Consider the following 72,089-nt stretch of genomic DNA (forward strand, 5'->3'; position numbering starts at 1 on the left):
GTTGAGGTCATCTATTTCTTCTCGAGTCGATGTTGGTTGTTCATACCTTTCTAGGAAGTTGTCCATTTCTTCTGCATTGTTGAATTTATTAGCATAAAGTTGTTCATAGTGTCCTCTCATTACTTCCTTTATTTCTGCAGGGTCAGTGGTTATGTCTCCTCTTCCATTTGTGATTTTATTTATTTGCATCCTCTCTCTTCTTTTTTTACCCTCACTAAGGGTCCATCAATCTTATTGGTTTTCTCATAGAACCAACTTCTGGTTTTTTTTATTTTCTCTATAGTTTTCATGTTCTCAGTTTCATTTATTTCTGCTCTCATCTTCATTATTTCTTTCTTTTTGCTTACTCTGGGGTTAGTTTGCGGTTCTTTCTCTAGTTCTTCCAAATGGACAGTTAATTCCTCCATTTTTGCCCTTTCTTCTTTTTTGATGTAGGCATTTAGGGCAATTAATTTCTCACTTAGCACAGCCTTTGCTGCATCCTGTAAATTTTGATATGTTGTGTTTTCATTTTCATTTGCCTCAAGATATTTACTGATTTCTCTTGTAATTTCTTCCTTGACCCACAATTGTTTAAGAGTGTGTTGTTGAGCCTCCATATATTTGTGAATTTTTTGGCACTCTGCCTATTATTGATTTCCAACTTCATTTCTTTATGATCTGAGAAAGTGTGTCATATGATTTCAGTCTTTTTAAATTTATTGAGACTTGCTTTGTGACCCAGCATATGGTTTATCTTTGAGAATGATCCATGAGCACTTGAGAAAAAGGTGTATCCTGATGTTGTGGGGTGCAATGTTCTATAAATATCTGTTAAGTCTAGCTCATTTATTGTATTATTCAAATTCTATCTCTTTATTGATCTTCTGTCTAGATATTCTGTCCATTGATGAGACTGTGGAATTGTCTCCAACTATTATGGTAGATGTGTCTATTTCTCGTTTCAGTGTTTGCCTCATGTATTTTGGAGCATTCTGGCTCGGTGCATAAATATTTATGATTGTTATGTCTTCTCGTTCAGTTGTTCCTTTTATTAATACACAGTGTCCTTCTTTTCTCTTTTAACTGCTTTACATTTGAAGTCTAATATGTTGGGTATTAGTATAGCTTCTCCTGCTCTTTTCTGATTGTTATTTGCATGAAATATCTTTTTCCAACCTTTCAGTTTCAATCTGTGTTTATCCTTGAGTCTAAGATGTGTTTCCTGTAGACAGCATATGGATGGGTTCTGTTTCTTTTTCAGGCAAACTTTTATTTCAGATAAAAACAGAACACCTAGACAGTGTTTCAAAAGGTAGAGAAAAACCTGAGTCCTGTTTTTTAATCCATTCTCCCAGTGTATGTCTTTTGATTAGGGAGCTTAATCCACTAACATTTAGTGTTATTACTGCATGGGTAGTATTTTCTCATACCATTTTGCCTTTTGGATTTTATATGTTCTATCTAATTTTTCTTCTTTTAACCTTTACCAATAGTCTTCATTTCTACACTCTTCTCTACACCACGCTCTCCTGTCTTTTCCTATCTGTCTCTAGTGTTCCTTTTAGTATTTCTTGCAGAGCTGGTCTCTTGTCACAAATTCTCTCAGTGATATTTTTGTCTGAAAATATTTTAATTCCCCCCCTCATTTTTGAAGGACAGTTTTGCTGGAATTAGAATTCTTGATTGGCAATTTTTCTCTTTTAGTAACTTAAATATATCATTCCACTGTCTTCTCGCCTCCATGGTTTCTGCTGAGAAATCTTTGCAGTCTTGTTGGGCTTCCCTTGTATATGATGGATTGCTTTTCTCTTGCTACTTTCAAGATTCTCTCTTCCTCTTTGACACCTGACATTCTCATTAATAAGCATCTTGGAGTACGTCTACTTGGATCTGTTCTCTTTGGGGTACACTGCACTTCTTGGATCTGTAATTTTAAGTCTTTCATAAGAGTTGGAAATTTTCAGTGATAATTTCCTCCATTAGTTTTCCTCCTCCTTTTCCCTTCTCTTCTTCTGGAACACCCACAAGATGTATGTTTGTGTGCTTCATGTTATTCAGTTCCCTGAGTCCCTGCTCATATTTTTCCATTCTTTTCCCTGTATTTTCTCTTGTTTGTCGGATTTCAGATGTTCTGTCCTCCAGTTCACTAATCTTATCTTCTGCCTCATGAAATCTGACATTGTTGGCTTCTGTTTTTTTTTTTTTTCATCTTTTACTGTGCCTTTCAATGCCATCAGTTCCATAATTTGTATTTTCAGATTTTAATTTCTTCTTTTTGTTCATTCCTTGCCTTCTTTATATCTTCCCTCAGTTCATTGATTTGATTTTTGATGAGGTTTCCATGTCTGTTCCAACATTCTGAATTAATTGTTTCAACTCCTGTATCTCATTTAATTGTTGGTTTGTTCCTTTGACTGGGCCATATCTTCAGTTTTCCTAGTATGATTCATTATTTTTTGCTGGCGTCTAGGCATTTAATTACCTTAATTAATTTATTCTGGAGATTCTTTTCACTTTTTTTACCTAGGATTTTCTTGCTGAATGACTTTGTTGTCTCTCTGTTCTTTGACATTTAGTTCAACTTATTCTGGATCTCTAGCTTAGGTTTTAACATATCAGAATTTTCACTTCTTGTTTACTTGTTTCTTGCCTTTCCTGTATGGTGCCTTCCCCCTCCCCTGCTTTACATATTATAGACCCCAGTCAGATTTTCCCAGATCAGAATGCCTCTTCTTAGGAGGAAAGAGTCACCTGGGTCAGTTTTCCATGAGGGTGAGATCCAGCAGATTGAAAGGCTTTCCTCTGAAGCCTCTGAACTCTGCGTTTTCCCTGTCCTGCCAGTATGTGGCGCTTTTCCGCCTGTGGGTTGTGCCACATAGGGTGATGCAGTATCTTTAACTTCAGCAGACTCTCCCTGCTAGGGGTGTGGTTGAGACAGAGGAGAGGTTGTAGGCTGGCTTTAAAGGCTCCACTTTTCCAAACCCTGGGGTGTGAATTCCTTGAGGGAGGGAATCCACCTGAGCTGGGCCCCCCCCCCCCCTCCAGCTAAGCCACAGTGTCCAGACAAACGCTCAGACAAGCTTAATTCTGCCTATGCCTGGGGCAGTTGGAGCCTGAGAAGTCTTGGCACTGTATCCAAAGAGTAGTCAAGTCACAGAAACAGCCACAAAAAAGAAAAAGAAATATCCTTTCCAGAGCCGACTCCTGTTCCTTGGGTTTGCCAAACAAGAGTTTAAGTTGGTAGGTTGCTTTGTGTATCTTCAGGTCCTGTGTGCCCCCTCCTTTCTTCAGGGCCCAGACCCTTTCAAGTATTATATGCTACAGATCAAAAAAACCTCTGTTTCTTTTTTTTTCTTTTTCCATCAGCCCTGCCCCTCTGCACTGGGGCAAAAACCAGCAACCTCCACTTTGACTGGAGGTTCAGCTGAGCTGGGGCCTACTTTTAGTGTCACAATTTGTTAATTAATTCCACAGTTGGAGCTTAGTTGTGGTCAGCCCCTGCAGCTGCTAAATTCTCTTTCCTTTCCCCTCTGGGATGCAGCCTGTGGGGGAGGGGCACCGGCCACCACAGTTTGGGGAACTCACGGTTCTGGGTGGGGTCACAGCTCGTCCAGACTGGGGTACACTGTGTGTTCGGTCACTGATGGGGCCCCAGCAGTTGTTCCATACTGTTCCTTGCTATTAACTAGCTGCTCTGGAGAACGAATTAAATCCCAGACATCAGTAAACTGCCATCTTGGCCCCTCTGAGAGTTTTTAGTGGTAGTATTCACAACCATATTTGTTCACAAATAAAATTTGTCCATCTTTTTTATGTAATTAACAGCATATCTATTGAAGATAGGCCAATTTTTCCAAAAAAGGATTACATAAATTCCATCACACCCGTCACCCCCTTCCTAACTAAAGAAATCCATTAAACTGTTCTGTAATTGAGGGAAAATATAATTGCTTGCCTACTGAAATAGCCACCTGTAGGATTATTAAACTCTGTCCCCACAAAGACATGCTCAGGTCCTAATCTTTGGTCCTTTGGGTGTAAACCCTTTTGTAAATAGGATTTTCAAAGATCCTTTTAGTTAAGGTGACGTGAAACTGAATCAAGATGGGTCTTGATCGATTATGACTGGAGTCCTTATAAACAGAAAAGTTTAGATACAGAATCAGGAGACAGATTGCTACATGTTATGGTTGTAGAGATTAAGTTATGCCAGCAAGCCACCACCAGAATGTACAGATTTCAGAGAAAACTTTATCCTGGTGACACTTTATTTTGAACTTTATCCTCCAAATAGAATAAATACTGGTTGCTTGATTACGCCATCTGGTCTGTGGCATTTGTCACAGTAGCTCTGGCAAACAAGTACTACCCTTTTCATCACTTGAGGGATTTTACGCGTGAATGAAACATGACCCCTGCTCTGGAGGAACTCACTGATAAATGGGAAAGACAGAAACAAACAAGCTCTTAACACTTTGTGGTAAATATTAGGAACATAAGCTCTTATGGGAATGTGGGCAAAGAATGGTTTTCTTAAGGGGATGTTACTGTTTTTCAGTATTTATCTGAAAATTTAGGTAAATGTTGCTATGTATTATGGAAAGATGCTATCGGTTTTTTTCTTTGAAACCTAATTTTTAAAGATTACTTATAGACCCATCGGTCAAGAGAATTATTTTTTTAATCAGTTTTTTAAATTAATTTTTAAATTTTTAAAAAATATAACAAACACAAACATTCTTAACTTATGATCATTCTATTCTACATATATAATCAGTAATTCACAATATCATCACATAGTTGCATATTCATCATCATGATCATTTCTTAGAACATTTGCATCAATTCAGAAAAAAGAAACAAAAAGACAGCAGAAAAAAATTCATATACACCATACCCCTTACCTCTCTCTTTCATTGATCACTAGCATTTCAATCTAAATTTATTTTAACATTTGTTCCCCCTATTACTTATTTTTATTCCATATGTTTTACTCATCTGTTGATAGGGTAGACAAAAGGAGCATCAGACACAAGGTTTTCACAATCACACAGTTACATTGGGAAAGCTATATCATTATACAATCCTCTTCAAAAAACGTGGCTACTGGAACACAGCTCTACATTTTCAGGCAGTTCCCTCCAGCCTCTCCATTACATCTTAACTAACAAGGTGATAGCTATTTAATGCATAAGAATAACCTCCAAAATAACCTCTCGACTCTGTTTGGAATCTGTCAGCCATGGACACTTTATTTTGTCTCATTTCGCTCTTCCCCCTTTTGGTCAAGAAGGTTTTCTCAATCCCTTGATGCTGAATCTCAGCTCATTCTAGGATTTCTGTCCCATGTTGCCAGGAAGGTCCACATGCCTGGGAGTCATGTCCCACGCAGACAGGGGGAGGGCAGTGAGTTTGACTGTTGTGTTGGCTGGAGAGAGAGGCCACATCTGAGCAACAAAAGAGGTTCTCTTGGGGGTGACTCTTAGGCCTGATTTTAAGTAGGCTTGACCTATCCTTTGTGGGGCTAAGTTTCATATGAACAAACCCCAAGATTGAGGGCTCGACCTTATAGCTTTGGTTGTCCACCTGCGTTTCTAGGTCATTGTAGGCACTAAATAAATATTTGCTGAATAATTAAATGAATTTGCACAAACATCTTTAAACTTTCTATATCAAATAAAATGCCATCTATAAAATTTAAGTATAAATTGGGGAAGTGTTGATAGCCTTCATATTAAGAGCTCAACGAATAATTAAGGAAGAGATGGGAATCCTTAGATCTTCCCAATAGCATGTGGCTTTAGTGTCCATCCTATTCCTTCTGCCACCCAGAAATTTTCCACTTGGCTTTGACGCCTCCAGTATTCTTTTGTGCTTCCCACATTCTACTCCCAGGTCTAAAGTTCAGTTTATGCAACATTTGTAATGTGCGGATTTATTTTAGTCTTTGCCTATGCTGACCTCATACCATTACATGTGAAGCTGAGGATGGCAAAATTCTTCAGACTCTTCATCTCCTCTCAATGATTCAAATGTTTCAACCATTAAAAAAAAGAAAGAGATGACATTCAATTTTATAAAATGAACTTAGTCTGTTAGAACTTCAGATGGCTCATTTGTTCACATGAAATAATGTTCATCCTCAAATAAATCAAAGAAATGGTAATATATCCGAGTAGATTTAAATAGGTTGAAGAGAATGGGAACCCAATGTGCTAGTTTGAAAGGATGTATGTATCCTAGAAAAGCCATGTTTTAATCCTAATGCCATTGTATAAAGGCAGCCATTTCTTTCTAATCCCTATTCAGTACTGTATATTTGAAACTGCAATTACATCATCTCCCTGGAGATATGACTCAATCAAGAGTGTTTGTTAAACTGGATTAGGTGGAGACGTGTCTCTACCCATTTGGGTGGGTCTTGATTAGTTTACTGGAATCCTGTAAAAGAGGAAACTTTTGGAGAATGTGAGAGATTCTGAGAGAGCCAGAGAATGACATAGCCACAAGACGCAGAGTCCACCAGCCAGCAACCTTTGGAGATGAAGAAGGAAAATACCTCCCGGGGAGCTTCATAAAAGAGGAAGCCAGGAGAGAAAGCTAGCAGATGATGCTGTGTTCACCATGTGCCTCTCCACTTGAGAGAGAAACCCTGAACTTCGTCACCTTTGTGAATCAATGTATTATTCCCTGGATGCCTTAGACTGGACATTTCTATATATTGGCTTTAACTGGGATATTTTCTCAGCCTAAGAACTGTAAACTAGCAACTTACTAAATTCCCCTTTTTAAAAGTCATTCCGTTTTTGTTATTGCATCCTGGCAGCTAGCAAAAAACACCCAGTTTAACAAGTAAGCAGGCATTTCCTTCGTTTCTGATTTCATTGAGCCATTTCAAGGCTCAATCTGTTACTGCATCTCAAAACCCTTCAAAATGGGCATATCCTTGGTCTGAATAAATCTGCTTTCAGGAATTTATCTTCAAGAAACACAATAAACAAGCACACAAGGAAGTATATTTACAATTATATTAAAAAGGTGTGTTGTAAAATAGTGAATAATAGGAAACTGCTAAAAGAATAGGAAATTTCATGTAAAAATCAGGGCATAGCCTTTCAATAGAATGCTGCATTCAAGATAGAGTTGTGCACTACCGTATTATCAAGTGAGAAAGAAGCCAGTTGGAGAATAGCATTTGTTATGATTCCTTTTGTTAAAAAAGTTGTGGGTACGGATAATCATAATTATATAATACATGTAATTATACACGAAGGGAGGGAGAATCTTCATGAAAACTTTAACCTTGATTATTATAATTTCATGTGATTTTCGGCTTATTGGTATTTTTTGGTATTTATATTGTTTGTGAGTGCATGTTCATTTCACAACAAGCTTCCGCACACATACACACGACATTTTGAACTCTTTCTCATGTAGCTAAGACTATAACATTGTGTTTATGGAACCAAAGTCACTTTATTAAGTGGCAATTAAAAAAACAGAAATTGGGCCATGGTGGCTCAACAGGCAGAGTTCTTGCCTGCCATGCTGGAGACCCAGGTTGGATTCCTGATGCCTGCCCATGCCAAAAAAAAAAAAAAAAAAAAAAACCAGAAATGTGTGGATTTATGTTCCAAAACAGAAAGATGTTTGAAATAGTATACCAAAATGATAATGTTAGTTAGGTCATGATATGAGTAGCTTTCTCTTTTTTTAAATTTTGAGCATTGACTTACATTCTTGTAGTAAAATGATTAGCATAGTAAATGTTTTTTGTTTCTTAATGGAGAAGATCCACTGAGATTAATAGGGATTATTGATGATCCTCTCTGAAACTAAATTTACTATAAATAAGCTCTGTTTTAAGAGATGGATTGAGAAAATCCGTCTTATATTAACATTCCTTTATGTAGTTTGAACATTTCTAGTACATTTAAAGGATGATGCAGTCAACACATATTTGCACAAAGGCAGGCATGCCTGTATTTATTAATCGTTAAATAAATGTTAAAGATGTTAGAACACTGTAACTGAAGGAGAACAAATGCTCATCCAATTGTGGAGGAGAAAATTTATTCCTCATCTTGTGAGAAGGGGCACCTAGCCTAACACAAAATGGTGGCTGGCTGGCGAGTCAAATAGTAGAATGCCAAGAAGGTATACCTGTGCCTGACCCGCAGACCCTCTCCTGTTTCTCCATTGATTGGATACTCTAGGGGTTACAGCCTATCCTGGAAATCTAACTAATTTGAGCTTCCCCCTCGAAGTTTCCCCCTTCGATTATGTTTTACATTTGTAATGGCCCTGGCCATTAAGGATTTGGCACCAATTCTAAGCTTACATCAGAGGCCTTCCCTTTTCCTTGCTTGTGTCATCCTCGTGAGAGCTAAGCTTAGTTTGATTCTTACAAAAAGAGAATTTCCTTCAAGTCAAAATATCTGATAAATTTATGGTACTCTGTGGAAGCAGCCAAAATGTCCATCAACAGATGAGTGGCTAAACTAGCTGTGGTATATACATATGATGGAATATTTTGCAGCTGTAAGACAGAATCAAGTTATGAAGTATGTAACAACATGGATGGACCTTAAGGACATTATGCTGACTGAGATTAGCCCAAAACTAAAGGACAAATACTGTATGGTCTCTGATATTGTTCTAGTTTGCTAGCTGCTGGAACGCAACACACCAGAGATGGAGTGGCTTTTAATAAAAGGGGATTTGTTTTGCTAGGTCTTCAGAGGATAGGCAGCTAACTTTCATCTGAGGTTCTTTCTTACATGGGAAGGCTCAGGGTAATCTCTGCTGGCCTTCTCTCCAGATCTCTGGGTTCCAGCAACTTTCCCCAGGGTGATTCCTTTCTGCACCTCCAAAGGCCTGGGCTGAGCTGCGAGAGCTGAGATATGAGGTATGCCAAGCTGCTTGGGCTGTGTTACATTGCGATCTCTCATTTAAGCACCAGTCAATTAATTCAAACGTCATTCATTGCAGCAGGCACGCCTCCTAGCTGACTGCAGATGTAATTAGCAACAGATGAAGTTTATACCGTCGGCTCATGTCTGCAGCAACAAAACTAGGTGCCTTCACCTGGCCAAGTTGACAACTGAATCTAACTACCACAGATATGAACTGACATTAGTGAGTAAACGTGGAGAATTTCATTGGTAACAGAGACCATCAGGAGATAGAAATAGGGTAAGATATTGGGTAAGTGGAGCTGAAGGGGTACAGATTGTACAACAGGACTGATTGTAAAAACTCATTAACGGATAGCACAATACTACCTAACTGCAGTACAATTATGTTAAAACACTGAATGAAGCTGAATGTGAGAATGACAGAGGGAGAAGGGCTGGGGGCACAAATGAAATCAGAAGGAAAGATAGACAATAAAGACTGAGATGGTATAGTCTAGGGATGCCTATAATGATAGTGACTAAATGTACAAATTTTGAAATGTTTTTGCATGAGGAAGAGCAAAGGAATGTCATTAGTGCTGGGTATTGAAATAGATGGTAATTAATATTTAAAAATTTTAATTTATGTGTGAGAATAAAGCAAAAAATGTTTGTTTGGTACAAAATTTATATTTTGACTAGTGCAGTTCCTCATATAACTTGTGTGGACAGCTTAATTGAACACCATAAGTACATGGAACCTTGAGTAGGGCATAAGAGTTTGTAGGTTTGTCCAGAGTGATGCCCCAATAAATCCCAGAGTGATTTGAGCAGTGAGTAAAAAAGTATTGCAAAGTCCCCTTCGGGGAATGGTGAGAAAGGGGGAAAATTCAACTTCCCCAAGTGGAGGATTCTTGATATTCTCACAAGCAGTGGAGACAACCAAAGCAATAGGCTGAGCCCCCAATCTTGGGGGTTGTTTATATGAAACTTAACCCTGCAAAGGATAGGTCAAGCCTACTTAAAATTAGGCCTTAGAGCCAACCCCGAAAGAACCTCTTTTGTTGCTCAGATGTGGCCTCTTTCTTCAGCCAACGCAACAAGCAAACTTACCACCTTCCCCCGTTTACGTGGGACATGATTTCCAAGGGTGTGGACCTTCCTGGCAAACGTGGGACAGAAATCCGAGAATGAGCTCGGACTCATCATCAAGAGATTGAGAAAACCTTCTTGACCAAAAGGGGGAAGAGCAAAATGAGACAAAATAATGTCAGTGTCTGAGAGATTCCAAAGAGTCAATAGGTTATCCTGGAGGTTATTCTTAAGCATTAAGTAGATATCACCTTGTTATTCAAGATGTAATGGAGAGGCTGGAGGGAACTGCTTGAAAATGTAGAGCTGTGTTCCAGTAGCCATGTTTCTTAAAGGTGATTGTATAATGATATAGCTTTCACAGTGTGACTGTGTGATTGTGAAAACCTTGTGTCTTATGCTCCTTTTACCTACCTTATCAACAGACAAGAAAAACGTAGGGAATAAAAGTAAATAATAGGGGGTACAAATGTTAAAATAAATTTAGATTTAAATGCTAGTGATCAGTGAAAGGCAGGGATAAGGGATATGGTATGTATGAATTTTTTTCTGTTGTCTTTATTTCTTTTTCTGAATTGATGCAAATGTTCTAAGAAATGATCATCATGATGAATATGCAACTATGTGATGATATTGTGAATTACTGATCATATATGTAGAACGGAATGATCATAAGTTAAGAATGTTTGCATTTTTTGGTTGACATAAAATTAAAATCAAAGGAAACTGAAGAAAAGCAGGGAACAGAGGACAAAATTCTGGGCAAAAGTTTAAGTTCCTGAGTTGTACATATAGAATATTGAGGCTTTTCAAAACTTGTAGTCCTCTGCCCTTTTTGGCCTGTGACTGATTTACTGGAACTTCCCTGTTCTCCAGGATTAGGTATAGGAGATGATTTGAAAGTAGGATTTTGCAGCCATACCTAGCCATAGTAGAAGGATTTTGAGTGCTCTACTTTTTCCTTGCTAGCTATATTTGATGCCCCCTTTTCCTGTGGAGCAGTCTCTGATCTTTTCTTTTGGATTCTCTTCCTATGATCAGCTTGTTGCTCCAGAAAAAGCTTCATAAGTTTGAGTTGGCCTGTTTGGCCAATCTTTGCCCAGAGTCTGCTGAGGAGTCCAAGGCCCTCATACCAAGGTTAGTAGTGGGAGGTAAGAAATTCTAAATTTTAAATTAAGGTTAAAATTTAGGTATATACGGCCGGCGTACTACACCAAATGTTAGGAAGAATGGTAAGAGTGTAAATTGTTGCAGTAACTTTTGAGAGAATTTGGCTCCATCTAGTAAAGTTAATGCCATGTGATCCAAAAATCCATTTCTAGGTATATGCTCTCAAGCAGGTTTACAAGAAGACATATATTACAGTGTTCATTGCAGCTTGGTTAGTAGTTACAGAAATTTGCCGAATGTCAGTCAACAAGAAAATTGATAAATAGCTTATTATATCTTCATACAATGTGGATTTTACAGCAGTAAATATTTTAATGAGCTAGAGTACTTCAGCAGTAGAATGTTCACCTTCCATGCAGAAGATCTGGGTTTGATTGCTGGACCATGCACGTAAAAAAGAAAGAAAAAAAATTAAAGAGTTGAAACAGCATAGAATGTGTGTTAAAATTAATTTTGAGAGAAAAAAAGTTGCAGAAAGAAACCATGTTTATGATGCCATTCCTTATAAAGTTGAAAAATAATGCTATATATTGTGTATGGATACTTATGTATAATAAGTATAAAGGTTTGTATAACAATGATAAATGCCAAGTATAGGATAGTGGTTACTTCTGGGGGAAAAAGGGAAGGTACTAGGATGGGACAACATACGCAAGGCCCATCAGTTTCTGTCAGGTTTTAGTAAAGAAATCTAAGTCAAATAGGGCTAACTGTTAAGGTTAACTTATTTTGTATTACCTTTTATATGCTTGAAATAAAAGGAAAAGAAACAGATAGAAAAAATATATAGTAAAAAGTGCTTATGCATAAATATACAGTGGGTTTCACCCCAACTCCAAAGTTATCTTGATAACCAAGACTGAATCTAACCAAAATGGACCTGCCTGACATGTGCAGTAGCTTAGACTTCAACCTACAAGTCACCTGTACCCCATTCTTCCATTTTCTTAACATATGTTCTGTGACTAAGCATGTAATCAATCTGCACATGCTCAATAATTAGGTCACCTTTAATTACATCATCTGGGGCCACTGTTCTCATTACCCTAAACCCTGCCCATCTTTTTCTTTAATAAAAACTTACCAGAATTACTGCAGTTCTGGGAGACAGATCTTGGGCTGGTAGGCTATCTGCTCTCCTACTATGTGCCTAGTAATAATCTCTTTGTCTCTTTGAAAAAAAGTAGAAAATAACAACAGAATGTGTGGCAAGCTCATAGATAAGCGTGCATTAAAGAAGAGTGTGGGGAGACCCTTTAATCACTAATTATCCCTTTCTTTTGATTTTCTTGTAGCCTGGAGGGGCGATTTGAAGATGAGGAGCTGCAACAGATTCTTGATGATATCCAGACAAAACGTAGCTTTCAGTATTAATTTCCAGACCTCACTGCTACTTGGAGCTGACATCTCCAGCCCTGGAGCTGGGGCAGAAACTCTAGTCCAGAAAACACACGGGCTTCCTATGGCGAGAAAAACACAGCTTGATGTTGGTTTTGTTGCCATCTCAAACTGGGCTCTTGGACCCACGTGACCATGTAGTCTTGGAGGGACCTTGCAATGGCTGTCTGTGAGTTCCTGAGCATGCTAAATTTTCTCCAGCCTCTGAGAAGGCTGAGGTGGGACGATTTGAGTATAAGCTACAGTATTGACTATCTCATACCATGGTATTTGGCTCCTGTGTTATTTTTGTGTTTCCTGTTTTAGTTTCAGTGTGTTTGTAGTTTTGAAACTAGGCTAGAAGATGTAAAACAGGTTTTGGGGAAAAGATAAAAAAAGGAAGAATTAAACCAGACAAGTATGTGGTTTGGAATTCTTAAAGAAACGATGACTGTTAGTGACCAGATCCCCTCAGCACCATTGGGCCTAACCCAGGAGAAAAAGTTCACCATGGAAAGCAGTTCCACCTGAAGACAACAGTGTAGCATGTTGGGGGTGGCCATAGCCTTGAAGTGAGGCAGATACTTTGCCTTTCTTTTGGAATGTCTGGCAAAATGTGAATTTGGAATAAGTGGTCCTGAAGCACTGATTTGGTTAGCTCAAATCAAGATTTTTTTTCTTCAGAGGCCAGACCTTATAGGTCTGACTTTGAAGTCTCTTCCTCTTCGAGGGCATCCAGTATAGATTCTGCGACTGCTGTGAGCAACTGGTGTTCTTTGGTGGGGGTGATTGGGAAGGAGAGAGTTGGCCTTTCCTCAGCCATTCCAGATGAAGCCACTTGCTCCAAGGCTAGTTCAGGAAAAATGCTGGGAGCTTTCTTAGCTTTCTTCTGATGGGAAATAGGCATGTTTTTCTCACAATTTGGGTTTCTTTTCTTTGGAGCACTTGTCAGCTGGATATGAATTCATGATCCAAGAAGAAGTCTGGGGACAGAACACAGTTGGCTTTGAAAGTTGAGAGTTTTTTTTACCAACACTGCTGGCTAAAGTAAAAATAAAATACTCTTGTTTTCAGAAGTTTTTGCTCTTTTGGAAATAACATGGTTCCTGAGTTACCAGTATTCTTGGTCAGTGTTACAATTATCTTTTTTCCCTTGGGCAGCTTCACTTCTTGGGAGGCTCAGTGTTCTCAACTGTAAGATATGCATAATGATAGGACCTACCTACCCCATGGATTTTCTGAGAAGATTTGATGTATAAAGAGCCCAATGGTGTGTGACACACAGTGTGCCTTCACTTAAAGTTGGCAGCTATCATTAGCTCCAGCACATGAACAGATATAAATGGTGAGCCAGCTTGCTTCTCTAGATAAAAATTGCTGCAGAAATTTGGTAGTGTGGCAACTGATACTTGTATCAGACTATGAAAAGAAACAAAGTCTCCAGAATTACTTTTTTCCAAACATTTTTAAAATTGTACTAACAATGTACAACTTCAAATATCCTATTTTAACCACTATCAACTGTATAGTAGTATTACTTGCACAGTAATTTGCTTCCATCACCAGTATTCATTACCCCAACTTTTTTATCACCTCAAAAAATCTGTACTCATTAAGCAATAACTTCCTCTTCTCAGCCCCTGGTAACCTATTTCAGAATTGCTTTTTTTTTTTTCATTTATTAATTTTAAAAAATTAACAAACAAAAATATTAACATATCATTCCATTCTACATATATAATCAGTAATTCACAATATCATCACATAGTTGCATATTCATCATTTCTTAGAATATTTGCATTGATTTAGAAAAAAATAAAAGGACAACAGAAAAAGAAAATGATAGGGAAAAAAAGATTATACATACCATACCCCTTACCCCTTGCTTTCATTTATCACTAGCATTTCAAACTAAATTTATTTTAACATTTGTTCCCCCTATTATTTATTTTTATTCCATACGTTCTACTCGTCTGTTGATATGGTACAGAAAAGGAGCATCGGACACAAGGTTTTCACAATCACAGAGTCACATTGTGAAAGCTATATCATTGTTCAATCATCATCAAGAAACATGGCTACTGCAACACAGCTCTACATTTTCAGGCCGTTCCCTCCAGCCTCTCCACTACATCTTGAACAACAAGGTGATATCTACTTTAATGTATAAGAAAAACCTCCAGGATAACCTCTCGACTCTGTTTGGAATCTCTCAGCCATTGACACATAGTCTTATTTCACTCTTCCCCCTTTTGGTCTAGAAGGTTCTCTCAATCCCTTGATGTTAATTCTCAGCTCATTCTAGGGTTTTTCTCAATCCCTTGATGCTGAGTCTTAGCTCATTCCAGGATCTCTGTCCCACGTTGCCAGGAAGGTCCACACCCCTGGGAGTCATGTCCCACGTAGACAGGGGGAGGGTGGTAAGTTTGCTTGTTGTGTTGGTTGGAGAGAGAAAGGCCACATCTGAGCAACAAAAGAGGCTCTCTTGGGGGTGACTCTTAGGCCTAAATTTTAAGTAAACTTGACCTATCCTTTGTGGGGTTAAGTTACATATGAACAAACCACAAGACTGGGGGCTCAGCCTATAACTTTGGTTGTTCACACTGCTTGTGAGAATATCAAGAATTCAACTTGGGGAAGTTGAATTTCTCCCTGTTCTCACCACTCCCCGAAGGGGGCTTTGCAGATACTTTTCCACTCACTGATCGAATCACTCTGGGATTCATCGGGGCATCACTCTGGATAAACCAACAAACTCTCATGTCCTACCTGAGATTCCAAGTACTTATGGCATTCAATCAAACTATCTACATAAGTTATATTAGGAAATGCACTAGTCAAAATATAAATTTTGTAACAGACATTTTTTGCTTTAGTCTCACACATAAGGTGAAATTTTAAAATATTAATTACCATCTATTTTCAGCACCCTTCAATAATGACATTCCTTTGTTCTTCCTCATGCAAAAGCATTTTTAAAATTTGTACATTGTACATTTCAGTATTATTATACACTCTAGGCATTCCTAGATTATACTATATCAATCTTTAACATCTATCTTTCTTTCTGACATCGCAGGGCTTAGGCATAAGAAGGCAAGCTAGCTCTTAGGGATGAAATGGAGATGGCACACCCAGGAAAAAGTGTAAAACAATCAAAATGGTTTCCTGTGGGAGAAGGACATGGGGTGAAGCATATAGTGGTGTTGTTTTCTTAATAAAGAATTTTAGAACTATTCAGCCCCCTAAACTAACCCCTAGGCAGCCTGTAATCTTTATCCAGGGGGTCCCAGATATTGAAGGTTTGGTTCCAGACTGCTGCAATTCAGCAAACATTGCAATAAAGTGAATTCCACGTTGTTTTTGGTTTCCCAATGCATATAAAAGTTATGTTCACAATGTGCTATAGTATATTAAGTGCTCAATAGAATTATGTTTGAAATAAATGTGGACATATCTTCATTAAAAACAACGGAATAGGCAGAGCTGTGCACAAAGGGGTAGGGAAGGCGGGCGGCACCGGGGGGCCTCAGGTGCAGCAGCAACCACCTGAGCAACGGAAAAGAACAGGCCGTGGGTCCAGCTGGAACTCAGCAGCGCGAGGAGCCTCCCAGTCTTTCTCTGCGGGGCATCTCCATGGAGTCCGTGATGTCACAGACGGGGGCTCCTGCGGGGGACTACCGGACAGGAGCCAGCTTCGCGGTCTCTCCACTGCCAAGCCCCCCCTCTGCCAGTGAGCACTGTTGCTCTGCTCGTATTCTCAACCTCGCGGTCCCCGGGGTGCTGTGTCCCCATCCGGGCGGCCATCTGGGCCAAGCCCGGGTGGGGGATTGCCCCAAGGTCCCACTCCCCGCTCTCCCGCCCCTCTCACCTACCCCGTTACCCGCCCGGTCGCCGGCCCGACCAGGAGCCGCAGAGCCTCGCCATGGCCTCCGGAGCCGGAGGACTGGGGAGGGGCGGCGGCAAGATCCGGACACGAACTATCCACAAAGGGCTGATTAAGCCTTATATGCAGGGGCGACCGAGGCATGGGGGCATGCTTAGAAGGCTTACAGAATCCATAAGGAATATTGTGCCAGGATGGCTGCAGAGATACTTCAACACGAATGAAGATGTACACGGGTGCTCAGCAGACACAGGGGAGGTACCACGTGGGCAGGAAAATAGAGAAGATGAGCATCTCACGCAGGCCACTGAGGAGAGCTCCAGTACTAGTGATGGGAGGATCACTCCTGCACCAACAGTCAATAATACAGAAGAACCTTCAACAACTAGCTCTGCTTCAAGTCATGCAGATGTGTCAACAAGGCCTTCTCTTCATCAGAGCCATCTGCGGTTCTCCGTGTTGGAATCCCCTGCCTTATACCACCGGTCGACTGTATCATTGGCATTGCCAATTGGCGGTTCTGGATTTTCCTTTCTAAAGAAAAATCAGCATGATGATAACAGCTCAACTACCAGTGATTTTTCTTCAAGAGCTTCTGATAAAGACATAGCTGCTGCAAAGTATCCTTCAGTCCCACCTCTGTGCTCCATAGAGCCTGAGGCTTCTCCAGCTGCCCCACAGCACATTGCCACCAGCTCAAAAAACCCAGCATTCAACCTGTCTGCCTTTGAAACATATCCCTCTTCACTTGGGAATTCTTCGATCCTTCAAACAAATCAGTTTGGGGATTCTCCTTTTTATCCTGGAAAAGCAACATATGGTGCTGCCTCAGCTCCTGCAGGATGGTCTCAACTACGGAGTACTCCTTACCAGGCACCAGTTAGAAGACAGATGAAAGCTAAGCAACTCAATGCACAATCTCTGGGTGTGACTAGTTTAGCAGCTCGGCGAATATTACAATCCTTAGAGAAGATGTCCAGCCCTCTACAGGATGCAAAAAAAATACCTTTTGCTGTTTCGTCAGCTGTGAATTATCTTGATAGAAGTGATATATATTCCACAGATTTTCAGGATAAAAAGATTAAGCTGGACTCTCAGTATCCCCCTGTTAAGGGACCTTTGATCCCAAAGCCAGTTTCCATAGCAACAAATCACGCTGTTCATTTTAAACCATCTGTGATCCTTACTCATAAATTGAGAAAGACTTATCAAAGAATAGCTGACAAGTACAAGCACAATACTCAGTATGAAAAAAGTGTGACACCAGGACAAAATAGACAACAAGAAAGTGGATTTCCATGCCCAAATTTCAATCTACCTGCAGCCAACGGGTTATCTTCTGGAATAGGGAATGGAGGCAGCAAAACAAGGCAAGACAGAACACACTTTGCTGCAACTAAATTGCCAAAGGAAAAGGGAATGGAAGTACCGGTATTATCAAAAATCTCTCCACCAATCACCAGTTCTTCACTGACTGTCTGCAGTTCAAGTTCCTCTGGAGCCACACCGTCCTCTCCATCACCCATCAGTCCTTCACAACCATTAACAAATAAGGGACAAGTGACCTCTCCAAGCAGGACCGGCAGTCCTGAGTGTAGGGTTTCATCTCCAGTTGTAAAAGTCACTGAGGCAGATATACAATCTCCACCATCTACTGTGCCTGCTACAAAAGGAGAAATCTCTGACACCACTAGTACTTCAGACCCAGTGATAAATACTTCAGGTCAAAATATCACTTCTGTGAATAATACAAGCTGTAAGAAGAAACCAGATGAAGTTTGTGAAGGCCTTTTTAGCCAAGTAAAATCTGTGAAAGAAGGAAATGTCCTAGATTTTGTGGGAAACCCTGGTTTCATATCACTGAAGGTAGATCCTTTTGCTGCTCAGCATACTACGACAAGCCAGGTAGTTGATGCAAAACCAGCAACAAGTAGCTTTACTCCTAGTGTAATTGGACTTGGGGAAAGTTTAAAAGGTCAGTCATCACGGCGGCGTAAAGCATGTCTACTCTGGACAAGCGAGGTAGTTCCTACAAAACGAGCAAGACGTAGCTTTACTCCTAGTGTAATTGGACTTGGGGAAAGTTTAAAAGGTCAATCATCACGGGACACAAATAAGGGAGAAATGACCTCTCCAAGCAGGACCGGCAGTCCTGAGTTTAGAGTTTCATTTCCAGTTGTAAAAGTCCCTGAGGCAGATATACAATCTCCACCATCTACTGTGCCTGCTACAAAAGCAGAAATCTCTGACACCACTAGTACTTCAGACCCAGTGATAAATACTTCAGGTCAAAATATCACTTCTGTGAGTAATACAAGCTGTAAGAAGAAACCAGATGAAGTTTGTGAAGGCCTTTTTAGCCAAGCAAAATCTGTGAAAGAAGGAAATGTCCTAGATTTTGTGGAAAACCCTGGTATCATATCACCGAAGGTAGATCCTTTTGCTGCTCAGCATACTACGACAAGCCAGGTAGTTGATGCAAAACCAGCAATAAGTAGCTTTACTCCTAGTGTAATTGGACTTGAGGAAAGTTTAAAAGGTCAATCATCACGGCGGCGTAAAACATGTCTGCTCCGGAACAAAGTTCCGGAAAAGTGCCTGGTCTGTGAAGCTGCAAAGTTGCCATCAAGAGGTGCTGCTAAACAGACTGGAAGTGGGACATCAAATATAAATGGCAAACCAACTGTCTCTGCATCAGGGTCACGCTTTGGACACAAATGTAATCCAGCAGTAGGAACATGGGATTGTGATACCTGTTTAGTGCACAACAAACCTGAAGCAGGAAGATGTGTTGCTTGTGATACAGCCAAACCTGGAATTGGTGTTCAGTGGTTACTTACATGGCCTGTAAACTCAAGCATTCCTGAGTTCAGAGTTTCATCTCCAGTTGTAAAAGTGACTGAGGCAGATATACAATCTCCACCATCTACTGTGCCTGCTACAAAAGGAGAAATCTCTGACACCACTAGTACTTCAGACCCAGTGATAAATACTTCAGGTCAAAATATCACTTCTGTGAATAATACAAGCTGTAAGAAGAAACCGGATGACGTTTGTGAAGGCCTTTTTAGCCAAGTAAAATCTGTGAAAGAAGGAAATGTCCTAGATTTTGTGGGAAACCCTGGTTTCATATCACCGAAGGTAGATCCTTTTGCTGCTCAGCATACTACGACAAGCCAGGTAGTTGATACAAAACCAGCAACAAGTAGCTTTACTCCTAGTGTAATTGGACTTGGGGAAAGTTTAAAAGGTCAGTCATCACGGCGGCGTAAAGCATGTCTACTCCGGACAAGCGAGGTAGTTCCTACAAAACGAGCAAGACGTAGCTTTACTCCTAGTGTAATTGGACTTGGGGAACGTTTAAAAGGTCAGTCATCACGGCGGCGTAAAACATGTCTACTCCAGACAAGGCAGGTAGTTGATACAAAACCAGCAATAAGTAGCTTTACTCCTAGTGTAATTGGACTTGGGGAAAATTTAAAAGGTCAATCCTCACTGCGGCGTAAAACATGTAAAGTTCCGGAGAAGTGCCTGGTCTGTGGAGCTGCAAAGTTGCCATCAAGAGGTGCTGCTGAACAGAAGTGCCTGGTCTGTGAAGCTGCAAAGCTGCTAAACAGACTGGATTTGTGACATCAAATATAAATGGCAAACCAACTGTCTCTGCATCAGGGTCACGCTTTGGACACAAATGTAAGCCAGCAGTAGGAATATGGGATTGTGATACCTGTTTAGTGCACAACAAACCTGAAGCAGTAAGATGTGTTGCTTGTGAAACAGCCAAACCTGGAATTGGTGTTAAGTGGTTTCTTACATGGCCAGTGGCTTCAGAAAGCCTGTAAATATGACTGCTTCATCTTCTAGCTGCCCTGTGACCACTGGTACTTTTGGATTTGGAGATGAGCTCAAAAGACCCACAAAATCTTAGGAGTGTCCAATAGGCTGTGTTTCTAATAATGCAAAAGAAAATCAGGATGTGTCCTGTATGTCTGCAAAACCAGAGAGTTTAGTACCTGCTTCAAGTAGCAGCACTCTAGCTGGCTGGCTGTCATCTGGAAGGCAGCTGGAATTGGACAAGTTTAAGAAACCAGAGGGAAGCTGGGACTGTGAAGTATGCCTAGGATAGAATAAAGCAATCTTTCAAATGTGTAGCATGTGAAAGTGCAAAGCTGGGGAGAAAATATGAGCTTAAAGGCTTTGTTCATTTTCAAATCCAGCATCCTCAACCTTCAAATTTGTGATCTCATCATCCCCTTCTGGGCCTTCTCAGACTTTAACAAACACTGGAAACTTTTAAAGGAGGCTTCAAATTTGGTGTGTCATCAGATTCTGGGTCCATGAATTCTATAAGTGGAGGATTAAATTTTCTAAACACATAGGAGATTTTAAATTTGGAGTTTCATATCACTGTTAGCATTTTGGTAGCACCATCTCTGGTGCTACCTGTGGCCACCTTTGTGTTAGGACAGGTCAGCAATCCTGTGTGCAGCTCTGTCTTTGGTAACTCTACTGAATCCAGCAAATATCAATTTTTGCTATTTTCTCAAGATAAGAAACCAGCAGCCTCATCTAGCATTGGTAGAGCTGTCACCCCATTTGTCTTTGGTCTGGGAAGTCAGCCAATAAACTTCAATCTCTGGTTTCAACTTTGAATTACAACCACATCTAGCTCTTCAGGATCCTCCTTTGTATTTGGCACTGGACCTTCAACATCTGCCAGTCCAGCATTGGGTGCTAAGAAGTCTCCAACATTTGCATAAAGTCAAAGTGCCAACCGGCCTAATCCCCCAGGCTTTAGCTCTGTATCATCTTCAGTAGCATTATTTCCAACTGGTTCTCAGCCTGAACCACCACCTACTTTTGGCACAGTATGAAGCAGTACGAGCCTCCTGTGTTTGCATAACAGCCTAGTCAGTCTGCATTTGGCTCTGGAACAACTCCTAATTCCAATTTGGTTTTCCAACTTGGCATCAGCACTACAAATTTCAACTTCACAAACAATAATCCATCAGGAGTGTTCACATTTGGTGCAAATCTGCCACACATCTCTAGCCCCAGCCCAGCCTTCAGGCTCAGGAGGATTTCTATTTAACCAGTCTCCAGCAGCATTTACAGTGGAGTTAAATGGGAAAGATATGTTTTCTCTTCTGGAACTTCATCTTCTGCTTGTAAGATAAAGACTGCTCTCAGATGTGGGAAATAGTCACAATGGTTTTATACCCAATAGTTTTATTAACAAGAGCTGGTTCCCTGCATTCAGATAAGGGATTATACTATGTGCTGGAGTTATCTGAAGTGAGATCTGCCAGACATCTTTAATTTTGAGATTTTCCTCCTCGCTCTTTCTTTATGCCTCACCCCTTCAAAAAAAAAAAATAGCCGGAGTGATGGTTGATTCTTCAGCAAGAATATTATATGATCCAGAAAATTACTCACTGAGTTTACATGGTCTGGCTGTACACAAGAATAGAGGCCAAACATGAATGACTTTGTGTAAAATCTCTTTGTTTGCACCATTCATGTGCATTGATATGCATTTATGGAATTCTTTGAGGTTGTAGTTATATTTCAGGAGTTTTGTATTTATTAGAGGGTGTTGAAATGAGTGATTTCTATGCTGAGTTTATGCTGTGTATGTGTGAAGTGAGTGAGTTAGGTACATGGGGCACTAAAATTTTCTGATAGAAGAAGCCTGATTAAGACTGGCCCATGCACAGGACTTGTTAGATCTATCTAGTTCTCAGTTTAATAATTATATGCTATTTCTACATTCTCCTTGTTATGATTATCACCTACCTTGTTTTTTTCATTGTTTATTATAAAATGTGTAAATACTATTTTGTTTCTATACATTTTTGGCATAAAATAAATCTTGAACTTGAAATTTTAATTTTGTGCTAGAAATTTTTTGTTGCTTGTTTAATCTTGTCTCAGATCTTATTATGGAAATCTCATTATTCAAAGTTGCCTTAATCCATTTATTTTTAAAATTGAGGATTGTTGATGTGAATTTATTGGCTTTTTTGATATAATTTTGTTTGGACAAAAATCAGTATTGCACAAAGTATTAAGCAAATATTTTTATATGTACTGAAATGGACATGATGACTTTTTTTAAAAAACTTTTTTTATTAAGTAAAAATTAACAAACAAAACATTAAAATATCATTCCATTCTACATATACAATCAGTAATTCTTAATATCATCACATAGTTGCATATTCATCATTTCTTAGAACATTTGCATCGATTTAGAAAAAGAAATAAAAAGACAATAGAAAAAGAAATAAAACAATAATAGAGAAAAAATGATTGTACATACCATACCCCTTACCCCTTGCTTTCATTTACTACTAGCATTTCAAACTAAATTTAATATTTGTTCCCCCTATTATTTATTTTTATTCCATATGTTCTACTCTTCTGTTGCTATAGTAGCTAAAAGGAGCATCAGACACAAGGTTTTCACATTCACAGAGTCACATTGTGAAAGTTCTATCATTGTTCAATCATCATCAAGAAACATGGCTACTGGAACACAGCTCACTAGTTTCAGATATTTCCCTCCAGCCACTCCAAAACACCATAAACTAAAAAGGGATATCTATATAATGTATAAGAATAACCTGGATAACCTCCCCACTTTGTTGGAAATCTCTCAGCCACTGAAACTTTATCTCATTTCTCTTCCCCCTTTTTCTCACCACACTTGCTTTTGAGGTCTCAGGTGAGAAACAAAGGAAGCACTAGTATCTGGGAACATGGAACTGTATCTTAAAATCCACAATCAGGGGCTCGCCGCCCCCATGGCCCGTTAGCCAGCTTAGCACAGGCCTGTCACCCACCATTCCTGAGGGGCCAGGGGCAGCGGGCCCAGGGCAGCCACCCCCGCTCTCTTCCCTACACCCCTCACTCCTGGGCATGCAGACTGAGATGGCGGATCCCACAGGTGGCAGGAGTCCGCGGGCCCGGCCACCCCCTTGCCCATCCCCCCCCAGACACGGCTATTCCGCAGACCCCAGATGTTGCCCTTGGAGGGAACTGGCTGTCCTGGGGCCTGTCCGGCACGGACGGATTCCTCAGAGGAGGTGTCTGAGAGTCAAGGGCAGCCTTTCTTCGTGCGAGTCCATTCAGGATGTGCCAGGTCCGGACTCCAGGCCACGGCCCGCCCCACTCACGGCCCAGCAGGCCCCGCACGGCAGCAGCGCCATCCACTCACGGGCACTGTGTCCAGGCCCGGCTGCCCTTGCCAACTGCGGGGTACATGTGTGGACCCTGGGGAGTCGCTGGGGGTCAGCTTGTGGGGGAGGGGGAGGGACGCTGGGTGCAGGAACCAGGGTGGGCCGGGGTCAGCTGGGCCCCTCCGCAGCTTGGGTGGCTGAACCCAGTGGGGGATTGGAGACCTTCCAGCTGGAAGGCGTGGACAGGTCGGCACCAGGCTGGCCTGAGTGAGGACGGCGGTGGGGTGCCCCGCAGAAACCCTAGCTTTGGGTGCTCCCCAGACACCGACTGGGGAGGTGAATCAGGGGGAGTTCAGCCACACAGGGAGGGGCTGTAGATGGTGAGATGGGTTGGGGGGCCTTTCCCAGCTTTGGCTGCAGTGGCCTGGGCAGGTGGCTGTACCCTGAGGGCACCCCAGGCCCTTCCTCCTTGTCCCTGACCCCTGCCCCTTGGCCCCTCCCGTTGCCTCTTCACCTCCCTTGTCACTGGGGGTCTCTCACCTTCCTGTACCTCCTCCTTCCCCAGCCCCCCCACTGCTTCATGTGGGCCTGGAGGTTGTCACAGGGACCGTGGCCCCAGCTGCTGACCCCAGCCAGCCCCTCCTGCTGGCAGCCAGGCCCTGTCACCTGTAGATTGTAGAGTTGGAGGGGTGGGGAGGGGGCAGCGGTCAGAGAAGACTTGGGGAGACCGTGGAGAACCACGGGGCACCTGTCTGCTGCCGGCCACGTCTGAGCCCCACTGTGAGATGTGGGCCTGAGGCTGGGTGACAGAGCACGAGGCAGCTGCCACTTCCCCTGTGGCCTGAGGCAGGCGGCCAGGCGGTGGCAGGATGGCGTGGCTGGGGGCAGTGCCCCGAGGTCCAAGAGCCGGACCTGAGAAGCTGGCACCTGACAACATGGGGTTCGGGGAGTTTGCCGTGACCCAGGCTGAAGGCTGCTACAGGGTCTCAGCTTCCCGAAGACCCAGAGGCGGGTAGGACCTGAGGACCCTGCCCCAGGGGCAGCCCTGTTGCCTGTACCAACCACCCCGGGTGGGGGCTTGGAAATGGAGTCCTGCCCCCTGAGGCCACTCTTGCCTGTAGGGGTGCTGGGCTGCCCCTTGTGGCTCAAGAGTGTGCGTGCCCCCAGGGGTGCTGCATGGAAACCCAGCAAGCAGGGCGGCCGCGGGGCAGAGGCCGCCTGCGAGAAATCGGATGGGAATGTTCCAGAAAGGCCCAGAGGCCGGGGGGTGTTATCACCACCCCCACCTCGGGGAGGCCAGGCACAGCCACTCCAGGGATGCCAGCGGCCCTGGAGGGGAAGGTGCCAGTGCCCAGCAGACAGCGCCAGGCTCTGGAGGAGGCTCTTTGGAGCTGAGGGGGGGTCCGCTTTGCTGTCCACAAAAGCATCATTTTCCAATGGGCCCAAGGGAACAAAGAATGACACGGCCTCGGACACTGACCCCTGACTCCCTCTGCACTTCTCAGCTGAGCCGAGGACCCCCCCACAGCGACCACAATCACCCAGAGGTGTCCACTCCAAAGCACTGGAATATTCTTTTATAAACATGACTACTTGATTTGAGGGTCCTATAAAAGTGGTTTCTGCAGAGCAAGAGTCCTCCTGAAGAGAAATAACTTCCCAATTAACGCTAAACTTTCTAGAAGGCTCCGGAGAAGACTCTAACCAAGTTCAACTCTCCAGTGGCTCTGGCCGCCCGTCGGGCCGTTTTCCACAGCACCTGGGGGAGTCTGAGGTGGGGGTGCCCCTAGCGCATCTCCTAAAGGCCGCAGGAGACTTTCTGTCTGGGCCTGGGGGGCGGGGTCGGGTTGGCAGCTGTCGGGGAAGCCAGCAGGCGGGCGGGCCGGCGGGATTAGGGGAGGGGTGGGGCTTCCCGACACATGCTGGCACCTGCCGTGCCTGCTCCCCAGTGTGGGGTCACCACGGCTCTCCTCTGCACCCGAGGCCTCCAGTCCCCCGCCTTTCCTGGGGCCGGGTGCTGACCAGAGGGGGACTGGCCAGAGCAGCCAGGAGACCAGGAGGCCCAGCCCCAGGCCTTTTTTTTTTTCCCCCCCCCCGAATACAGTCTTTTATTTATTTTCTTCATATTCAAAGTTTATGTGTTTTAACTATATAAAGATGAAGAGTTGGTTTTGCAAACTAAAAATATTTACTTATTAAAACTATATTAATACTTTAATAAACTATACAAAAAAATGAGACAAAACATGTGCACTTCTAGAACCGCATGTCAGTCCTGCCAGATCCCTGCAGAGGGAATTCCCAGCACGCCCTCACTCATCTGTGTGAGGACACAGAGCAATTCCTGTTTAGACACACACATTCCTCTATTTGTCCAGAATGGTCTGCCCTCCTGTTCTTAATGGTTTCCTTCCACTGTGAGTGTGCATGTTCAATTGTCTGCTTTTTAGAGCACACATTGACCTTCCTCACCCACCAGCCATTGAAGGAGGACTCGGTCCACGCAGATGACTGATTCGACCCACTCTTCGGGGAGGGTTTCCTGGTGGCCCTCTTCCATCATCATATCTGGAATCAGATGAGCTTCCACAGCCTCTTCTTTTTTTGTCCAGACGGCTGCCCGGTGCTCTCAGTCCGGTCAGCTGGTGCCAGACTGGCCCCGGGGCCAGGCCCTGTTCCCTTGGGCCTGGGGGTGAATGAGCATCCGGATGGCGAAGGCAAAAGCAAAGTGGGGCGCCCCTCGCTGGCCCAAGACTCCAGGGCTCAAGTGTGCAGGAGGGCACAGACCTGAGCCCAACTCAGGAGGGCCTGGGGGCCCCACACCTCCAGGGGACCCCAGGCCACCCTGCGTTTCCAGCTCCCGGGCCCCCTTCCCAGAGCCCTGAATGAGGGGTGCCCAGAGAGGCCGAGGTGGTAGGCCTGGGTGGGGGGACCTGTCCGAGCAGGCCCCACAGGGGAGTGACATCTGCCTGTGGCACCCCCCTCCCAAAGACCCAGGCCCTGGAAGGTTGGGGGTGGCCCCGGAGGCCCCTGCAGGGGCAGCTATGCCCAGGGCTGCAGGCCCGGGAGGGGCGTGGGTGTGCCTGAGAGTCTGCTGCCACCGCGTGGTGAGCCTCCACGTCCCGGAGGGGGGGGTGCTGGCTCGCCGGGGCGTCCCTGGGCTCCCCCATGGCGCCCACTCCCTCCCTCAAGCTCGGGTTGCCTCTTTTCCTTAGGGACTCCGCCAGGGCCGGACGCCGCGGGGCGGAAAGTGGGGCCCCCGAACCTCCAGCACCCCCACTTTCTGCTCCTCCTCCTCCTCCGAGGCCTACGGCAGGGCCCGGGAGGAGGGAAGGGGCCCCTGGGGGTGGGAGATCCCGACCGCTATTCTGGGAGGGCAGCCGCCCCCGCCCCTCTGGAAAATGGCCTCCGCGCCCTTGCCCCGCCTCCGCGGCGGCGACGGAAGCCGCCCAGCCTCAGTTTCCCCAAAGAGTGGGCTCCGGGGGCCTTCCGCTCCGACGGCCACCCGCGCCTGGGGCGCAGGGCGGCGAGGGGCCAGGCTGGGGTAGGCGTCCCCCAGGGTCGGGGTCTCCGCGGGCGGCTGGAGACCGTGCGGGGGCGGGCCGGGGCGGGCCTCCCTCCACTTCCGCCGGACGCGGGGGCGCTGCGCAGGCCGCGGTTCAGGCTGAGCCGCCGGAGGCCGCCCGCGGGGGACGGGGGAGACGGGCCGGGGGCGCGGGCTGCGTGCTCGCCCCACGCCCCCCACTCAGGTGCCTCCGCGCCGCCCGCGCCCCTCCCTCGTGGGCGCCCCCGCTGAGCCCCCTGCCCTCCACCCCCCAGGCGCCCTCGGGACCCGTCGTGGTTCCTCGGCGACGCCGCGAGCGAGCGGGACCAGCTGTGGACCGCGCTGCTGCGCGCCGCGGGCGCCGACCCGAGCCCGGCGGGGGACCCGCTGCCGCCGCTGCCCGCCGCGCCAGGCCAGGTGGGGCCACGTGGGGCCTCCGGGGCGGGGGCGCGAGCCCGAGGCGGCGGGGCGGGCAGGCCGCGGTGGGGGGCGGGCCCCGACGAACTAGCGGTTTCGCAGGATCCCCGGCCCGGCCCGGACTGCGAGGCACCCCCGGAAGTCTTCACGGTGGGTCCCCGGGCGTTTCTCTGGACACCCCTCTACCCCCGGCTCCAGGGGCCGCAGGGGGCCTGGCCGGCCCCTCCTCGCTGTCTTCCGCGGCGGGGCGGCACCCGGGGTCCCTGTCGGTGTCTTCAGCTTTGTCGCCCCGCCTTCACGCCACGCCTGAGCCGCCCACAGACCCCAGTGCCGAGGAGCTGCCGTCGGGGGAGAAGCCGTAGGCCCTGGAGAGCTGTCCCATGTGCCAGGCCCCCTTCGGGTCCACGTGAGTGTCCCCACCAGGCTCCCTGGGTGACTCAACCCTGTGGAAGCCACAGCCCTCGTCCACAGGCCAAGGCCCCCCACCCGCTCAGCGCTGCCCAGTTGTGACCCCTTGAGGTAACGTTTTAGGGATAGAATGGGCCGAAGGGCAGGGCTCATGCTGCTGCCCGCCTTCCGGTAACCCATGGCCTGGCTGCCAGCCGCCTGCCCTCCCCAGGGCTGCGGGGGCCTAGACTGCCCTGGCCCCACGCCCCCCAGCAGAGGCGGCCCCAATGGCCCCGGGTGTGCTGGGCTCCCAGGGCTCAGGTTGTCGAGTCTTAAGAGAAAAGTCCCCGTCGCTGGTACCGAGGCGCCTCGTCCTTGGTGGACCCAATGGAGACATTCAGGTGTTGTCTTCTGAGTCCGGGGGATGGACCCTGATTCTGCCGAGGAGCTAGACGCCTGCTGTGCAGCATGGGGCTGTGGGCCTGCGCATCCCGCGTGCCAGGAGCCCGAGCCCCAGCGAGTGACCCGCAGGCTGCGAGAGGCCCTTAGCAGCTCGGCGCGGCTGTCCCTGGGCACGCGGGTTAGGTTCCTCGGGTGGGGCAGGTTCCTCGGGGCGCCGCGGGCTCCGGGAGCAGACCCGGCTGCCGTCAGGACACACGGTCCGAGTCCTCCCGGAAACTGCTCAGACGGCGCCTTTTCCAGCTGCGAGACTCGGGTTCTTAAGTCGGGTGCGGGGCTCCCCCACACTGCCCGGCGCTCCCAGCGCCAAGCCCCTAGGTCAGGGGTGGGAAGGCCACGTGCCCCTGAGGGTCCTCGGCGTGCGCTGTGCCAGCGACACCATGCTTCGTGCACGAGGGCGCGCGGCCGCGATCCTCCTGATTTAAATTTTACCTGACGCAGCCGCCGGTCCTGGGCGCAGGGATGCAGTGCCCAACGATGCCCACAGGGCCCCACAGGCCCCCACGTCTGGCGTCCTGCCCAGCACGCAGCCTTGTCCCACGGGCAGTCTAGGGGATGTGAGGGCGCCCCGCAGAGGCCCGTGCTGCCCCTCTCCTGTTCCCTGGGGACTTCCTGTGTTTGGGTCACTTGTGTTTCCAGGTAGGCTGAAAAGACTCCTGAGACAGGAAGGCTAGCCTGGCCTCGACCTGTGGAGCAGTTGCTTGAGCAGCTCGAGTTCTGGCTGAGGCCCTCGAGGTGGGCCATCGGCGACACTCAGGGCAGGTCCAGCTCAGCCTGGCGCCGCGAACACCTCGGTCGGACACCGGCCCCTGGGGTGCAGAGGTGGCCGGGGAGAAGGCGTGCCCCATGCCATCAGGGACGCCCACTTCTGTGCTGGTGCAGGGCGGGGCACGGCAGGAACCTTGGGCCAGAGGAATTGGGAGGTGCCCCTGTTAGTGGCTGTGATGGCATCTGGCAGCCACCCCAGAGAATGGCTCATTTTGGCCTGTTCTTGGGGCTTTCCGAGAAGAGGACGGGTGCAGCGCTGAACCCCAGGGGCTTGCCCGCAGCTGGGAACGCTGGAGCAGACAGACCAAGCTCAGGTCCCACCGCCCCTTGGTCACCTAACAGGGGCCGCCCAGCTCCTCTCCAGCAGCCGGCGGGGGGGCAGGCGGGACAGGCTGTGGGCTTCCTTCTAGGGGAGATGGAACCTGTGCTCCGTCCCCTTCTGGGTGGCAGGAGGCCTGGGTGCTGATCGAGACTCAGTCCCGAAGCCACCACAGTGTGGGGAACTCGGCTGCCGCCCCAAGTTCAGGACTCACCCACTGGCCGAGCACTAAGGGAGGGAGCAGAGCAGGCTGGAGCAGGGAGGATGGCCGGACGCTTCCCAGGGGCTTTCCGCCAGGGCTGCCACCACAACGACTGGGCAGTGACCCCTCTGCTGGCCTGGGGATGTGCCAGGACACTGGTTCTGAGGATGCCCGGTGGCCTTGGGAATTTGCACTCAGAGCAGCATCTGCCAGGGGTGGGAAAGCTGTTGCCGGCCTCACCACAGCCTGGACCCCGATGGCGGCCAGGGTGCGAGGGGCGGTGGGGACCTGCCTGGCCTCAGCCCACTGTGTCCCACAGTGCCTGCGCTTGTGGTCTCTGCTTCTGCTGTGGTCTTTGCCTGCAGCTGTTGCTCGAGGCTGGTGGGACTGGCAGATCTGCCAGGAAGCGGGGTTCCCGGGGCCCCGGAGGGCTGGTTTCACCCCCCCATCCCATGCAGGTGGTCTGGGGTAGAAGTCTCATCCCTAGCAAGTGCCCCGTGTTTCCCAGCCCACTGCAAGGAACCTACAAGGACACTAAAGCAACAGCTTGATTGGACGTTCGGCTGGGGTGGCCCAGGAAGTCCGTATAGCCTGGGGGTTGAGCTGTTTGCCTGTGGTCCCCAGACCCCTTTCTCAGCTGCAGCTGGTTGGGCGTGCCGTGGGTTCACCCCGACTTCCACCTACATCAGCATTGGCCCTACAGCAGGGCACGAGGGCGGGTGAGGGACACTCGTGGGAGGGGGCAGCAGTCAGCTCTCTCTGCATGGGCAGTTGGGGTCAGTGTCCAGAGGGAAGGGCGAGGGCGTGTCTCTCCCCAGCAAGTGGGTGACCAGCTGTCCCCACCCGCAGGATGTCCCAGCTGGACGTTGATGGCCACCTTGCTCAGTGCTTGGCTGAAAGTGCCGAGGACGTGGCATGGTGAAGTGGAGCCCGTGGACACTGCCTGCCTGGCCCTCATCTCTCCCCTCGTCTGTCCCTGTACCCATGTGGCCTGGCTCTCTGTGCACCATGGCTGTTGTGTGGAGACGTGTCCATTAAAGGTGCCTGTTGGACACAGAGGTCGTGTGTCTTACGTTGGGTCCTTTCTCACGTCTGCCCGAGGGCACAGGAGCCCCCGGCTGCGATCAGACGCACTGGTCAGTGACTTGCTGGGCAGGTCGGGGTGGCCCCCGTGTCGTGGCCACGTATCCCCTATGTGCCCTGGGGCTGGCCTGCGGCCAGGTATTTGACACGGGGGCACTTTCTTGTCCTCGACTGGCAGTTCTGCGGCAGCATGTCCTGGAACAGGGACTTACCCAAGGAAAGCACTTGGGGGCTGGGGGGCAGCCATTGGCTGGCTGGGGTGATGCAGGGAGTCTTCAGACCTGGTAGGGGTGGGGAAACCAGGCATAATGTGGAAAGCCAAGGTTAACGCGTCCTCCCAAAACAGCTTCCAAACCTTTGCCTTACAGAGAGGCCTCCCGTTGTGCCCGTGGCGGCAGCACAGGCGTTGCAGGGAGCTTTAGTGGAGGCGCCCCTTGGCGCCCTCCCCGCGGAGGGGACCCCTCACCCCAGCCTTCGAGGACTGCAGAGACAGACTGGTCTGCAGCTAGTTGCCAGTGTGAGGATTTCTTATTTTCAAACCATGTATAATTACATCGTTCAGTTTCTTTAATTTATAAAACAAATGTCTTCATGTAAAAATCCCCCCACGGTGAAGAGAGCGTGAGTCCCACGTGTGTACACGAGCAGCTTGTAGGTAAGTGCCTTCTGTTTGCACATGTTCCCCGAGCAGACGCCCCGGGCTCTGCGCCCTTTGCCGGCCACCAGCCCAAGGGACTGCACTCTGGGGCCTCGGTTCCCCCAGACGCCCCCAGGCCGGGCTTTGACACCCTCGTGAGAGCCAGTCACCTCTCAGTGCCAGTGTGGGGTCCTCTGGGCGTGGTGACAAGCACGTTGGTTAAGATGAGGAGGGCTGGTAAACACGCCTCCCTGCCAGAAGCTTGGTTTGGGGGGGGGGTCTCTTGGCTGGCACCTGGGCACTGCGACCTGGCACGGGTGGCCCCGTCTGTGGCACAGTGGTGCGGTGCCCGTGTCCTCACCTCATCTCGCGCCTGCCACTGGCCGCTAGTGGGGCCAGGCCCAGAAGCTGAGCATGGGCTGCGTGTGGGGCGGCCCCTCCCAGGTGAGCCCCTCCCACCCGCGCTGAAGGGAGTGCCACTAGATTGCAAAATACCAGGGTGCAAATAGAAAATAAAGAAATAGGTGTCTGAATGCATACAAAGTAGCAGCCTAGTGGGGTACTCTGTATTGTTTAGGTTTGGAGTGGTATTTTCTAATGTGTGAAGCATTTCCATATATTGACAAGCACTGATTGCCATGCATTCATTAAACATCCACTCTACATTCATATATCAAGATAATGTACAAACATCAAGCACACACCTGAAAATCTATCTTAATTCATTTAATTACCACTAAACCAGTCAATGCAAAATTTGAATGTTAAAAAAAATGACAAGATATATTAGGCATACCATGTTATGCACTCTAACACTGAAGTTCTTTCCCTCTTTCTTTAATTTGCTTGGTTTTTGGGTACATGATCCAGGAATCGAATCCCAGTCTCCCATGTGGAAGTGAGCATTCTACCGCTGAACCAACTCTGCACCCTCTTTCCCTAATTCTTTTAAAATCCCACTTGTGAGTAAAGAGGAATGTGATTTTCTTGCTGTTATTGACCTCGCTTTCGATAAGTCTAGGAAACTCACCAAACTAAAATCCATTAAATTATACTCGTAATTTTAACAGAAGTGATTTAGGTCAATTAGGACAATTTTAATGCCTTTTTGTATTTCGTTGCCATTCTTTCTGTAATGATCCCAGTAATAAAACACGAAATTTATTCCTGTGGGAAATGGTGCTGAGGAAAAGCTCAAGCTGTCTGAATTGTTTGTAATAACTGTCCACCAGGTAACACAAGAAGCTGATGCGTTTGCGTTACCCAAGAGCTTTACTTCCATTACACAGGCCTCTAGTGCGTGTTTGGAGAAGATGAAGTCATCCTTGCTCACCCTCTACTTACACTTTTCTAATCTCATTTTCCCTTCAGGTGCTTTTCCTCCTCCAGGGATGTCAAATCCCTTCTGGAACACTGTTTAGGCAGGGTGCAGGTTTCGCTTCCTAAACAACAACTGCCCCTACAGATCACAGAATCTAACTTCCCTCCAGCCCTCCACTTGAAAACCTGAGCTTACATGATGACACCATTATTACCAATTAGATATGCTAATTGGCCTTCCAAAGGGACTTGTGTTTTCCTTCAGAATGGCACTTTTATAACAGAAATCAATGTCTTTAGAAGGAATTTAGGTATCAGAGGAAAACAAATGCAAACAGTATTTCTATGTTTAAAGCTTTTCTGGTGACCTGGCTGCCACTAAAATAGTGCTCTGTAAACAGCTGTCTATATACAAGAGCACTTTCTTCAGAAATAGTTGCCCTGAGGCATGAACAGTTATGAAACAAAGTTCATTGTATGATACTAGTATAAAATATCTCTGCTGATGAAGGATGACTAGAAATGTTCATGTGTTGACAGAGACATTTTTGTTCTACAAACAAAGCAGCACATTTATGTAATATAAAGCATAATTATTGATTGGTGTACTCTATGAAATTTGTGTAATACATTAAATTTACAAATATATTTGAATACTGATTGTATATAAGAAACTACTGGAGAGTGAAAAAATAATATTGAATCCCCGTAGTTGCTTCCAATATGATAGTGAATATACCTTTTTATTGGAAACCTTTTAGGAAACTATTATATAATTATTATATATGAAGTCAATTTTTAGGAAATAAAAACATCCTTGTAGGGTGGGCCACGGTGGCTCAGCAGGCAGGAATGCTTGCCTGCGATGCCAGAGGACCCGGGTTTGATTCCTGGTTCCTGGTACCTGCCCATGTTAAAAAAAAAAAAAATCCTTGTACCCAGAACCCAAACTAAAAAACAGGGCTTTAATAAGAACCCCAAATATCACCCACTCATCCCATCAAAAACTGACATTCAATCTAGAAGTTTAGTTTGTAGGTTTTTGAGTCATGTGGAAGTGAAATCATACTGTTTGTATACATTTATGCTTGGCTTGTTTCACTGAAGTTCATGTTTGTGAGACACCTCAATGTTGTTGCTGTTGCATTAGTTTTCTTGCTGTGTATCAGTACAATATACAGCATATCATGAGATATTTACACAGTGAGGAGCAAGTAACAGCTACTACGTCCTATAAAATTTTACTGAAACAGAGTCAACTCAATTCTTCTATATATTGTCTTTCATTGCTGTGATGCAAGGGAAGACTTGAGGGCTTATGGCAGAGGCTTACGGACTGCAAAACCTTAACTATTTTAGATCTGACCCTGAATTAAATCTTCAACTCTGAATTAATGTGTTGACAGGAATTTGACTTCTTTTCAGTTTTACAGTCTTGCAAATAATGCTACTGTGAAAAGTTTTGTATACACCATTGGGTAGATAGTCACTCATTTCCCTTGAATATAAAACTAGAAATCCAATTTTGGGGTTCTATCCATATTTATGTCCAACTGTAATAGATAATTCTATACAGCTGCCCAAATAGGTGTGACAATTTTCACTTGTCCTACTAATGTGTGAGAACTATGATTGTTCCACATACTCACCCATACTTGTAGTTTTGATTACTGTCATTTCAGCCATTCTATATTTGAGTCAGGGGACCTCGCTGAGGTTTTAGTTTTTATTTACTTGAGCAATAATGACATTGGATATTCACTTCTATGAAATGTTGATGAAAATCAGAATGTGTTTAAGAGACAAGTTAAAAGGGCTGTGTTTAAAAGTATTTAGCCTTATGATAATCCCACCATCTCACTGATACTGTTACTACTGTTATATCAGACCGATTCATCCTGGAGAACAGCGCCTTCCTTCTTAATAGAGGTGAAGCAACTTTTTTCCTAATCACATCAGCCCAATGTTGGGATGGGTTTAAACAGCATTAGAATCATAAGTATACATAGAGACAAAAGATGGCAACCGAAAAAGCCTTAAAGATACTGAAATTGAGCCCCTCTTTTACAGAGAGAGACCTGAAGGAAAGAAGAGGGACTTGTTAAAGGGCAAAGTGATTTGAAAGGCATTGGACACTTATTCATTGCATGTTCCTAGGGTTTCTTCAAATGAGGTAAATTTGCTGCTTCAGGCTTTACTGCCCACCTCCTACTAGCTGGGTAACTGAGCATTATTACTGGTCTGTTCTCACAAATGTGGCTAAAGAAGCTATCACAAGTATTTATCCATCTACTTGCTGTTTTATACATACACCCAAATCTACAATTCCCATGTCATTCTTAAATTTAGAGATGTCAGTGACAAGACTTAAGAAAGAATTATAAATATAAGAACATGCCTGCAATATAAACACACTATAAGCACATATTGTTAATATTATTTGGAAAATAAAATCCCTTGCTTGTTGGTAGGTGTATGATAAAAGTGTGCAGGAGAGAACCAGAGAACCAAAGAGACTAGTGAGGAATGAGGCATAGACTAGATCAAAGTCTTTTGATGCTATGTTCCTACTGCCTCTGTAGAACTCCAAGATGGATAGGTCACGGTACATGCCGTGTTACCAAGCTCTTACGTGAATGATGAACCTCCTAAACAATGGTCCCAATAACTGATTATTCAACCTCTACTTGCCCAACTAAGGGAGAGTAAGCACCACATCAAATCAGTCAATTCAATTTCTGGTCATCTGTTTATAAGACTTAACATTTTCTTACCTTTAAGTCATAACCAATATGTCTAATAAAACAGAACAATAAGGAAATCAAATAAGTCTTTAGATGAGGCAATATATGATGTCATGTGGCAAGAAGATGATTTAATCATTTTCCATTTTTTCATGTTCCAATTAATGACAATCCAGTGAAGCCCTGCACTTGGCTTGCACTTTAATATTTTAATTTCAAACACGCTTGGATTTGCTACCATTCATAAGAAATGATTCCATCACAATATAGGTTCATTGAGAAAATATGGTGGAGGAGGAAATCCTTGAAGCCTTTGGTTTAACCAAGCATTCTCCATAGGCTTTTTCTATTTCTGGATTTTCTCCTAAAATGCCCCTGTGTTTCTAAAAGAAATGAGAATTGAAAAGCACAGGGACTTCTTGTCTTTACTTCCATTCTGAAATGTTTTCATGCAGGGCATTTTACAATGACAGCTATCAAGTCTGAGTTGGCCAATGACTTTTAGCTTGTACAAGTATAATATACTTGTACTCTTGAGTGCTCTTGAGTCTTGTGTAGTCTTTCAAAGATATGGCCATATCCATGTTTAGTCATCAACATGATTCATTGCTTTGGTCCTCAGAAAAATTGAACAGAGACAGATGAAGTAGGCAGACATCAAGAGAGCCCATTGATGAAGTTTTCTATTTCCTCAATATATTTAATATGCATTTCTGTTTATATCATAATCTCCAGTAACCACAGCCAAAGCTTTAAAACATTAATATATATATATATTCAGAGCATATAATATACCTTCAGTTAATTTTGTTTTTACTAGCAACTACTAAGTAATTAAAATATTGATGAAGTTATGATTTTGTCAATTATTTGTTGATTTTCCATTTTGTTTCTGAAATGTGGGGCAGATGCTTTGGATAACAAGAATGAAACATTCAGACCTTGAGAACAAAATGCTAACAATCCCATATTATACAAAATAACTAGTAAGCAGAATAATATTTCTAAATCCCTGAGGAGAATGTTGTTTGTGAATCCAAAAGAAGAATTTATTCCTAACTGAGAATGGGGAAGAAGAGAATGAAAGCTTTGTGGAGGAAGTGATGGAAGAATTAAGAATAATCATTCAAGGGTGTACTTTCCTGAGGTTCTTCTCTTTGTTTTTTATAACCTAAGCATGTTGAATTAATTTTATCTAAAATGATAGATGTTGTCTTCATCAATTCCTCTATAATTGTCAGTTCATCTGACTATAATAATTTCTTCCCCTCAAGTTGCATCTTTATTCATTCTTTAGATGTGAAACAATTTTTCCATTCAGGGAAGGCTTTCTTCTCTACACACCAAATTCAGACATTTTGCTTCTGATTTATAGCAACCAGACCTTTAATGTCATTATGATTTGCACCTTTTTATCAGTTGTTTGAATGTTTAATTAATTGTTGATTCCACCAGATTATAATATTAATTAGTATAAAACTACTGGATTCACCATGAAATACTAAGCTTCTAAATGCACAATAGACATTTAGTAAACATGCAAAACATCACAGAATAATGGAAAGAGTTTACCCATGAAAATAGAACAAATAAAAATTAGACCTGACAGGAGGCATCAGATAATATTTCACAAATATGAAGTAGCATATATAAATTCAGAATCTGTAATACTACATATGCATTTAGGAAAGTGCAAAATTTTGGTATGATTGGAAATTAGTGAAAACAATCATTTTTTTTAAATAAGTATTTGAGGCAGCAGAGTTCCCATTATCATTTGATTTAACAAAAAAGAAACAAGCACAGCTCTTTATATACATATACACACACATATAGATATTTATTATTTAATATAAATATTTAAAACCATCTTTTATTTTTCAATCTTTCCAGGGCCTCTTTCACATCTTTATTCCGCAGGCTATAAATCAGAGGATTTAACATGGGAATCACAAGGGTGTAAAACAAAGAGGTCATCTTGTCTTGATCTAGGGCATAAGAAGAACTGGGTCGAAAATACATGAAGAGTATAGTTTCCCTGTAAAATTGCAACAACAGTTAAGTGGGAAGTGCAGGTGAAAAAGGCTTTGAATCTCCCCTGAGCAGAGTGGATCTTTAAAACTGATAGGATGATATAACAATAAGAAACAAGAACTCCAGAAATGGTACTCAGTACAATCAAGCCAAAAATGGTGAAAATCACTAACTCATTGACCTGTGTATCTGAGCAAGATAACAACAGTAGTGGAGGGATATCACAGAAGAAATGATTACTCTTATGTGATCCACAGAAACATAAGCGGAATGTTAATGTCGTATGTGTCAGAGCATCCATCATTCCCACCAGGTAAACCCCAGCCACGAGCATGGAGCACATGTTGACTGCATAGAGCAAAGGGCTGCTAATGGCTTTGTACCTGTCAAAGGCCATCACTGCCAGCAACAGACACTCAGAATCTGTAAAGACACAGAGGGTGAAGAACTGCAGAGCACAACCAAAAAAAGGCAATTGACTTGTTCTTGGCAAAGAGGTCCACCAGCACCTTGGGACCAATTGCTGTGAAATAGCAGAGGTCACAGAAGGCGAGGTGGCTGAGGAAAAAGTACATCGGTGTGTGAAGCTGGGAATCCATTCTGATTAAAATGATCATTCCAAGGTTTGCCAGAACATTAATGAGATAAACAATTAGAAATATGAGGAAAGGGTCCCTTTGACGTTCAAATTATTCGTTATTCCCAGGAAAAAGAATTCAGTAAAGGAGGAGCAATTTTCCTTTTCCATTCTTCTTTGTTCTTGTGCTATTATTGCAAAAATGACCAAGAAAATAGTAGATCTACCTTTAAAACTCTGGACATCCACAAGATATTTATTGTCTGTAGCAGAAAGTTATTTCTTAAAGTCTTCTTTATATCTCCAAAAATTACCAAGACATGTGCCACTTTCGAGAAGGTATAGTATTTTGGTTGAAAACCCAAATATCTGAGACAAAAACGAGGAAACTTTGATTCTGAATCTAGATGTCATTCATGAGATATGTGATGTTTTAGCTTCTATTGTCTGTCTTATCACAGGTAGTTACGTTTGTCTGAATTGAAAGCTTATTTCGCAACAAAATTAGGTCAAGGAAACACCAAAGCTAGTTAGACAATACCAGGAGATACAGAACTAAACATTTCATATATTTGAAAATAAATACCTAAGTGAACAAAATAGCAATCATATTTATGGGATACTTCAAGAAACGTGATGGATTTTGAAGTTTCAGTAATAGAGAGCATCTCATATCACTGAATTAATTATATTGCATATAAGTTAATAAATAACATAATTATGTTATTGTTTTTGATGTATGGTGATTTTTTTGTCTGAAAATAATTTCTCCCTCATTTTTGAAGGACAATTTTGCTGGATATAGAATTCTTCATTGGCAGTTTTTCTCTTTTAATAATTTAAATATATCATCCCACTGTCTCTCGCCTCCATGGTTTCTGCTGAGAAATATATGTATAGTTTTATTGGGCTTCCCTTGTATGTGATGGATTGCTTTTCTCTTGCTGCCTTCAAGATTCTCTCTTTCTCTTTGACCTGTGACATTCTGATTAGTAAATGTCTTGAAGTACGTCTATTTGGATCTATTCTTTTTGGGGTATGCTGCACTTCTTGGATCTGTAATTTTAAGTCCTTCATCAGAGTTGGGAAATTTTCAGTGATAATTTCCTCCATTAGTTTTTCTCCTCCTTTTCCCTTCTCTTCTCCTTCTGGGACACCCACAACCTGTATATTCATGTGCTTCATATTGTCCTTCAATTCCCTGAGTACCTGTTCATATTTTTCCATTATTTTCCCTATATTTTCTTTTTCTTGTCCAATTTCAGATGTTCCGTCCTCCAGCTCACTAATCCTATGTTCTGCCTCTCAAAATCAGCTGTCCTCAGTTAATCCCCCTTCTCTGTCTTGTTTTTGTCTAGGTTTTGTTTAACAGAGGAGAATTTTTCATTTCTTGTTTTCTTGTTTCTTGCCCTGCTTGTATGGTGCCTTTCCCCCCCACACACCCTTACGAGGGTCTGCTTAGGTATTATAGACCCCAGCTGGGTTTTCCCAGACCAAACTGGCCTCCTGTCAGGAGGAAAGAGTCACCTGCATCGGTTGTCACCACCAGGAACTACAGGAATTGAACAGTCTGTCTGGGCTTTCTATTAGCTCAACTTCACCAGCTATCAGTAATGTTCTCAGTACAGGTGTACCAACTACTATTATTGTCACAAGTCAGCCAGTCCCTCACATCTGTGTCACCAATGAACACTACTACTATATTACCAGGTTTTTTTTTTTTATTTTTATTTTTATTTTTATTTTTATTTTTTTATTAATTAAAAAAAGAATTAACAAAACAATTAGAAATCATTCCAATCTACATGTACAATCAGTAATTCTTAATAACATCACATAGTTGCATATTCATCATTTCTTAGTACATTTGCATCGATTTAGAAAAAGAAATAAAAAGACAACAGAATAAGAATTAAAACAATAATAGAAAGAAAAAAAAACAAAAAAAAACAAAAACAAAAAACCTATACCTCACATGCAGCTTCATTCAGTGTTTTAATATAATTGCATTACAATTGGGTAGTATTGTGCTGTCCATTTCTGAGTTTTTATATCCAGTCCCGTTGTACAGTCTGTATCCCTTCATCTCCAATTATCCCTTCTCTTTTTTTTTTTTTTTAATTAACGGAAAAAAAGAAATTAACCCAACATTTAGAGATCATACCATTCTACACATGCAATCATTAATTCTTAACATCATCACATAGATGCATGATCATCATTTCTTAGTACATTTGCATTGGTTTAGAAGAACTAGCAACATAACCGAAAAAGATATAGAATGTTAATATAGAGAAAAAAATAAAAGTAATAATAGTAAAATCAAAACAAAACAACACAAAACAAAACAAAAACCTATAGCTCAGATGCAGCTTCATTCAGTGTTTTAACATGATTACTTTACAATTAGGTATTATTGTGCTGTCCATTTTTGAGTTTTTGTATCTAGTCCTGTTGCACAGTCTGTATCCCTTCAGCTTCAATTACCCATTGTCTTACCCTGTTTCTAACTCCTGCTGAACTCTGTTACCAATGACATATTTCAAGTTTATTCTCGAATGTCCGTTCACATCAGTGGGACCATACAGTATTTGTCCTTTAGTTTTTGGCTGGATTCACTCAGCATAATATTCTCTAGGTCCATCCATGTTATTACATGGTTCATAAGTTTATCTTGTCTTAAAGCTGAATCCATTCTGCCATTCTATGTCTTTTGATTGGGAAATTCAGTCCATTAACTTTTAGTGTTATTACTGTTTGGATAATATTTTCCTCTACCATTTTGGCTTTTGTATTATATATATCATATCTGATTTTCCTTCTTTCTACACTTTACTCCATACCTCTCTCTTCTGTCTTTTCGTATCTGACTCTAGTGCTCCCTTTAGTATTTCTTGCAGAGCTGGTCTCTTGGTCACAAATTCTCTCAGTGACTTTTTGTCTATAAATGTTTTAATTTCTCCTTCATTTTTGAAGGACAATTTTGCTGGATATAGGAGTCTTGGTTGGCAGTTTTTCTCTTTTAGTGATTTAAATATATCATCCCACTGTCTTCTAGCTTCCATGGTTTCTGCTGAGAAATCTACACATAGTCTTATTGGGTTTCCCTTGTATGTGACAGATTGTTTTTCTCTTGCTGCTTTCAAGATCCTCTCTTTCTCTTTGACCTCTGACATTCTAACTAGTAAATGTCTTGGAGAACGCCTATTTGGGTCTATTCTCTTTGGGGTGCACTGCACTTCTTGGATCTGTATATTTAGGTCTTTCATAAGAGTTGGGAAATTTTCAGTGATAATTTCTTCCATTAGTTTTTCTCCTCCTTTTCCCTTCTCTTCTCCTTCTGGGACACCCACAACACGTATATTTGTGCGCTTCATATTGTCATTCAGTTCCCTGATTCCCTGCTCAAGTTTTTCCATTCTTTTCCCTATAGTTTCTGTTTCTTTTTGGAATTCAGTTGTTCCATCCTCCAGTTCACTAATTGTAGCTTCTGTCTCTTTAGATCTACCATTGTAGGTATCCACTGTTTTTTCCATTTTTTCTTCTTTGTCCTTCACTCCCACAAGTTCTGTGATTTGTTTTTTCAGATTTTCTATTTCTTCTTTTTGTTCAGCCCATATCTTCTTCATGTCCTCCCTCAATTTATTGATTTGGTTTTTGAAGAGTTTTTCCATTTCTGTTCGTATATTCAGCATTAGTTGTCTCAGCTCCTGTATCTCATTTGAACTATTGGTTTGTTCCTTTGATTGGGCCATATCTTCAATTTTCCGAGCGTCATCCATTATTTTCTGCTGGTGTCTGGGCATTTGATCAGATCTCCCTGGGTGTGGGACCCAGCTGGTTGAAAGGTTTTTCTGTGGAATCTCTGGGCTCTGTTTTTCTTTTCCTGCCCAGTAGGTGGCGCTCGTGGCGCTCGTCTGTCTGCACCGCAGTCGGCCCGGGAAACCGCGCGTGGAGGCGGGGGTCGCTGGCCTCCGCGGCTTGGGAGAGTGCCGGTCCAAATTGCCCAGCTGGCCCGAGACGCCAAGCGTGACGGGAGGGCCCCGCTATCCAATGTTCCCAGTCAGACCGGGGAGCCACGTGCGTGGAGGGGACCCCAGACGCCAGCCACCCCAGCCGGGAAAACGTGCACCCCTCGGGTATCTCACAGCAGTGGATTCTCCCTACCCGTTCAGCCGTTCCAGAATGGGGTACGCTGTCTTTTTTGGTCTCTGTTGTGACTCCGGGAGCTGTTTTGTATTGTTTCTGTTTCTTTAGTTGCTTTTCTGGAGGAGGAACTAAGACCCGCGCGTCTTACTAAGCCGCCATCTTCTCCGGAAGGCCTATATTACCAGGTTTGATGCCTTTACCAGCAGTACTCCCTAGCCTCCCCACCCTCTCCAATCTCAACCTCCCCATACCATGCATCATGCCAGTTGTGGGTTCCTGGAAATCGTGAAACTGGGCTTTCCATATACTTTCTTGCCTCCCTGAGTCTTACCTGGCACTGAACCTCTCCCTATGCCATTCAAGTTCCTCCCACCATTCCCTTTGGTTCTAGAGATCTCTTCTGCAGTAAGTTCTGGGGAGCAGCTGTCTTCCCTTCCACCCACTGGCAACCCATCTTGGACCCTATCATAAACACTGCCAAGGCAGATGCTGTCTCCTCACTCACAGTGGATGTGATGCCTCTCCTGCAAAGGCCCCCACAGTGGTTGAGGACGGAGTCAGTGAATCTGCCCTGGCCTGTGAGAAGATTCTTTCTGCAGTTATGGTTGCAAATGCTTCTGAGTCACCTTAATTTTGAACTGTTCTTCAGAATTGGCATGGTATATTTATTTAACCTTGGGAACATGCATGGAAATGCAAACTACCATTAATTTCATAACTAGTTTATATCAAATCTGTAGACATCATGTAAATAATTCCATGGGGAAAACTAAGCAAGATGATGTGGGCTATATCCTGCCATGTTGGGGTGCAGTTCATGGGCTTGGGAGAGAAATGTCAGAAAGTTCTTGTATTTTAAAACAACCAAAAAGAATTATATGTATGGCTTGCTGCCAGGCTTCCACTGCCATTCTTGGGGGTGTACATGTTAAGGGAAAGTGGTGTTGGAGTGTCTGCCAGGTTTCTTGTCTCCCTACTTCTCCTTCTGTAAAAAAGCAAAATATTTTATATCTAGTACTCACACAGAAGAATGCAAACCACCCCATTAAACTATGAAAAGAGGTATTTTACTTTTGGTCTCTGTGAATTGATTCTCTGTTAAGATTTACAGGAAGGGTGGGCCATGGTGGCTCAGCAGGCAAGAATGCTTGCCTGTCATGCCAGAAGACCCGGGTTCAATTCCCGGTGCCTACCCATGTAAAAAAAAAAAAGAAAAGAAACAAGAAAAAAAAGATTTACAGGAAAATTTCAAGTAATGATATTTGTTAAGCTAAAAAAAAAAACTGTTACTTAATCTCCATATATTTGTGAAAGTTCTGATTCTTTGGTGGTTATTGATTCCCAGCTCCATTCCATGGTGGTCAGAGATAGTGCTTTAAATAATTTCAGTCCTTTACAATTTATGAAGACCTGTTTTGTGCCCCAGCATATGACCTATCCTGGAGAATGTTCCATGAGCACTAGAGAAAATTGTATATCCTGGTGTTTGGGGGGTGTAACAATCTATATATGTCTGTTAATCTAATTCATCATATTGTTTAGGTTCTCTATTTCCTTATTGATCCTTCTATTGTTCTATCTATAGAAGAGAGTGGTGTATTGAAGTCTCCCAGTATCATTTTGAAACATCTATTTCTTCCTTCAGTTTTGCCAAAGTTTTCTCCTGTAATTTTTTTTTTCAACTGGGTAGGCACTGGGAAGCGAATCCATGTCTCCACATGCCAGGCGAGAACCCTGTCACCGAGCCACTGCTGCCCACCCTTGTCATGCATTTTTGAGCTCCTTGATTGAGTGCTGTATTAGTTAGAATTCTCTAGAGAAACAGAATCAACTGGGAACACTCACAAATATAAAATTTATAAAAGTATCTCACGTGACCACGGGAACGCAGAGTCCAAAATCTGCAGGGCAGGCTGTGAAGCTGACAATTCTGATGGAGGGTCTGGATGAACTCCACAGGAGAGGCTCATCAGCCAAAGCAGGAAGAACCTGTCTCTTCTGAATCCTCCTTAAAAGTCTTCCAGTGATCAGATTAAGCATTATTCATTGCAGAAGACACTCCCCTTTGGCTGATTACAAATGGAATCAGCTGTGGATGCAGCTGACATGATCATGATTTAATTCTATGAAATGTCTTCATAGCAACAGACAGGCCAGCACTTGCCCAACCAGACATACAGGTACCACCACTTGGCCAAGTTGACACATGAACATGACCATGACAGGTGCATACACATTTACACATTTATCATTGTTATTTACTCTTGGTGAATTGTTCCTTTTATTCATCTGTAGTTTGTAAATCACTTATCTCTTATGACATCTTTGCATTTAATCCATTCTGCCAGTCCATGTCTTTTGATTGGGGAGTTGAATCCATTAACATTTAGTGTTATTACTGTACAGGTTGTGCTTTCTTCTACCATTTTGCTTTTCAGATTTTATATGTCATATCTAATTTTCCTTCTTTTTACCTTTACTCATAGTCTTCCATTCTACACTCTTCTCTACATCTCTCTCTTCTGTCTTTTTGTATCTGTCTCTAGTGCTCCCTTTAGTATTTCTTGCAGAGGGTCTCTTGGTCACAAATTCTCTCAGTGATTTTTTTGTCTGAAAATGTTTTAATTTCTCCCTCATTTTTGAAGGACAATTTTGCTGGATATAGAATTTTGGGTTGGCAGTTTTTCTCTTTTACTAATTTAAATATATCATCCTACTGTTTTCTTGCCTTCATGGTTTCTGCTGAGAAATCTACTCATAGTCTCATTGGGTTTCCCTTGTATGTGATGGATTGCTTTTCTCTTGCTGCTTTCAAGATTCTCTCTTTCTCTTTGACCTCTGACATTCTGATTAGTAAGTGTCTTGGAGTACGTCTATTTGGATCTATTCTCTTTGGGGTACGCTGCACTTCTTGGATCTGTAATTTTAAGTCCTTCATAAGAGTTGGGAAATTTTCAGTGATAATTTCCTCCATTAGTTTTTCTCCTCCTTTTCCCTTCTCTTCTCCTTATGAGACACCCACAACACCACGTATATTTGTGAACTTCATATTGTCATTCAATTCCCTGAGTCCCTGCTCATATTTTTCCATTTTTTCCCCTATAGTTTCTGTTTCTTGTCAGATTTCAGATGTTCCATCCTCCAGTTCACTAATCCTATGTTCTGCCTCTCAAAATCTACCACTGTAGGTTTCCATTGTTTTTTCATCTCTTCTACTGTGCCTTTCATTCCCATAAGTTCTGTGATTCGTTTTTTCAGACTTTCAATTTCGTCTTTTTGTTCATTCCTTGCCTTCTTTATATCCTCCCTCAATTCCTTGATTTGGTTTTTGATGAGGTTCTCCATGTCTGTTCATATATTCTGAATTAATTGTTTCAGCTCCTGTATCTCATTTGAATTGTTGGTTTGTTCCTCTGATTGGGCCATATCTTCAATATTCCTGGTGTGATTTGTTACTTTTTGCTGGCGTCTAGACATTTAATTACTTTAACTAGTTTATTCTGGAGATTGCTTTCACTTCCTTTACCTAGGGTTTTCTTGCTGGATGGATTTGTTGTCTATCTGTTCTTTGACATTCAGTTCAGCTTATTCTGGACCTCTAGCTTAGGTTTTGTTTAACAGAGGAGAATTTTTCATTCTTGTTTTCTTGTTTCTTGCCCTGCTTGTATGGTGCCTTTCCCCCCACCCCCACCCTTACGAGGGTCTGCTTAGGTATTATAGACCCCAGCTGGATTTTCCCAGACCAAACTGGCCTCCTATCAGGAGGAAAGAGTTACCTGCATCAGTTTTCCCTGAGGGTGAGACCCAGCAGATTGAAAGACTTTCCTGTGAAGTCTCTGGACTCTGTTTTTCTTATTCTACCCAATAGGTGGCGCTTGTCTGCCTGCATAAGATGATGCGGTACCTTTAACTTTGGCAGACTCTCCTCAAATTACCAAGCCCTGGTGTCTGAATTCCTTGAGAGACGGATTCCACCTGAGTTGGGCTTCACCCTTCCCCCCGGGGAAGGCACAGTTTCCAGACAAGCCCTCAAATGAATTTCTTTCTGCCTACACCTGGGGCAGTTGCAGCCTGAGAAGCCCTGCCACTGAATCCAAAGGCAGTCAAGCCTTTGTAGAAACACAGACACAAAAACCTGTTTACTTTTTTTTTCTTTTAGTATATCTTTTAGTATATCAGCCCTGCCCCCTTGGAGTCAGGGCAAAAATGAGTGACCTCTGCTTTGACCTGGCTCACGTGAGCTGGGGGCCTATTTTTAGTAGTTGGAATTTGTTAATTCATGCCATAATTGGTGTTTGGTTGGGCTCAGCCCCTGCTGCTGGTAAAGTCTCTTTCCCTCTGGGAAGCAGCCTGTGGGGGAGGGGCGCCGGCCGCCGCAGCTTGGGGAACTCACAGTTCTAGGGAGGCTTGCAGCTGGTCCAGCTGGTCCAGATTGGTATACACTGTGTGTCCGGTCACTGATGTGGCCTCAGGAGCTGTTCTGTACTGTTTCTGGTTATTTAGTAGTTGTTCTGGAAAACGAACTAAAATGCACCATTGCTAAACCATCATCTTGGCCCCAAAAAGCATCTTTGCATTTAAAGTTTATGTGTTCTGAAATTAGTATAACTATTCCTGCTTCATTTTGATTACAACTTGCATAGAATATCTTTTTCCATCCTTTCACTTTCAGTCTATTTGTATACTTGGGTCTGAGATGAGTCTTTTGTAAACAGCATGTAGATGGATCGTATTTTTAAATCTATTCTACCAATCTGTATATTTTACTTGGTGAGGTTAGTCTGTTAACATTCAGAGTTACTACTGTAAAATCAGTTCTTGAATTTACCATCTTATCCTTTGGTTTTATTTGTCATATTTGTATATATATTTTAGGTTGTGTCATATTTATATATATATTTTTTTACCTCCCTATTTTTTTAACTTTTAAAATTGTATAATATAATATATATACAAAGTAAAGAAAGAAAAAAGCAATGGTTTTCAAAGCACTCTTCAACAAATAGTTACAGGACAGATCCCAGAGTTTGTCATGGGCTACCATACGATCCTCTCAGATTTTTCCTTCTAGCTGCTCCAGTATATAGTACCTTCCTCTCTTTTTATCCTTTAAAATCTGTGCTAATTAATACTTCTTCGAATATGTGCCCTCCTCCAGGCCTCTCTTTCCTGTCATTTTTTTTTCCTGTTGATAGAACTTCTTTTAGTATATCTTGCAAGCCACTTTTCTTGTTAACAAATTCTCTCAGCATTTGTTTGTCTGTAAAAATTTTAATCTCTCCCAAATTTTTGAAGGACAACTTGCTGGATAAAAAATTCTTGGCTGGAAATTTTTCTTTCAGAATCTTAAATTTTTCATATCACTATTTTCTCACCTCCATGGTGCCTGTTGACTAGTCCGAACTTATTCTTATGTGGCTTCCCCCGTGTGCTGGTTTGAAAGGATGTATGTCCCCTAGAAAAGCCATGGTTTAATCTAAATCCCATTTCATAAAGGCAGAATAATCCCTATTCAATACTGTATGTTTGAAACTATTTTTGAAACCACAGTGATTATTGTATTTGTGTTGTCCATCATTTCCCTGAGATCCAATTCAAAGTTTTCCATCTTTTTCATCATTTGTTCTTTTGTACATTTGAATTCAGTTGTTCTCTCTTCTGGTTTACTCATTCTTCTGCCTCTTCAAGTACACTGTTGTGTGTCTCTAGTATATTTTAAATTTGATCTACAAAATCTTTAATTTCCATAAGTCCTGTTATTTTTTTCTAATCTTTCAAATTCTTCTTTATGCTCTTTGTTTTTGTTTACTACAACATGGTAGTAAATAGTGAACATGATGTCATCTTCTAGCTTTCTATCCTGACTCCCTGTTTCATGAAGTTCCCCAGGAGGCATTTTCCTTCTTCATCTCCAAGGGTCGCTGGCTGGTGGACTCTGCTTCTCATGGCTATGCCATTCTGCTCTGTTCTCTTGGAGATCTCTCTTTCTCCAAAATGTTTCCTCTTTTATAGGCCTTCAGAAACTAATCAAGACCCACCCAAATGGGTGGAGACATGCCTCCAGCTAATCCAGTTTAACAACCACTCTTGATTAAATCACATCTCCAGGGAGTTGATCTGATTACAGTTTCAAGCATACAATGCTGAATAGGGATTAGAAGAAAGGTTGTCTTTACAAGATGGGATTAGGATTAAAACATGGCTTTTCTTAGGGTACATACATCATTTCAAAACCAGCATACTCTTCTAGTGTCTTTTTTATATCCTTTATGCCTTTAGCCAACCCATTGAACCTATTTAGGAGATTTGTATGAATATCTTTGATTAGTTGTTTCAAATTTTGTGTCTTCTCTGATATTTTTATTTGGCCATTTGGCTGGGCCATATTTTCTTGCATCTTTATGTGCTTTTGATTTTTTCTTGACCTTGTGGCATTTGATTATCTTGAAAGGTTATTTTGAAAGTTGATTCCCCTCACTCATCTAAGATTTAATAGTTGCTTGGGTTTGGTTGAAGGTCTCCTTTTGTATTTGGTTTGTCAATAATTCTCCTCCAAACTAAGGCCTCATTTAGGAGGTTCAACTCTAATTGGAGATCTGTTCAAAGCTAGGACAGAAAGGCAGTTTGGCAGACTGCACGTTCCACATATTGTCAGCAGATGGCACTACTGGGCCACCTCTTCCCCTCAGACCTGTCTCTCTAACGGCATTACCTGGCTTGGCTGGAACCCAGCCAGGTGAAAATCCAGTCAAGGATGCAGGTCTAAGTGCACTCTGAAAGCTACCAACCCCAGGACTGGGGGTGGGCAGTGCGAATCTTGATGGAGAATCCACTTATGGACATGATGGGTCTGGTGTGATTCCCCAGGCTCCTGCATTGAATGACCTTAGAACGTAGGACTGAGTATTTCAAATACCCCTGCTCTCAGCCATCCCAGGATTGTGTGGCAGTGCAGTACAGCTTTCTTCCTTGTCCCCGTCTCTCTGCCCATTCACACTGTGAGTGCTCTGGGCCTCCAAGGAGAAAGGATAGAGGTAGTGGAACCCAGGAAGTCTCTTTCACAGGCCAGTTGTCAGCTCAGCTTAGCCCTCTGTCTTCCCTTCCTTCCTAGGGGAGGGCCCGCAATCTCAGCCAAATCCAGGCATCCACAGCAGTCTGCCTCAGGGGTGCGGGTTTGGCACTGTGCACTGGCAGCAGGGTCTCTGTGCATAGGTAATCCAAGTCTACTGGCTCTGGGTTCCCCATGGGAGCTGTGGAGCTGAAAGGGACCCAAGCTGATAGGGTAATGGGACTATGGGCTCACAGTGCTTCTTCAGCTCCCGCTCCAGCCTGCATATTGCAGCCAGCCCTAGGTGCTGTCATGAATGAGTAAACTCAACCTGTCCTCTCAATTGTAATTTCTCCAATTTTTTCATCTAGGTCCTCCCTATATAGTATAGAAGGCCCTCTCTGGTCACGTGTACCCTGGAACTGCTGTCTTCATCATTTTTTGGTCACTTCTCTAGTTTTTTCCATGGAGTAGGGGTGAACTCAGCCTATTTTATTCTGCCACCTTCCCTCATTGTAATTTCAGCTTGCATTTCTTTAATGGCTAATGATATTTTGCATGTTTTCATACACTTATTGACCAGTTGAATATCTTCTTTGGAGAAATGTCCATTGAAATCCCCAGCCTACCCTTTAGCTGGATTGTTCATCTTTTCGTAGTTGAGGTGTAGGAGTTTGTCATGGTCAGGTTCATGTGTCAACTTGGCCAAGTGGTGGTACCTGTTTGTCTGGTTGGGCCAGTGCTGGCCTGTCTTTTGCTATGAGGACATTTCATAGAATAAAATCATGATCACGTCGGCTACATTCATAGCTGATTCCATTTGTAGTCAGCCAAGAGGAGTGTCTTCTTTAATGAGTCATGCTTAATCTAATCACTAAAAGGAGGATAATCACTAAGAGACAGATTTTCTTCCTGCTTTGGCTGGCGAACCTCTCTGTGGAGTTCGTCCAGACCCTACATCGGAATCGTCAGCTTCACAGCCTGCCCTACAGATTTTGGACTCTACATTTCCACGTTTATGTGAGACACTTTTATAAATTTTATATTCACAAATATTACCTGTTGATTCTGTTTCTCTAGAGAGCCCTAACTAATACAGAGTTCTTCCAATTATCATATATATATGGCCTCCAAATATTTTCTCATATATTATAGGTTGACTTGTCACTTTCTTGATAACATCCTTTAATGTGCAAAAGTTTTTCATTTTGATAAAGTCTGTTTTATCTTTTCTCTTTTATTAATTGTGCTTTGGTATAAAAACCTAAAATCTAATGCCAACTAGAAGGTCCTGAAGATATTTCCCTATATTTCTTGTAAGAATTTTATAGTATAAGTTTGTTTTTAAAAAAATGCAAAGCATATCTATTTTTAATTGTGGTGAAATATACATAAAATAAAATCATTTAGTGATTTTAAGTAGACAATTCTTTGAATTAAGTACATTGACAATACTGTGTAACTTTCACCCTACCTATTTTCGAGAATACTTTCATCATCCCAAACCAAAACACAAACTCACTTAGCAATAAATCCCTGCACCCCTTCCCCTGCCCCAGATCATGATGATTGTGCTTTCTGTCTCCATGAATTTGCTATTCTAGGTGTTTCATATAAGAGAAGCCATACATTATTTGCTGTTTCATGTCTGGCTTATTTCATTCAACATGATGTTTTCATATGTCTGGCTTATTTCATTCAACATGATGTTTTCATGTTTTACCCATGTTGTAGCATGCATTAGCACTTCACTTCAGCTGAATAATATTCCATTGTATGCATATGCCACATTTTGTTTATCCATTCATTGCCTGATGGACACTTGAGCTGTTTCTACTTTTTGTGTATCTATTGTGAATAATGCTGCAATGAACATTGGGGAAAAAATGCCTGTCCAAGTCCCTGCTTTCAATTTCTTGGAGTGGAATTGCCACATGGCTGGTTTGAAAGGATTATGCACCATAGAAAAGTCATGTTTTAATCCTGATCCAATATTTTGGGAGCAACCATTTCTTTTCATCCCTATTCAATAATGTAGGTTGGAATATTTGGATTAGATTATCTCCACAGAGATGTGGCACATCCAGTTGTGGATATTAACTGGATTAGAGGGAGATGTGAATCCACCCATTCCAGGTGGGTTGTGACTAGTTTACTGGAATCTTTAAAAAGAGGAAGCATTTTGGAAAAAGATTCAGAATGATAGCCATGAGAACTACCAGAGCCCATGCAGCCAGACACCTTTGAAGATGAAGAAGGAAAACGACCCCAGAGAAGCTTCATGAAACAAGAAGCCTAGAGAGAAAGCTAGCAGACATTGCCATGTTTGCCATATGCCTTTCCAGATGAGAGAAACCCTGAACTTTATTGGCCTTTCTTGAGTGAAGATAACCTCTTGTTGGTGCCTTAATTTGGACATTTTTAGAGACTTGCTTTAATTGGGACATTTTCATGGGCCTAGAATTGTGAACTAGCAACTTATTAAATTCCCCCTTTTAAAAGTGGTTCTGTTCCTGGTATATTGCATTCTGGCAACTAGTAAACTGGAACACCAGATATTATGTTAATTCTGTAAAAATATAAAAACTTTCTGAGAAACTGCCAAACTTCCACATTGGCTGTGCCATTTTACATTGCCACTAACGATGTATGAGAGTTCCTATTTCTGTATCCTCATTAATACTTGTTATTTTTATTTTTTTTAATAATGCCCATCCTAGTGGGTGCAAAGTAGTATCTCAATTTGATTTTGATTTGTATTTCTTTAATGGCTAATGATGTTGACCATCTTTTCATATGCTTATTGGCCATTTGAATATCTTCTTTCAAGAAATGTCTGTTCAAATCCTTGGTCAATTTTTCAATTGAGTTGTTTGTCATTTTTTTTTTTGAGTTGTAAGAGTTCTTTATGTATTAGGGATATTAAACCTTTACAAACATATAGTTTCACAATATTTTTCTCCCCTTAGATATACGGATTTATCTCTGGATTTTCAGTTCTGTTCCATTGGTCTATATGGTTATCCTTATGCCAGTACCACACTGTTTTCATTAATGTAGCATTGTATTTAATTTAAAAAATATTTTATTGAGATATCTTCACACACCATATAGTCCATCCAAAGTGTATAATCAATGGTCTATAATATCACATAGTTGTGTATTAATCATCATGATCATTTTTTAGAATATTTCCATCATTCCTGAAAGATTAAAAAAAAGGACAAAAGAAAAAAAACTATACATCCCATACCCATTACCCTGCCCTCTCAATGACCCCTGGTATTGCAATCTACCCAATTTTTTTTATCCCTTATCCCCCCATTATTTATTTATTTATTTCCATTTTTTTTTCTCATTTGTCCATTCCCTACGTAAAGGGAGCATCAGAAACAAGGTTTTCACAATCGCATGGTCACATTATAAATGTTACATAATTATATAATTGCCTTCAAGAATCAAGGCTACTGGAATAAAGTTCAACATTTTCAGGTACTTCTCTCTAGCCACTCCTTCAGCAATTGGTGCTGAAGGAATGCAGAATGTGCAACAGGACTGACTGTGAAAACTGAGAAATGGATAGCACGATATGACCTGATTATTGTAGCACAATAACATAGTGTGTTAGTTAGATTCAGTTGTCAACTTGGCCAGGTGAGCATACCTAGTTCTGTTGCTGCGGACACAAGCCAATGGTACGTGAACCTCATCTGTTGCTAATAAGAACCTCATCTGCAGTTGGCTAGGAGGCATGTCTGCTGCAATGAGTGATGTTTGACTTAATTGGCTGGTGCTTAAATGAGAGAACGCAATGTAGCACAGCCTAAGCAGCTCAGCATTCCTCATCTCAGCACTAGCAACTTAGCCCAGGCCTTTGGAGATGCAGAAAGAAGTTACCCCGGGGAAAGTTGTTGGAACCCAGGGGCCTGGAGAGAAGACCAGCAGAGACCATCCTGTGCCTTCCATGTAAGAAAGAACCTCAGTGGAAAGTTAGCTGCCTTTCCTCTGAAGAACCAACAAAATAAATCCCCTTTTATTAAAAGCCAATCCGTCTCTGGTGTGTTGCATTCTGGCAGCTAGCAAACTAGAACACATAGGTACACTGAATGAAGCTGAATGTGAGTTTGACTGAGGAAGAAGGACTGGGGGCACATATGAAACCCAAAGGAAAGGTAGAGGATAAAGACTGAGATGATATAACTTAGGAAGGCCTAGAATAGACAACGATGGTGATTAAATGTACAAATAAAAAAAAATTGCAAGAGGGAGAACAAACGAATGTCAACATTGCAGGGTGCTGAAAATAGATGGTATATGGGAAAAAGTTCAATCAATGCAAACTAAGGTCTGTAGTCAACAGTAACACTGTAATATGCTTCCACTGAATGTAACAAAGGCAGTATGCCAATACTAAATGTTAACAGGCAAGGGGCATGGGGGAGGGATGTGGATTCTTTGTGTAAGGAAAGGAAATGTTTTCATATAGATTATGGTAGTGAAGGCATGTCTGTACACTTAGGTCAGATTGTATGATGTCTGAATAAAACTGTTTTAAAATGAACAGTGAGAAGTAAGTGCTAGAGAAAGTGCAGAGAAAGAGATGTATCTATTCACTGTAGTAGGGAATCTGAGAGATGCAGCCCCTCTGGAGGGCAAAGTGGTAGTTCCACAGGAGGTTAGGGGTGGGGTTGCCATGTGATCCTGCAACCCCGTTGTTAGGTTTTTACCTGGAGGAACTAAGAGTGAGGACACGAATGGACATTTGCACGCTCGTTTTTCTAGCGGCAGTGTTCATTATCTGCAGTGGATGGAGGTGGCCTAAGGGTACAACGATTGAGGAATGGAAGAGGAAACTATGGTGTATACATACAATGGACTACTGAGCAGCCACAAGAAGGAATGAAGTGAGGCATGCAACTAGGTGTATGAACCTTAAGGACTGCATGTTGAATGAAATGTCAGGAACAAAAAGGCAAGTATTATCATGCTTCAATCATATGGACTAAATAAATATAAAAACTGCGTGAACTGAAGTTGAGAACTTGGGTTATAAGGGGTCTATTGTAAAGGGTCCTAGACTTTAAGCTTTTACAGAAGTCACATATATCCATGAAGTGTAACTGTTATTTCTAAATTCTGAGATACTGAGTTGTTTGTATATAACATGGTCTTTCCCAGAAACTTTGGGTATTTAAATGAAACCTGAGATACAGAATTACAGCTCTGAAGCTAAGAAAGTCAGCAGTACCATATACAGGAACTATATAGAAAGGTGAAAAAGTGATCAGACTTTGAGTAGAGATATGAATGAAGCTGATCTGGTAGGACTGGGGTAAATCAGAATACAGGGTAAAGAATGATATCATCCATATTTCAAGACTTCAACTTGTGTATGAAACCAAAGGGAGAAATGTTTATTTGGTGTAAAATTTATATTTTAGGTAGCACATTATCTAATTTAACTTGTGTGCTGGTTTGAAAGGATGTATGTCCCATAGAAAAGTCATGTTTTAATCAAATTCCTTTTCATAAAGGCAGAATAATCCCTATTCAATACTGTATGTTTGAAACTGTAATCAGATCATCTCCCTGGAGAAGTGATTTAATAAAGAGTGGTTGTTAAGATGGATTAGGTGATGACATGTCTCCACCCATTTGGGCAGATCTTGATGAGTTTCTGGAGTCCTATAAAAGAGGAAACATTTTGGAGAATGAGATTCAGAGAGAGCAGAGAATGCTGCAGCACCACAAAGCAGAGTCCACCAGCCAGCGACTTTTGGAGATGAAGAAGAAACATGCCTCCTGGGGAGCTTCATGAAACAGGAAGCCAGGAAAAGCAGCTAGCAGATGATGCCATGTTCACCATGTGCCCTTCCAGATGAGAGAGGAACTGTGACTATGTTTGCCATGTGCCCTTCCACTTGAGAAAGAAACCCTGAACTTCATCGGCCTTCTTGAACCAAGGTCTCTTTCCCTGGATGCCTTAGATTGGACATTTCTATAGACTTGCTTTAATGGGGACATTTTCTTGGCCTTAGAACTGTAAACTACCAACTTATTAAATTCCCCTTTTTAAAAACCATGCTGCTTCTGGTATATTCATTCCAGCAGCTCGCAAACTAGAACAACTTGTATGGTCAGTTAAACAACATAAGTACATGGAATCTTGAATAGGGCATGAGATCTTGCTGGTTTGTACAGGTTAGTGTGATGCTCTGATATGTTCCCGAGTGATTTGAACAGTGAATAAAGAAGTATTTGGAACATCCCCTTAGGGGGGCTGGGGAGAAAGAAGGAAATATTCAGCTTCCTCATTTGGAGAATTTCTGATGTTCTCACAAGCAATGTGGACAACCAATTCAGTAGGCTGAGCCCTCAGTCTTGGGAAATGCCTCGATGGAATTTATTCCTGCAAAGAGGATAGGCTAAGCCTACTTAAAATTAGGCCTAAGAGTTGCTCCCAGAGAACCTCTTTTGCTGCTCAGATTTGGGCTCTCTCTGTAAGCCAACTAGGCAGGTGAACTCACTGCCCTCTCCCTATGTGAGACATGACTCCCAGGGGTGTAACCCTCCCCGGTAATGTGGGACATGACTCCTGGGGATAAGCCAGGACCCAGCATCACGGGAATGAGAAAGACTTCTTGCCCAAAAAGCGGAGGAGAAATGAGACAAAATAAAGTTTCAGTGGCTGAAAGATTTCAAACAGAGTCAAGAGATTATCCTAGAGGTTATTCTTATGCATTACATAGATAACCCCTTTTAGTTTATGGTGTATTGGAGTGGCTAGAAGGAAGCACTTGAAACTATTGGACTGTGTTCCAGTAGCCTTGATTCTTAAAGATGACTGTATAAAGTAAAACTTTTTCAGTAGTGAGTGTGTGGTTGTGAGACCCTTGTGTCTGATGCTCCTTTTATCCAGGGTATGGACAAATGAGTGAAAAATATGGATATAAATAAATAAATAAATAATAGGGAGACAAAAGGGTAAAATAAATTGGGTAGATAGAAACACTAGTGGTCAATGAGAGGGGGCGTAAGGGGTATGGTATGTATAATTTTTTTTTCCTTTTATTTCTTTTTCTGGAGTGAGGTAAATGTTCTAAAAAATAACCATGGTGAACAATACACAACTATGTAATGATATTGTGAGCCATTGATTGTGCACCATGTGTAGAAAGTATGTGTATGAAGATTTTTCTCAATAAAAAATTTAAAAATGATTACAGTGATGAATACACAACTACGTGATGATATTGTGAGTCACTGATGCACACCATATGGGGAATATATGTGTGTGAAGATTTCTCAATAAAAAATATTAAGCAGACAGACAAACTACAATTCCCACATCAGTGGTGCACAAACCACACAGCAGGGCTTCGTGAGGCACGTTGGTGCAAAGCTAAGGCCCTACCTAGACCTAAGAAGTAAACCTGTTAGATGCCTGGGGGTGATAAGAGAGAAGTAGAGGGAATTGGTCCTTGGCTCTGAGCAGAATATAGTCATGGCCTACATACGGTACTATAAGCAAAGGTCTGAAGAGAGGCTCCGCTGTAGGTTATGGGTGGTGGTGGGTTCCATCACAAGACTCCTATCACCACTCAGCCTTCCAGTACCACAGAACTGTGGAGAGTACTTTCCTGCCTCAGTGAGACCACATAGAAGAGCTATCCTATTAACTCAGTCTCTAGCTCCACAACCCTGCAAAACCAAACCAGCTTCCTGTCTCACAGAAACCCAAGTCAAAGGCAGTGAATAGGGGTCTCTCAGCTCATCTAGAGCCTGTACCTTAACAGTCTTTCAACAACAGCCCTCTTAGTTTTCCCCACCTGAAAAGTAATCAGCCTTTTACTATGAACTCAAATGAAAGTAGAGGGACCCTTTTGGCTTTGTGCAGAGCAATTGAAAACTCAGGCCCAGTGCAAGTTCTTTCCCAGGCTCTATGCCATCTCAACCCAATCCCCAAAGTGAAAGAGGGCATAGGGGAAGGGGAAAACCCACACTTCTTAGAATGGACACTGTTATTTATGCTTGCTGCATGGATAGTATTAGACAGAAAGGAAAAGAAGAAGAGAAATAAAAAGCTTTGTATTTTCTTTCATATATGCTAGCTGCTGTTTCACAATGCCTTAGCATTGGAGAGCTTTTTGCAATACACTGGGTAGAGGGGCGGGAGGGAATGGAAAGTACCAAAGAAAACATGTTTTTGAAAGCTCAGGTTTTTTTTTTTAATTTTTATTAATAAAACCATTCAACATACAATATGAACATTCTTTTTTCTTTCCGTCACATAATTGTATAATCATCATCATGATCATTTCTTAGAACATTTGCATCAGAAAAAGAAATAAAAAAAATTCATACCTACCAAACCCCTTACCCCTCCCTTTCATTGATCACTAGCATTTCAATTGACTAAATTTATTTTAACATTTGTTCCCCCTTGTTATAGTTAGGTTCATGTGTCAACTTGGCTAAGTGGTGGTACCTGCTTGTCTGGTTGGGCAAGTGCTGGCCTGTCTGTTGCAATGAGGACATTTCATAGAATTAGATCATGATCATGTCAGCTACATACACAGCTGATTCCATTTGTAATCAGCCAAAGGGGAGTGTCTTCTGAAATGAGTAATGCTTAATCTGATCACTGGAAGACTTTTAAGGAGGATTCAGAAGAGACAGGCTCTTCCTGTCTTGGCTGGTGAGCCTCTCCTGTGGCATTCATCCAGACCCTCCATTGGAATCGTCGGCTTCACAGCCTGCCCTGTGGATTTTGGATCCTACTTTCCCCCGGTCACGTGAGACACTTTTATAAATTTTATATTTGCGAGTGTTCCCTGTTGATTCTGTTTCTCTAGAGAACCCTAACTAATACATCCCTATTATTTATTTATTTTAACCCATATATTTTACTCATCTGTCCATAAGGTAGATAAAAGAAGCATCAGATGCAAGGTTTTCACAATCACACAGTCACGTTGCAAAAGCTATATCATTATACAGTAATCTTGAAGAAACATGGCTACTGGAACACAGCTCTACATTTTCAGGCAGTTCCCTCCAGCCTCTCTGTTACACCTTAACTAAAAAATGGTATCTATTTAATGCATAAGAATAACCTCCAGGATAAGCCCTTGACTCTGTTTGGAATCTCTCAGTCATTGACACATCATTTTGTCTCATTTCTCTCTTCCCCCTTTCGGTCAAGGTTTTCTCAATCCCTTGGTGCTGAGTCCCAGCTCATTCTAGGATTTCTGTCCCACGTTGCCAGGAAGGTCCACATCCCTGGGAGTCATGTCCCACATAGAGAGGGGAAGGGCAATGAGTTTGCTTGTCATGTTGCTGAGAGGGAGGGGCCACACCTGAGCAACAAAAGAGGTTCTCTTGGGGGTGACTCTTAGGCCTAATTTTTTTTTTCAACTTTGTCAGTTGTGAGATGCGGCAGAAAGTAATTTCACTTTATAGTGTCCCTACATTAAGAGTAATCACTTTAGGGGAGGAGGGGCCAAGATGGCGGCTTAGCAATGTGAGCGTTTTAGTTCGTACTCCAGAACAACTACTAAATAACCAGAAACAGTACAGAACAGCTCCTGGAGCCACGATAGTGACCGGACACACAGCGTACCCCAGTCTGGACCAGCTGGACCAGCTGCGAGTCTCCAGAACCGTGAGTTCCCCAAGCCTCAGAGGCCAGCGCCCAGCGCCCCTCCCCCACAGGCAGCTTCCTGGAGGGAAAGTAAAGAGACTCTAACAGTAGCAGGGACTGAGTCCAACCAAACACTAATTGTGGCATTAATAAACAAATTCTGACTACTAAAAATAGGCCCCAGCTCAGGCGAAACTGGTCAAGGCGGAGGTCGTTTATTGGGCTAACTGAAAAAGAGGAAAGGGGACAAAACAGGTTTTTTTTGCTGTTTCTACGGAGGCTTGGCTGCCTCTGGATTCAGTGGTGGGACTACTCGGGCTGCAACTGCCCCAGGAATAGGCAGAACCAGACTGCTTTCAGGGCTATCTCCCACGTGTGCCTTCCCAAGGGGAGGGGTGAAGCCCAACTTAGGTGGAATCCCTCCCTCAAGGAATCCAGACCCCAGGGATTGGCAATTTGAAGCCATTAAAACCAGCCTACAACCTCTCCTCTGTCTCCACCACACCCACAGCAGGGAGAGCCTTCCAAAGTTAAAGGAGCCCCAACATCTTTTGCTGGTGGGACCTGCAGACAGACAAGTGCCACATACTGGGCAGGATAGGAAAAACAGAGCCCAGAAACTTCACAGGAAAATCTTTCAACCTGCTGAGTCTCACACTCAGGGAAAACTGATGCAGGTGATTCCTTCCCCCTGATAGGAGGCCAGTTTAGTCCGGGAAAACCCAACTGGAGTCTGTAATACCTATGTAGACCCTCCTAAGGGTGGGGAGGGAAAAGGCACCTTACAAGCAGGACAAGAAACAAGAAAACAAGAACTGAAAAATTACCCTCTGTTAAACAAAACTTAAGCTAGAGGCCCAGAAAAAGGTGAACTGAAGGTCAAAGAATAGATAGACAACAAACTCATCTAGCAAGAAAACCTTAGGTAAGATAAGTGAAAGCAATCTCCAGAATAAACTAATTAAGGTAATTAAATGTCTAGACACCAGCAAAAAATAACAAATCACACCAGGAAAATTGAAGATATGGCCCAGTCAAAGGAACAAACCAATAGTTCAAATGAGATACAGGAGCTGAAACAACTAATTCAGAATATACAAACGGAAATGGAAAACCTCATCAAAAACCAAATCAATGAATTGAGGGAGGACATGAAGAAGGCAAGGAATGAACAAAAAGAAGAAATGGAAATTCTGAAAAAACAAATCACAGAACTTATGGGAATGAAAGATACAGTAGAAGAGATGAAAAAAACAATGGAAACCTACAATGATAGATTTCAAGAGACAGAGGTTAGGATTAGTGAACTGGAGGATGGAACATCTGAAATCCAAAAAGAAACAGAAACTATAGGGAAAAGAATGGAAAAATACGAGCAGGGACTCAGGGAATTGAATGATAATATGAAGCGCACAAATATACGTGTTGTGGGTGTCCCAGAAGGAGAAGAGAAGGGAAAAGGAGGAGAAAAACTAATGGAAGAAATTATCACTGAAAATTTCCCAACTCTTATGAAAGACTTAAAATCACAGATCCAAGAAGTGCAGTGCACCCCAAAGAGAATAGATCCAAATAGACGTTCTCCAAGACACTTACTAGTCAGAATGTCAGAGGTCAAAGAGAAAGAGAGGATCTTGAAAGCAGCAAGAGAAAAGCAATCCATCACATACAAGGGAAACCCAATAACACTATGTGTAGATTTCTCATTAGAAACCATGGAGGTGAGAAGACAGTGGGATGATATATTTAAATTACTAAAAGAGAAAAACTGCCAACCAAGAATTCTATACCCAGCAAAATTGTCCTTCAAAAATGAGGGAGAAATTAAAACATTTTCAGACAAAAAGTCACTGAGAGAATTTGTGACCAAGAGACCAGCTCTGCAAGAAATACTAAAGGGAGCACTAGAGACAGATACAAAAAGACAGAAGAGAGAGGTGTGGAGAAGAGTGTAGAAAGAAGGGAAATTTAGATATGACATATAAAATACAAAAAGCAAAATGGTAGAGGAACGTACTACCCAAACAGTAATAACACTAAATGTTAATGGACTGAACTCCCCAATCAAAGACATAGACTGGCAGAATGGATTAAAAAAACAAGATTCTTTTATATGCTGTCTACAGGAAACACACCTTAGACCCAAAGATAAACATAGGTTGAAAGTGAAAGGTTGGGAAAAGATATTTCATGCAAATAACAACCAGAAAAGAGCAGGAGTAGCTATACTAATATCCAACAAATTAGACTTCAAATGTAAAACAGTTAAAAGAGACAAAGAAGGATACTATCTACTAATAAAAGGAACAATTCAATAAGAAGACATAAGAGTCATAAATATTTATGCACCGAACCAGAATGCCCCAAAATGCATGAGGCAAACACTGCAAATACTGAAAAGGGAAATAGACAGATATACCATAATAGTTGGAGACTTCAATTCGCCACTCCCATCAATGGACAGCACATCTAGACAGTGGATCAACAAAGAAACAGAGAATTTGAATACTACAATAAATGAACTAGACTTAACAGACATTTATAGGACATTACACCCCACAACAGCAGGATGCAACTTTTTCTCAAGTGCTCATGGATCATTCTAAAAGATAGACCATATGCTGGGTCACAAAGCAAGTCTCAACAAATTTAAAAAGATTGAAATCATACACAACACTTTCTCAGATCATAAAGGAATGAAGTTGGAAATCAATAATAGGCAGAGTGCCAGAAAATTCACAAATACGTGGAGACTCAACAACACATTCTTAAACAGCCAGTGGGTCAAGGAAGAAATTACAAGAGAAATCAGTAAATATCTTGAGGCAAATGAAAATGAAAGCACAACATATCAAAACTTATGGGACGCAGCAAAGGCAGTGCTAAGAGGGAAATTTATTGCCCTAAAAGTCTATATCAAAAAAGAAGAAAGGGCAAAAATTCGGGAATTAACTGTTCACTTGGAAGAACTGGAGAAAGAACAGCAAACTAACCCCAAAGCAAGGAAAAGGAAAGAAATAACAAAGATTAGAGCAGAAATAAATGAAATTGAGAACATGAAAACAATAGAGAAAATCAATAACACCAGAAGTTGGTTCTATGAGAAAATCAATAAGATTGATGGGCCCTTAGCAAGATTGACAAAAAGAAGAAGAGAGAGGACACAAATAAATAAGATCAGAATGGAAGAGGAGACATAACCACTGACCTCACAGAAATAAAGGAGGTAATAACAGGATACTATGAACAACTTTATGCTAATAAATACAACAATGTAGATGAAATGGACAAGTTCCTAGAAAGGCATAAACAACCAACTTTGACTCAAGAAGAAATAGAGGACCTCAACAAACCAATTACAACTAAAGAAATTGAATCAGTCATTAAAAAGCTTCCCAAAAAGAAAAGTCCAGGACCAGACGGCTTCACATGTGAATTCTACCAAACACTCCAGAAAGAATTAGTACCAACCCTGTTCAAACTCTTCAAAAAAACTGAAGTGGAGGGAAAGCTACCTAATTCATTCTGTGAAGCCAACATCACCCTCATACCAAAACCAGGCAAAGATATTACAAAAAAAGAAAACTACAGACCAATCTCTCTAATGAATATAGATGCAAAAATCCTCAACAAAATTCTAGCAAATTGAATCCAGCAACACATTAAAAGAATTATACATCATGACCAAGTAGGATTCATCCCAGGTATGCAAGGATGGTTCAACATAAGAAAATCAATTAATGCAATACACCAGATCAACAAATCAAAGCAGAAAAATCACATGATCATCTCAATTGATGCAGAGAAGGCATTTGACAAAATTCAACATCCTTTCCTGTTGAAAACACTTCAAAGGATAGGAATACAAGGGAACTTCCTTAAAATGATAAAAGGAATATATGAAAAACCCACAGCTAATATCATCCTCAATGGGGAAAAATTGAAAACTTTCCCCCTAAGATCAGGAACAAGACAAGGATGTCCACTATCACCACTGTTATTCAACATTGTGTTGGAAGTTCTAGCCAGAGCAATTAGACAAGAAAAAGAAATACAAGGCATCAAAATTGGAAAGGAAGAAGTAAAACTATCACTGTTTGCAGATGATATGATACTATACGTCAAAAACCCTGAAAAATACACAGAAAACTATGAGAGCTAATAAACGAGTACAGCAAAGTAGCAGGTTACAAGATCAACATTCAAAAATCTGTAGTGTTTCTATACACTAGTAATGAACAATCTGAGGGGGAAATCAAGAAACGAATTCCATTTACAATTGCAACTAAAAGAATAAAATACTTAGGAATAAATTTAACTAAAGAGACAAAAGACCTATACAAAGAAAATTACAAGAAACTGTTAAAAGAAATCACAGAAGACCTAAATAGATGGAAGGGCATACCATGTTCATGGATTGGAAAACTAAATATAGTTAAAATGTCAATTCTACCTAAATTGATTAAAGATTCAATGCAATACCAATCAAAATCTCAACAACTTACTTTTCAGAAATAGAAAAACCAATAAGCAAATTTATCTGGAAGGGCAGGGTGCCCCGAATTGCTAAAAGTATCTTGAGGGAAAAAAACGAACCTGGAGGTCTCATGCTGCCTGATTTTAAGGCATATTATGAAGCCACAGTGGTCAAAACAGCATGGTACTGGCATAAAGACAGATATATTGACCAATGGAATCGAATAGAGTGCTCAGATATAGACCCTCTCATCTATGGACATTTGATCTTTGATAAGGCATTCAAGGCAACTCACTTGGGACAGAACAGTCTCTTCAATAAATGGTGCCTAGAGAACTGGATATCTATATGCAAAAGAATGAAAGAGGACCCATATCTCACACCCTATACAAAAGTTAACTCAAAATGGATCAAAGATCTAAACATTAGGTCTAAGACCATAAAACAGTTAGAGGAAAATGTAGGGAGATATCTTATGAATCTTATAATTGGAGGTGGTTTTATAGATCTTACACCTAAAGCAAGATCACTGAAGAAAGAAAGAAAGAAATGGGAGCTCCTCAAAATTAAACACTTTTGTGCATCAAAGAACTTCATCAAGAAAGTAAAAAGACAGCCTACACAATGGGAGACAATATTTGGAAACGACATATCAGATAAAGGTCTAGTATCCAGAATTATAAAGAGATTATTCAACTCAACAACAAAAAGACAACCAATCCAATTACAAAATGGGAAAAAGACTTGAACTGACACTTCTCAGAAGAGGAAATACAAATGGCCAAAAGGCACATGAAGAGATGTCAACGTCCCTGGCCATTAGAGAAATGCAAATCAAAACCACAATGAGATATCATCTCACACCCACCAGAATGGCCATTATCAACAAAACAGAAAATGACGAGTGCTGGAGAGGATGTGGAGAAAGAGGCACAGTTATTCACTGTTGGTGGGAATGACAAATGGTGCAACCACGATGGACGGCACTTTGGCAGTTCCTCAAAAAGATGAATATGGAATTGCCATATGACCCAGCAATACCATGGCTAGGTATCTACTCAGAGGACTTAAGGGCAAAGACACTAATGGACATTTGCACACCAATGTTTATAGCAGCATTATTTACAATTGCAAGGAGATGGAAACAGTCAAAATGTCCATCAACAGACGAGTGGCTAAACAAACTGTGGTATATACATACGTTGGAATATTATGCAGCTTTAAGACTGAATAAAGTTATGAAGTATGTAACAACATGGATGGACCTTGAGAACATTATGCTGAGTGAGACTAGCCAAAAACTAAAGGAAAAATACTGTATGGTCTCACTGATATGAACTGACATTAGTGAATAAACTTGGAATATTTTGTTGGTAACAGAGACCATCAGGAGATAGAAATAGGGTAAGATAGTGGGTAATTGGAGCTGAAGGGATACAGACTGTGCAACAGGACTAGATACAAAAACTCAGAAATGGACAGCACAATACTACCTAACTGTAATGTAATTATGTTAAAACACTGAATGAAGCTGCATGTGAGAATGATAGAGGGAGGAGGGCTGGGGACATAAATGAAATCAGAAAGAAAGATAGATGTTAAAGATCAAGATGGTATAATCTAGGAATGCCTAGAGTGTATAATAATAGTGAAATGTACAATGTACAAAATTTAAAAATGTTTTTGTATGAGGAAGAACAAAAACATTATTGCAGGGTGCTGAAAATAGATGATAATTAATACTTTAAAATGTCACCTTATGTGTGAGACTAAAGCAAAAAATGTTTGTTATAAAATTTAGATTTTGGACTTCCGGAGAAGATGGCGGCTTAGTAAGACGCGCGGGTCTTAGTTCCTCCTCCAGAAAAGCAACTAAAGAAGCAGAAACAATACAAAACAGCTCCCGGAGTCACAACAGAGACCAAAAAAGACAGCGTACCCCATTCTGGAACGGCTGAACGGGTAGGGAGAATCCACTGCTGTGAGATACCCGAGGGGTGCACGTTTTCCCGGCTGGGGTGGCTGGCGTCTGGGGTCCCCTCCACGCACGTGGCTCCCCGGTCTGACTGGGAACATTGGATAGCGGGGCCCTCCCGTCACGCTTGGCGTCTCGGGCCAGCTGGGCAATTTGGACCGGCACTCTCCCAAGCCGCGGAGGCCAGCGACCCCCGCCTCCACGCGCGGTTTCCCGGGCCGACTGCGGTGCAGACAGACGAGCGCCACGAGCGCCACCTACTGGGCAGGAAAAGAAAAACAGAGCCCAGAGATTCCACAGAAAAACCTTTCAACCAGCTGGGTCCCACACCCAGGGAGATCTGATCAAATGCCCAGACACCAGCAGAAAATAATGGATGACGCTCGGAAAATTGAAGATATGGCCCAATCAAAGGAACAAACCAATAGTTCAAATGAGATACAGGAGCTGAGACAACTAATGCTGAATATACGAACAGAAATGGAAAAACTCTTCAAAAACCAAATCAATAAATTGAGGGAGGACATGAAGAAGATATGGGCTGAACAAAAAGAAGAAATAGAAAATCTGAAAAAACAAATCACAGAACTTGTGGGAGTGAAGGACAAAGAAGAAAAAATGGAAAAAACAGTGGATACCTACAATGGTAGATCTAAAGAGACAGAAGCTACAATTAGTGAACTGGAGGATGGAACAACTGAATTCCAAAAAGAAACAGAAACTATAGGGAAAAGAATGGAAAAACTTGAGCAGGGAATCAGGGAACTGAATGACAATATGAAGCGCACAAATATACGAGTTGTGGGTGTCCCAGAAGGAGAAGAGAAGGCAAAAGGAGGAGAAAAACTAATGGAAGAAATTATCACTGAAAATTTCCCAACTCTTATGAAAGACCTAAATATACAGATCCAAGAAGTGCAGCGCACCCCAAAGAGAATAGACCCAAATAGGCGTTCTCCAAGACATTTACTAGTTAGAATGTCAGAGGTCAAAGAGAAAGAGAGGATCTTGAAAGCAGCAAGAGAAAAACAATCTGTCACATACAAGGGAAACCCAATAAGACTATGTGTAGATTTCTCAGCAGAAACCATGGAAGCTAGAAGACAGTGGGATGATATATTTAAATCACTAAAAGAGAAAAACTGCCAACCAAGACTCCTATATCCAGCAAAATTGTCCTTCAAAAATGAAGGAGAAATTAAAACATTTATAGACAAAAAGTCACTGAGAGAATTTGTGACCAAGAGACCAGCTCTGCAAGAAATACTAAAGGGAGCACTAGAGTCAGATACGAAAAGACAGAAGAGAGAGGTATGGAGTAAAGTGTAGAAAGAAGGAAAATCAGATATGATATATATAATACAAAAGCCAAAATGGTAGAGGAAAATATTATCCAAACAGTAATAACACTAAAAGTTAATGGACTGAATTTCCCAATCAAAAGACATAGAATGGCAGAATGGATTCAGCTTTAAGACAAGATAAACTTATGAACCATGTAATAACATGGATGGACCTAGAGAATATTATGCTGAGTGAATCCAGCCAAAAACTAAAGGACAAATACTGTATGGTCCCACTGATGTGAACGGACATTCGAGAATAAACTTGAAATATGTCATTGGTAACAGAGTTCAGCAGGAGTTAGAAACAGGGTAAGACAATGGGTAATTGAAGCTGAAGGGATACAGACTGTGCAACAGGACTAGATACAAAAACTCAAAAATGGACAGCACAATAATACCTAATTGTAAAGTAATCATGTTAAAACACTGAATGAAGCTGCATCTGAGCTATAGGTTTCTGTTTTGTTTTGTGTTGTTTTGTTTTGATTTTACTATTATTACTTTTATTTTTTTCTCTATGTTAACATTCTATATCTTTTTCGGTTATGTTGCTAGTTCTTCTAAACCAATGCAAATGTACTAAGAAATGATGATCATGCATCTATGTGATGATGTTAAGAATTAATGATTGCATGTGTAGAATGGTATGATCTCTAAATGTTGGGTTAATTTCTTTTTTTCCGTTAATTAAAAAAAAAAAAAGAGAGAAGGGATAATTGGAGATGAAGGGATACAGACTGTACAACGGGACTGGATATAAAAACTCAGAAATGGACAGCACAATACTACCCAATTGTAATGCAATTATATTAAAACACTGAATGAAGCTGCATGTGAGGTATAGGTTTTTTGTTTTTGTTTTTTTTGTTTTTTTTTCTTTCTATTATTGTTTTAATTCTTATTCTGTTGTCTTTTTATTTCTTTTTCTAAATTGATGCAAATGTACTAAGAAATGATGAATATGCAAATATGTGATGTTATTAAGAATTACTGATTGTACATGTAGATTGGAATGATTTCTAATTGTTTTGTTAATTCTTTTTTTAATTAATAAAAAAAAAATTAAAAAAAAAATTTAGATTTTGACTAGAGCATTTCCTAATATAACTCATGTAGATAGTTTGACTGAATGTCATAAGTACTTGGAATCTCAGGTAGCACATGAGATTTTGTTGGTTTGTCCAGAGTGATGCCCCGATGAATCCCAGAGTGATTTGATCAGTGACTGGAAAAGTATTTGCAAGCCCCCTTCGGGGAATGGTGAGAGTGGGGAGAAATTCAACTTCCCCAAGTTGAATTCTTGATACTCTCACAAGCGGTGTGAACAACTAAAGCTATCGACTGAGCCCTCAGGCTTGGGGTTTGTTCACATTAAACTTAACCTCACAAAGGATAGGTCAAGTCTACTTAAAATTTAGGCCTAAGAATCACCCCCAAGAGAGCTTCTTTTTTTGCTCAGATGTGGCCCCTCTCTCCAGCCAACACGACGAGCAGTCTCACCACCCTCCCCCTCTCTGCATGGGACATGACTCCCAGGGGTGTGGACCTTCCTGGCAACATGGGACAGAGATCCTGGAATGAGCTGAGACTCAGTATCAAAGGACTGAGAAAAACCCTAGAATGAGCTGAGAATTAACATCAAGGGATTGAGAGAACCTTCTCGACCAAAGGGGGAAGAGTGAAATGAGACAAAGTAGCAATGGCTGAGAGATTCCAAACAGAGTCGAGAGGTTATCCTGGAGGTTATTCTTATGTATTAAGTAGATATCACCTTGTTGTTCAAGATGTAGTGGAGAGGCTGGAGGGAACTGCCTGAAAATGTAAAGCTGTGTTCCAGTAGTCATGTTTCTTGATGATGATGTGAAAATCTTGTGTCTGATGCTCCTTTTAGCTACTATATCAACAGAAGAGTAGAACATATGGAATAAAAATAAATAATAGGGGGAACAAATGTTAAAATAAATTCAGTTTGAAATGCTAGTGGTAAATGAAAGCGAGGGGCAAGGGGTAGGGTATGTATAATCTTTTTTTTTCTCTATTATCATTTTATTTCTTTTTCTGTTGTCTTTTTTTTCTTTTTCTAAACCAATGCAAATGTACTAAGAAATGATGAATATGCAACTATGTAATGATATTAAGAATTACTGATTGTATATGTAGAATGGAATGATATCTTACTGTTTTGTTTGTTAATTTTTTTAATTAATAAAAAACGTTTAAAAAAAACACTGAATGAAGCTGCATGTGAGAATGATAGAGGGAGGAGGGCTGGGGGCATAAATGAAATCAGAAAGAAAGATAGATGTTAAAGATTGAGATGGTATAATCTAGGAATACCTAGAGTGTATAATAATAGTAACTAAATGTACAAATTTTAAAAATGCTTTTGCATGAGGAAGAACAAAGGAATGTCATTATTGCAGGGTGCTGCAATAATAAATGAAAATAGATGGTAATTAATATTTTAAAATGTCACCTTATGTGTGAGACCAAAGCAAAAAATGTTTATGTGGTACAAAATTTATATTTTGACTAGTAAATTTCCTAATATAACTCATGTAGATAGTTTGATTGAACACCATAAGTACTTGGAATCTCAGGTAGGACATGAGATTTTGTTGGTTTGTCCAGAGTGATGCCCCGATGAATCCCAGAGTGATTCGATCAGTGAGTGGAAAAGTATTTGCAAAGCCCCCTTTGGGAAGTGGTGGGAACGTGGAGAGATCCAACTTCCCCAAGTTGAATTCTTGATATTCTCACAAGCAGTGTGGACAACCAAAGCTATATGCTGAGCCCTCAGTCTTGGGGTTCGTTCATATAACTTAACCCCACAAAGGATAGGTCAAGTCTACTTAAAATTTAGGCTTAAGTGTCACCCCCAAGAGAACCTCTTTTCTTGCTCAGATGTGGCCTCTCTCTCCAGCCAACACAACAAGCAGACTCACCACCCTCCCCGTCTATGTGGGACATGACTCCCAGGGGTGTGGACCTTCCTGACTACGTGGGACAGAAATCCTAGAATGAGCTGAGACTCAGCATCAAGGGATTGAGAAAACCTTCTCCACCAAAAGGGGGAAGAGTGAAATGAGACAAAGTGTCAATGGCTGAGAGATTCCAAACAGAGTCGAGAGGTTTTCCTGGAGGTTATTCTTACGCATTATGTAGATATCACCTTGTTATTCAAGATGTAGTGGAGCTGCTGGAGGCAACTGCCTGAAGATGTAAAGCTGTGTTCCAGTAGCCATGTTTCTTGATGATGACTGAATAATGATATAGCTTTCACAACGTGACTGTTTGATCGTGAAAACCTTGTGTCCTATGCTCCTTTTATCTACCATGTCAACAGACGAGTAGAACATATGGAATAAAAATAAATAATAGGGGGAACAAATGATAAAATAAATTTAGTTTGAAATGCTAGTGATAAATGAAAGCAAGGGGTAAGGGGTATGGTATGTATAATCTTTTTTCTCTCTCTGTTATCATTTTATTTCTTTTTCTGTTGTCTTTTTCTTTTTCTGAATTAATGCAAATGTTCTAAGAAATAATGAATATGCAACTATGTGATGATATTGAGAATTCGATTATATATGTAGAACAGAAGAATATGTTAATGTTTGTTTGTTCTTAATTTTTTTAATTAATAAATAAATAAATTAAAAAAAAACCTTGGGACTAACCTTCATTTCTATCCAGTTACCCAGTTTTTCAACTTTAGAATCTTGTAATAGCTAAAGACAGTCCCTGATGTTTATTAATGAAGGGTCTTGAGTTAGCTCAGGACTGACCCACCCTAAATCTAAGATTATCTTGATGATCGAGACTGGACCCAAACAAAATGCCCTGCCTGACATGTGCAGTAGCTTAGACTTTATCCTACAAGTCACCTATACCTCATTGTGCCATTTTCTTGCATATGTTCTGTGACTAAGCATGTAATCAGTCTGCACATGCCCAGTAATCAGATCACCTCTAATAATGTAAAATGGGACCATGGTGCGCATTACACTGAACCCTCCCATCTTTTCTCTAATAAAACTATCCAAATTACTACAGAAAGACAGATTTTGGGCCACTAGGCCATGTGCTCTCAAACTATGTGCCTAGTAATAAACTCTTTCTCTTTTTGAAACACCAGTGTCTTGGGAGGTGATTATTGAATCAGACAAAAGGATTCATGTCCAGTAACATCAGCAGGTTCATTTATCTTCAGATATCCCTTTGGTGTCCTTAAGTGCATCCCTAATCTGCAGAGCATGTGCTCATTTTATTTAATATCTCTGTCTCCAAGCTTTAGCCTGGAAGATTTCATAACTTTTGCTGTGCTGTCATGATAAAGGTGCTGGCTCTGTTTCTTTTAATATGTCATTACTTGAAAGTGAGGTTTGAGACAGGAGAAGGTATGAAATTATTATTTTGCAGAGTGAGAGGCTTAATCAACAAAGGAAAGGTAGTCAAATTGCTAGAAAGCCATGGGATGATCTGTATGACTTTTTGACAGGTCCGGAAAGTCAAGCATAAACTTTAGGTACAAAGGGTGATTTGCTAAAACTTTAGGCACAAAGAGGGATTGAATGCGCAGACCTTAGGAAGAGCAGGAATAGAGGAACAATTGATACATATCCCTCACATGCCCCTTACATTCTTTCTTCAACTCTTCTGTTCTCTTCACTTTAATTCCACCCCTTTATCATAGACTTCCTTCCTCCATTTAGCAGGGAACAGGCTTCCTAAGTTTCTTACTTTGACACTCATATCACCTGGGAGGGATTGCTACAGGCTCTCTTTGGACCCTGTTCTAGTTCACTAGCTGCCAGAATGCAATATACCAGAAACAGTATGGCTTTTAAAAAGGGGAATTTAATAAGTTGCTAGTTTACAGTTCTAAGGCCGAGAAAATGTCCCAATTAAACAAGCCTATAAAATGTCCAATCACAGGCATCCAGGGAAAGATACCTTGATTCAAGAAGGCTGATGAAGTTCAAGGTCTCTCTCTCAAGTGAGAAGGCACATGGCGAACACAGTCAGGGCTTCTGTCTTGGCTGGAAGGGCACATGGTGAACATGGCATCATCTGCTAGCTTTCTCTCCTGGCTTCCAGTTTCATGATGCTTCCCGGGAGGTGTTTTCCTTCTTCATCTCCAAAGGTTGCTGGCTTGTGGACGCTCTGCTTCATGGTGCTGCAGCATTCTCTGCTCTCTCTGAATCTCCTTCATTCTCCAAAATGTTCCCGTTTATAGGACTTCAGAAACTAATCAAGACCACCCAAATGGGTGGAGACATGTCATCACCTAGTCCAGCTTAACAACCACTTTTGATTGGGTTACATCTCCGGGGAGATGATCTAATTACTAGATTCAAACATACAATATTGAATAC

General features: G+C 42.1%; 1 protein-coding gene and 2 pseudogenes across 4 annotated transcripts; 2 read left to right on the plus strand and 1 right to left on the minus strand.

Moving 5' to 3' along the window:
* The first annotated feature begins 20,030 nt into the window (after positions 1-20,030).
* On the plus strand, positions 20,031-22,291 carry LOC143677472 (nuclear pore complex protein Nup153 pseudogene; annotated as a pseudogene).
* A 5,664-nt stretch (positions 22,292-27,955) lies between these two features.
* Positions 27,956-57,454, plus strand: LOC143677474 (uncharacterized). 4 transcript variants are annotated; one of them, XM_077153464.1, is made up of 4 exons: positions 27,956-29,028; positions 30,528-30,718; positions 31,130-31,278; positions 54,934-57,454. In XM_077153464.1, exon 1 carries the CDS (start codon positions 28,355-28,357, stop codon positions 28,823-28,825), a length of 471 nt encoding a protein of 156 aa, XP_077009579.1. In that variant the 5' UTR covers positions 27,956-28,354; the 3' UTR covers positions 28,826-29,028; positions 30,528-30,718; positions 31,130-31,278; positions 54,934-57,454. The 4 variants fall into 4 exon arrangements, with proteins under 4 accessions (XP_077009579.1, XP_077009576.1, XP_077009578.1 ...); XM_077153461.1 differs by lacking the exon at positions 54,934-57,454 and adding an exon at positions 42,408-54,925 and having other exon boundaries at positions 31,130-39,783; XM_077153463.1 differs by lacking the exon at positions 54,934-57,454 and adding an exon at positions 54,075-54,924 and having other exon boundaries at positions 31,130-34,891.
* Positions 37,323-38,244, minus strand: LOC143677473 (olfactory receptor 5W2-like; annotated as a pseudogene).
* Positions 57,455-72,089: the final 14,635 nt, after the last annotated feature.

The sequence above is a fragment of the Tamandua tetradactyla genome, chromosome 3, assembly GCF_023851605.1.
Source record: "Tamandua tetradactyla isolate mTamTet1 chromosome 3, mTamTet1.pri, whole genome shotgun sequence".
NCBI classification, from domain to species: domain Eukaryota; kingdom Metazoa; phylum Chordata; class Mammalia; order Pilosa; family Myrmecophagidae; genus Tamandua; species Tamandua tetradactyla.

What these genes read in the sequence shown, in the direction of transcription:
- LOC143677474 (XM_077153464.1), top strand. Translation starts at nt 28,355, where the DNA reads ATGGACCCTGATTCTGCCGAGGAGCTAGACGCCTGCTGTGCAGCATGG.